The sequence below is a fragment of the Molothrus aeneus genome, chromosome 1 (genome assembly GCF_037042795.1).
Source record: "Molothrus aeneus isolate 106 chromosome 1, BPBGC_Maene_1.0, whole genome shotgun sequence".
Lineage (NCBI taxonomy): Eukaryota > Metazoa > Chordata > Aves > Passeriformes > Icteridae > Molothrus > Molothrus aeneus.
In genome coordinates, this window is record NC_089646.1 from 146,736,722 (window position 1) to 146,808,810 (window position 72,089).

Consider the following 72,089-nt stretch of genomic DNA (forward strand, 5'->3'; position numbering starts at 1 on the left):
TCTTTGGTTCTCACATTGCAAATTCAGAGGAACACACGTTTATTATTAATGTTGATAATGAGATAATGAGCTGTCACCAGGGATTGTGATGAGCAGCATCAAGGCAAGTCTATTGCTAGCATCCACAGTGGAATTTCTGCCAAGGAAATGTAATGAGGAAGACTGGGGAAAAGAAAAAAAAAGAAGCAACAGCACCTGGTAGTGTGAGGGGTGTGTGGGCTGGAAACACTATCTTGGGAGATCTGCAGTTCTGCTTGTAGAGATGCAGTTTAGCCTGTCATTTAGCTTTTTCTGGTAGTTTTCCTTTTGAAATGAATATTATGCTCATTACAGATGCCAAACTGACAGCCCTTAAGTTTGAAGTTTCTTCTTACAAAATCAAGTGTAGTAAGCAGCAGTAAGAGAAGCTTTTTCAGAAATGCCTGTCAATAAGTCTCCACCTTGGCCAGGAAAAAAAATAAAAATAGCTAAAATTCATCTTTGGTCTTTGCCTGGTAGCAAAGGGATTTTTAATGCTGCTTGTGTTGTTTCCACTTTCACTTTGGAAATGAATTGGTATCAACATATTTGTCTTTTGTCCCTAACAAACCCTTAAGAGGAGTACCCTTTGATTGCCTTTATCTCATCTTGTTATTGATAAGTGACCCCAGCTTTAACACTGACCATGTACTACCATCATTAACTTGGTAGTAATTAAGTTTTGAAGGGTCTTAAATGACACTTAAGAAAACATCTAATGGAAAAAGCTGAAAAACTTATTATAGGCCAAGACAGCAGTGGTTATATCACAATGTGTGTAGCTTTGTGATCCCCTATTGCTCTTGTTTACTCTTCTTAAAATATTGGCTTTCTGTCCCTAAATTCCATGAATTCTCTCTCTGCTAAGGTTCTGCTGGTTTGCCTTTCTTTGGAGCAGCTGAATTGTCTGATTTTCAGGTATAGTTTGTTGAGTTCATAATAAAAAAACAAGACAGAAGAAAAACCTCCAGAATGTACCTATTTATTTCCTCTGCTCTGTGGAAGTATCAATTCTGTCTAGTCCACTCCTGATGGATATTTTTCAAAGATGACCTCAAAAATTTTCAAAGAATGGAGTCTCTTTATAGCAAGAATGACCTTCTGAAAACACTGTGCTATTTACTTTGGTGTGAGTGCTATCAAATAATTTCCTGACTTGCCTATACAGGGTTATTTAAAACAGTTCCTCCCTGTTTAGTGACACTGGGATTGTCAGTCCCCTAGGAAAATTAAGTCCCAACTTTCAGTTATGTTTTATTGTGCTTTTATGTCAATGAGTATATAGACATAGTAGATAGACATGATATGAGTATATCTACCTATACCCTCATTTGAGTCTTTACTTTTCTGACAAAGATCCAAAGACACAGCAGCATGTGATAACAGAGGCTGAGAGTAGGTTTGGGTCCAACCCAGCAAAGAAGCAGGAAGGAGGATGGTGATGACCTTAATCTTCCAGTTAACAGCTGTGAAATGGGAGCAAGATATTGATTTTCATCAACTCTGCCTCATCCATCAAGTGTGTTGTGACCTATGAAGAAACTTAGATGCACCCAACTTAGCACTGAAAGGAACTTCTGGACACAGTGGGGCTCAAACCCCTCTGTTTCATTGGATGTATTGAAAACAGCTGTGAAAGGCCAGATAAAATCTGATTCACCTGACCTATGAGTTACTCTTCTTTACCCTGTCCCAGTGGCTCTTCACTTTTGTGTCCACCTAGAGGAGAAATCCCAAAGGAAGAACAGCACACAAGCTTTCATCAATCATAAATCTCTTTGAAGACACAATCTCTTCCACTGCTTCAATAAATCAAAGCAACAACCACTGTTACCAGTTCTTATCTATTTCTTATTCTATCTATCTGCCAACAATGGCAGAAATTGTAATTTCATTAAGAAATCCAGAGAACACAAATTTGGGGAACAGGAGCATTCCTGAAAGGGGCCCAGACCACAGTGCAATCAAACACCAAAAATCAGAGCTGGCTGTCTCTGTACAAAATCTGTTTCTTCATACAAGTTTTGCCCCAAAATGGATGAAGTCACTGACAGTATCTTGATAGTCACCAAAGAGAACCTGTGTGAGGTAATGGATGGTGGAAGGGGAAGGTCAGAGCTGAGGGGCTCTGTGGGCCATGTTAAATATTCCTTCTGATCATGACATTGTAAATGTGATCAAATTAGAACTGGTGGTATGGGAACAGGTACTCACAGCCACTCTGCTCTTCAGTTCTTTAGCTTATTTTTTGTTAGAGAAAATGCCCAAGTTATGTTTTGAAATGTACACAGAGATTTCTCTGGAATAAATATCATGGACTTGTAGGTTGCATTTTCAAGTAAAACAAAAAGGGAGTAAAATACAAAATTGTCAACCTCCAAAACTCTGCCTAAAAACTCATTGTGATGTATTGCCCTGAGAAAGCCTGCCAGGCTGTTTAACACCTTTATTGCTTGATCCTGGGAGCTCAATTTATTATTTACTGATCCTTCTCCTGTCATTGGTCATGACCACATATCTGGTTATATTATTCCTAGCAGGTTTTCCAGCACACATTGGTTCAAAAATCAATCACTTCCTAGATCCATCATTTCTGTCCTTCTTTTGGGCTACATGTCTCAAGTGCTAATCTGCCAGTGGCAGTCTAATGCTGTTTACAGCAGCACCCGCTTTGCCACATGAGGAAAGAGAGACTTGCCTCTTGTTTCTTCAGCCAAAGCTCTGTAATAAATAGATGGCATGGACAAATAAATACATTTATCTCTCCAACAGTACAGGAGTTCCCTGTTGTACATTTATTTATGTTCAGCAAATTTTCACATGGTTTCACCATTCCTCTGGGAAGATAGTTCTTCAAAATATCAAATCATCAGTATTTGTTTGAATTACTGTCATTTTATACTACCTTCAGCTTACTTTCACCCTATTACTTATACTCTTAAGTGATATTCTAAATCATTCTCATACTCTTTTTGCTTATTCCTCTCTGTATTGCATACCAATATATGAATTTCTAGTTTTATTCATCATTCTTACTGTTCATTTATTACTTAAGGATTTTAACATATGCTTTTGGATAAATCTTTTGATAGTATTTTTTCACACTTAATTGCAAGGTATGGAGAATGTTATTTATGATAACACTGGCTTATTTTTCTGCCATATCTCTTTGGAAACAGCCACGCAATTTTTGTTATCTTTCTTAGAATTGGCCTTTCTGAATTGTTTTTCTCTCATGCAGTATTGATAGTTATCCTATTGATTTTGTGAATTTGCAGATCCTATTTTGTTCTATTTTGATAGAATCACAGAATCATTATGTTGAAAAAAAAACCTAAGATCATCAAATCTGAGCATTTACCCAGCATCTCAACCCAACTGAATAATCCCATGTTCACCATTAAACCATGTTCCTTTAGCACTACATTTACACTTCTTTCAAATACCTCCAGCAATGGTGACCTCACCACTTCCCTAAGAAGCTTGTTCCAATGCTTTACAACCCTTTGGGTGAATAAATTTTACCTGAATATCCAATTTTTTGGCCAATTCCTCTTGTCCTGTCACTTGTTACTTAGGAGAAGAGGTTGACCTCCACCCGTCTGCTATCTCCTTTCAGGGAGTTTTAGAGGGTGATAAGGTTCTTCCTGAGCCTCCTTTTTTCCCAGACTGAACATCCCCAGCTCCCCCAGCTGCTCCTCATCAGCCTTGTGCTCCAGACTCTTCCCCAGCTCCATTTCCCTTTCCTGGACAGGTTCCAGCCCCTCAATGTCTTTCTTGTTGTGAGTGGCACAGAACTGGACTCAGCACTTGAGGCATGCCCCCACCAGTATTCAATCCTATTCAATCCAAGTCTCTAAAACTCAGGTAATTATGAATAATTTTCACATTTTATCTGATGTTCTCATCTTATTTACTGCTTTGTCAGGCTACCACTGTGCTAAATTTTGCACACCAAGGGCCTTTCTTTAAAGGAGATGCATTGTGGACTCATAACAAATGTGGCTGGTTTACCTTTGTCTCCTTCCCTCTGGGAGCCTCTCAGGAACCCTGGGCCAGTCCTGAGTCGGCAGCGGGGAGACACTCTCTGTGCCCCGAGGGTGCTGAGGGCACCTGGGCTGGGGGGAGACACTCTCTGTGTGTGCCCTGAGGGTGCTGAGGGCACCTGGGCTGGGGGGAGACACTCTCTGTGCCCCGAGGGTGCTGAGGGCACCTGGGCTGGGGGGAGACACTCTCTGTGTGTGCCCCGAGGGTGCTGAGGGCACCTGGGCTGACAGCAGGGAGACACTCTCTGTGTGTGCCCCGAGGGTGCTGAGGGCACCTGGGCTGACAGCAGGGAGACACTCTCTGTGTGTGCCCCGAGGGTGCTGAGGGCACCTGGGCTGGGCGCCTGTGCAGCACAAGAGACACCAGAGACATCGGTAGAAGAGAAAGGGCCGACTCTTAGCAGGGGTTAATCCAAGGCTTTATTAGGATCCCAAAGGAGCTCCTGCCCCTCAGGGGCCTCCTGCCCAGAGCCCCGGGAGATGTGCCAGGGTCACATTTAAAGGGAGGTGGAAACCAAAAGTAGAGAACATTTTACCAACCAATGAGTGACCCTAAGGGATGGGTACTGGGGGATGGACATTTAGGACAGTATATGGGGCAAGGCTTGGGGGGCTGACCCCTGGCGTCTGGCTGATCACTCGACAACCTGGACCGAAACTTCTGGATGGAGGGGATGGGATGCTGAGTGATTGACAGAGAGCCAGGGTGGGGGATTGGGGGTGATCTCATCCAGGGAGAGGGATAACACAGGTAAAGGGAAGGGGGTACAGTTTGGGATAAACCATTTGGGAAAAATATGGGGATACAAAACAAAACTACTTCAAAGTATTACAAAATATAAAACCACACTACAACAACCTTGGCTGGATACAAGACGTGCAGCAAAGCTGCTCTGTCACTCCTCTCCCAGCTGGACAGGTGAGAGAAAACAAAGAAAGGCTCATGGGGTGAGATAAGGGCAGGAGGAGATCACTCACCCATTATGGACTTCACCTGGGGAAATTACCTTAATTTATTACCAAACAAAGCAGAGCAGGATAACAAGAAATACAACCCAAATCTTACAACACTTTTCCTCTAGCCCTCACTTCTTCCCAGGCTCAACTCCACTCTCAAATTCTCTACCTTCTCCCCATCAGAGGTACTGGGGGACTGGAAATGGAGGCAAAAGTTCATCGTATGTTGCCTTAGCTCCTCCTCCCTCCCTGGGAGCAGGACTCCTCACTCTTCTCCTGCTCCAGTGTGGTGTCCCTCTCAGGGGAGACCCTCCCCTGCAGCAGGCTGACCCTGTCTGGACCCCAGGCACCCACCAAAGCCTCTCCATCACTCCCTTCCAAGGCTGGACAGGGGAGAGAAAATAAAATGAAGGGTTCATGGGTTGAGATAAGGGCCAGGATAGATCGTTCTCCAAATATCATCACCAGAAAAACAGGCTCAGCCTGGGGATATTAACTAAATTTGTTACTAACAAAATCAGAGCAAAAACACCTTCTCCCCACCCCTCACTTCTTCCCAGCCCTTTCTCTTCCCCCAGCATGCAGGGAGACAGGAAGGGGGTTATGGTCAGTTCATCACACATTGTTCCTACCCCTGCCTAGGGAAAGGAGTCATTCCCCTGCTGCATAGTGGGGTCCCTCCCACAGGAGACAGTGCTCCAAGAAATACTCCAAACTGAGTCCATTTCATGGAAATCACTCCTCCCCAAACTGCTGCAATGTGGTTCACTCTTCCACAAGATCAGTCTCAGGCTGCTCCAGCCTGGGCTCTTCTCTCCACAGGTCCCTGCCAGGACCCTGCTCCAGCACAGGCCTCCCATGGGGTCACAGCCTCCTTGGCATCCCCCTGCCCCAGTGTGGGCTCCTGCAGGGGCTGCAGGGGGATCTCTGCTCCCCCATGGACCCCCCTGGGCTGCAGGGGGATCTCTGCTCCCCCATGGACCCCCATGGGCTGCAGGGGCACAGCTGCCTCACCATGGGCTGCCCCAGGGGCTGCAGGGCATTCTCTGCTGCAGTGCCTTGAGCATCTCCTGCCCCACCTTCCCCACTGATGTTGGTGCCTGCAGAGATGCTCCTCTCACAAGTTCTCACTCTGCTCTTCCCTGGCTGTAGTTGCAAACTGTAAAATAACCTTTTTTTCCCTTTTTAAACATGTTATCACAGAGGCATTATGATCATTCCTGATGGGCTCACCCTTGGCCAGGGGCAGATCCATCTTGAAGACATTTGGCATTGGCTCTGTTGGGCATGGGGGAAAACTTCTGGCAGCTTCTCACCCTTGTCCCTCCCATGAAACCTTGTCACACAAACCCAATACAACAAAATGAATAATTCAGAAGATAAATACTCAAAGAGGGAAAGAAAAATTGTCAGTGAAGACAGTTGTGTGTAGGTCATACATCCTGCTATTTAGATGTATTCATGATTTCACATCCTATTTTTTTAGTTTTCTGTTTAGAGACTCAAAGTTTGATGCATTACACTGTAAGGTTGGCTGTGCAATATTTTAGATACTCCACAGGAATATTCAGTTCTTAAGAGATATAAATTTTCATGTTGTCTCATTGAGGACCCTCTGATGTGATCAAAATCACAGCATGGGCAGTGACTATAGGATGTTGTGAGGCCTTAAAATGGGGAATGGGGCTCACAGAGAACTTCAGGGAAGATTTAAAATATTGTGAGCAGCCAAGAAAGCCAAAGGGGGAAAGGGAAGAAGAAAACTTTTCTTGTTTAAAACAACTTCTGGGAATATTTTAACTTAATTACACCTCTCTAACTTTTCTATAAGCACAGATCAGGAATATTGAAATGGAATAATAATGTTTTATGTTCACTTTTACAGGAACCAAACTTTTTTAAGGACTTGAAAAAATAGTAGCTAACATTTTGAGGATATGTGTCTTTATTTCTTTTTAAGGAATGCTTATATTTGAATCTCTTAAACACAACATAAAGCCTGCTATTTTTCTTTCCAAGTTACACTCTATGCCAGAGCATATCTTTCAACAAAGTAAAAGTTTTCCTTAACTGACCTCTGCTGGAGCTGTTTTGTTTTTGTCCTAAAAGAGATTCTGGCAAGGACACTGAAGGTTCCAGATTTGCTCTGTGACTCTTGCTCATTCTGTGGCTCTCAATGGGCTATGCATTATTTACTGAAGCACAACATGTGCCTTGATGATCCTGAAAAATGGGCAGAGTCTACAAAGCAAAGCAGGATCTCTGCTCAGAGGATTTTACAATCTTCTGAAGTATTTTTGGAAGTTATAGAAAGCAGCAGAATTCTCACCACTACCACTACAGAATTCTCAGTACTACTGCACTGGGTCCAGCAGCTCTTGGGGTAAGGTGTATTTTTCAGAGTTGCTGCACTCCCAGAACAGTTTCTCTGGATGATGAGCCACATTCTACAGGAAAACAGCTCCTACTTTGCTACTTTGGTATCACACACTTGCTGAGGTTGGAAGTGACCTCTGGAGATTGTCCAGCCCACACCCTGCTCAAATCAGGGTTAGCTAAACCAGGTTGTTCAGGGCTATGCCCAGTTGGATTTTGAATATATCCAGGGACTGAGACTCCACATCTCTGGGCATAACATTTCAGTTCTTAGTCATCCTCACACTAAAAATGTTTTTTTCTTTCCTGTGCGTCAACATGTGCCTATTGGCTCATGTCCTTTCAGTGAGTAGAGCTGAGGAGAGCCTGGCTCCCTTTTCATTGCAACCCCCACACTCCCCAGCCAGCTCCTTGTACACATGGATAAGATTCCCTCTGAATCTCCTCTTCTCTCTGAGCCATCCCTTCTCTTACAACCTCTTCTTATATATCAGATGCTCCAGTCCCTTAAACATATTTGTAACCCCTCACTGGACTTGCTTCAGGACAAACAAAACTCTCTTGCCTGAGGAGCTCAGCACTGGACACAGCACTCTCAATTTGTAGCATCAGTACTGAGCAGAGTGGAAGGATCCTGCATCCATCCCTTAAAACTGTGCCTAAAAAAAAGTGGAAAGCTTTATTGGGAGCACAGTGAAGGCCACATCAAAGTTTTGAGCTGCCTGGAGGGTTATCCAACTTTTGCCTCTATGCTGCATTGCCTCCTGCACTGCTTTCAGAGCAAACAAAGGCTCATGTATCAGTAAGAAGGCTCTGTGTTTGTGTGTTGTTTACTCCTGATCTAGATCACTCTTGATGAGACTGCATGTGATTGAAATTGGATGCCCAGGGACTCTGCCCCAGAGAGGTTTCTGAGCATTTTAAGTGCAGCATTGGGTTGTGCCCTGGTATGCAATGAAGTAAGGAAGGCTATGTGATATGCTTCCTTTGAAAGACAGCTCTTATGAAAAATTCAGGAGGAAATGCTTTCCTTTTGTTCACTGCCAGTTCATCTAGTTTGCAGCTACAGAAGGAGAGATTATTATTTTGGGGTACTTTAATGTGTGGGAGCTTTTAAGTGGATATAGATTTGTTCTGTTTGTTGTCAAGGTGCCAGGAGTTTTTGAAGCCTGATAATGCTCTTTCCATGTTTTATTCAGGTTGTCATCAGTAATGAAATATAATTTAATTTTACTTTCCTATTATGATTTTCTCATCTCACTATCAAAAAAGAAAGTGTGCAGAATAGTGTTTATCACTGCTTACAAATAAGGGAGCTTTACAAACAAATGTATGCAAAAAATTAATGGTTTTGTAGAAAGGCTTTAATTTATTATTTAGCTCTATTTCTCCAGTGATAGTAAAAACATGCTTTTTATGAACATCACAGTACCCTTAATTCTTGAAGACAATTTACACATTAAAAATAAATTGCAAAATCCCAGTAGGTTTCAGCACATTGACACATTTTAGATTAAGGATGGTAATTTTGATGGTTGCTAACTTTTAAATAAGTAAGTTAGATGGCTAAAAATGATTAGTGAGTGCTGGGTTTTTGATTTTTTTTTTAAAAAAAGGAGGAAAACCCATATTCCTTGAGACTAGACTGATTGCATTTCTTCTTCAAGATGGAATCTCAACACTTTTTCCTTTCCTCTAAGAGTTCAAAGAGAAAAATGAACAATAACCTTACGGTGGCAGGCTGCAGTCTGGAGAGGACCTGGAACTGCATCTTCTGAGAGATCCCCAGGCTGTGGATGTTTGTTTCTGCCCTTGTTCTGGTGGGAGCTGGTCAATCTTTCATTGCCTAGTCAGGGATTGTTTCTACTCTTTAATGTAGCCCTTGTGGCAGCTCAATGTCCACCCAGGAAGGCAAAGGGGGAATTGCTGCAGTGGTTCCTTGTGGTCACAACTGGTAAAATTTCCAAACAGGAGTTCCTTGTGGTCACAAACAGAGATTTTAAAATTCCTTAAACCCATGTCCTGTACTATTCACCATGAGCACTGACTCCATCATCACCTCACTGCTGTCCTCAATGTGGAGGATCAGCAGTTCCTCCCTTCTCCCCACCCTATCTCATGGACTCATTTTCTGTTCTGACTGCTTCTGCACCATCATCTCCTGCAGCCCTGGCACCCATTTCCTGACAAAAATCTTCATCCTTCTCAATCACCCTCACTCATTTCCCCTTAATCTTCCTCATCACACTCCCATAAATCCTCTTCTGCTCTCAGAATTGCACTTGCTTGAAACAGATCTTAAAGAGAAGCAGCCCTTGGGCTATCAGGTACATTTTCTGTCCTTTTGCAGATTTTTATTTAAATCCTATTTCTTTTGCATTCCTTCATTAGGTTGCTGTCAAACCTCTGTGCATATTTGCCTCAAGATAATAGACTACATATGCATAATACATAGTTTGGATGCCAATAGATTTTATTACGGTTTAGGATAGTGGTTCTGCTTAATTTCATGCTATCCACCAACTAGGTCGTAAATTTTTTTCTCTGACAGGAAGGTTATACTACAATCTAAATTTTACCCTGAGTTACATTCAAGCATCTTTCTATCAAATTAGAATTTGGCCAATAATGCATTTGGAATTGAAACAGAGAAGTTCTGGTCCCCTTATCAGACCTGACATACAATCCTGTTACATTACAGATGTGCCTCCTTGATATAAAGAAAGTGAAAAATCCCCAGTTCATGGTGAATTCTTGTGGTTAATAGTATCTGATAAAATACAAGTGAATGAACAGCACCTAGAGGGAAGGTTGGATGGGTGAGGGAGACAAGGCATCCAGGCAAGCATTGTTCCATTTCTAGTAGAAGGGCAAAAGCAAAGATAAATATAGGTCACTGGAAAAGTCAGAAGCAACAGTAAAATACCAGAGAAAATTCAAGAAGGAGCAAGACAAAGTGACTGCAACAGTGCTTAATCCTCATCACCTCTCAGGACATACTCAAAGCAGATGCAAAACCCAGAAATCAGCAAAGCTACATCAGTCCTTTCCCCCTCCTTCAGTAGGGCATGAGAAATAAAATTGTCATTTTTCAAACTCACTTCTTTATGTCTACAAGGTCTCAAATTTCTGAAACAAACCCCCACTTTGGAATTTCACCAATTCTTTCCTGTCCACTGAACAACAAACCCAAGCAGGACACTGGTCTGGCCTCACTGTGTAAATGGAAGGTGTTCCAGAAACAGCTGGATGTGGCACTTGGTGCTATAGTTTAGCTGATGTGGTCTTTGTCAAAGGTTGGATTGGATGATCTTGGAGGTTTTTCCAACCTCAGTGATTCCATGGTTCTGTGATTCCATGGAATGCCCTGCACACCACCACAGAAGGATGCAAATCCCTCACCTGCCTTCCCATGCTTGGCTGTTGTTTCCTGGATCCCATAATTCAGCTGTACCAAGCTCTCCCATGCAAGGATGGTGATGGCACAGCTTGTGTGTACCCTGGTTCAAAACCAGGCTCCAGTTTACTCCAGCCTGTCAGCTGCCCTTTCCCTTTCCCATGTTTGTAATCTGGATACAAAGCAGTTGTGCTCTTGGCATGAGCAATAAATAAAACAAGGAGTGGGGAGTGGGAAAAGGTATACAAGCATTAGGACCACATACAAAATTAGAATATTCTGAAAAAAAATTAAAATCTGCCTGGCCTTCTAAGTCTCTCTCCCTCACAGATTGCTTCTCTCTCTTCCCAGATTTATTTTCTAATAATCTGTCCCATCTGTCAGACACAAGATCACTGGGGCATTTTCAGGGTTGATTCATCCAAACATAAGAGATCCCACCCACAAGGATGCATCTTTTCTGTAAAGAACTGACTATATGGAAGCAGATAATTGGAAGCAATTAATCACACCAAAGACAAACAAACTTGGACATAAATCATTAAGCTAACAAGAACATGATCTGCTTCTCTACCCCCTTCCATCTCCTCATCTGCCTTCACACAGCTTGGAAGAAAGGCCTTGGCTTGCAGAGAAAATGTTGCCAGTGCATTATGGCTTATAATGATAGCAGGAGGGCTTGCTTTATTTTTCTGCTTTTTTTTTTTTTTTTCCTTGTATGACTATAATGTGAGTATGTCTCTGTAGATCTTCCATACTGAGACCTCCAACCATATATAAAGACAGCACACTCTATCCAACCATCATTAAGCATCTTTTTCAGCCTTGTACTATTTCACCAGTGCACTGTCCATTCAGCAAGTTTTCATGCTTGAAATACCCACATTGACCTCTGAGACGTGTCAGCTAGTTTGTGTAACAAACTAGTTCTGATAACATTGTGGCTTTTATGGCCACTGTCTGCAGCCTCTCAGCTCTCATTCACATTCATCCTGCTGCACAGGAGCCTTGCATCTCTGACCTTACTCCCCAGACCTACTTGTAATACTTTAGATTTAATGGTCTTATTGTTGAGCTGCCCTTGGAGGGATCCTTATGCTTTTCCTACCAAAGTCTCCTTGAGAAAGGTGTCTTATCAGAGCGTTTGCACTTCAAAGTGCTCCAGGAGGGCCCGACTCAGCAGCCATCTCACCAAACACAGCTTCTAGCTGGTAGAGAAGTTGGATTGTGTCCTTCACAAAGGGCAGGTGCTTTAGGAAATGAGAATGAACTATAAAAGGACAGCTGATCCTGATCTCTGCTTTGCTACTCCATATTCTTTTAGCAGACATGTCCAGAAAAGTCCCTAAACCAGCTGGTGCAGGAAACACCCTCCAGTTTCCAGGTGATGTGAATCCCTGAAATGGCGAAGTCACACAGCTGGTTATAATCGTATCATTTGTAATGTGAAATAATGACAATTGTGATACTGACAATACCAAGAAAAGACAAACTGGAGAAACCAGCTAGCCAAAACAGAAGCCTTGGAATTTGACTGGTGTAGACTTGAAGAAGCAGGGACACAAGTGTGAGCACAGGTACGTGTATGGCAAGAGAACCTTAAGTGTGCAAATGAAATATCCAACTGCAACATCTCTATTACAAAAGAATATTCAGCCAAAGAGGAGACAAGAACTAATAATGTGTAAATTTTGTCTACAAAAATGGCTGTCTAGGCTACTGGATGCTTCAATGCCCTGGAAAGGTATTTAGTCAGAAATATGCAGTTCTCTCCCACATGGTGCAATCTCTGTATAAAAGGAAACTTGTATTGTTTCTGTTTTTGTTTAACTAGAGAGGAAGATCTAAACTTCCTTTTATAACTGACAAATATATTAGATTTATAAGGAAGCTAGATGACCCAAATGATAAGAGTCTACTCACAAACTCAGGAAACATATCTAAAATATAGCTAATGTGCCAGTGATAAGAGCCAAGTCCACCCTTTTTTAAAATCCTTTTGGGGAGACCACTTTCACCGAGATTTATACATTGTCCTGTATGTACACCTCTGTCTGAACTAGCTCCAAGCACAGTCAATGAAGGGAAATAAGTACATGGGGGATCTGAATCATCTGGTCTATTTTAGCTTTCTACCTTAGGGGATGAATCACCTCTTGCCTGCTTCTCTCTGGCTACACAGGAAGTCTGCTTGCTTGCTCAAATGCTGATGATTATCTTGTAGATGTTTCTGTTGGAAAAGATGTGCATTATCTTTCAGAACTCTTTGATATATTGAATCATTGTGGGAAGAACTGAACCTATGTTTAGTTTGTGAGAGTGAAGAGGATTAACTGAGTAATGACAAGAGATGGCTGCAATGATTGGTGGAAGAAAGATTAGTCCATCCTCAATTCCCTTGTAGAGCCCAAGATGTGGAGAAGGAGTCTCTCCATGCCTAGCAAAATGAATGTCACTTACTGTGTCACCTGCCATTCCTGGGTGGGAAGGCAAGCACAGGGTGAGTGAGGTGATGCCACTCACTGTACTCTGCATTTTCACTTCTCCCTGTGCCAAAACTGTTGCTGCTAATTGTGCAGACTTGCCTAGAGGCTTGGGGCTGATGAATTAGCAGAATGAAGCAGCCTGTTCCTCAGGGTATTTTACAGGTCTCTGTAATAGGTCACCAGCATAAGTCCTGTCTGTGGTGGGGAAAAGGGCTTAGAGGAGAGGAAATTTTTGTGAATAAGATCAATATCATTTAGAATAAACGGGCTGCTTGGCAAAAGCAGCCAAAAAAAGCATCCTGGCAGAAAAAACCCAAAACAAAACAAAATCAAAACAAAAAAAAAACCCAAACCCATAAACAAACAAACAAACCCACAACCAAAACCCATGAACTATTACTCGCATTTTGAAAACAAAATTTGAATTAAAAAGTGAATCACAGAGAAAAGACTTAATTATGTGTGTAAAACCTATTCAGTATTCAAATAATCCTGAACATCAAAAAGGGCCACTTCTCCACGGTCTGAAGGGAAAAAAGAGGAAAAATAAATAATATTAAAAATATTGTGCATGAGCAAGGGAGTCTGTTGTTTAAAAACAAAACAAAACAACCAACTAATCAAACCAAAAGCAATAATGGTAATTTACAAAGAGAGGACTGGTAATTTCATGAGGTTCCCAAATGCCTACCAGATAAATACAGCACCCTGGCAATGTACTCACTGTCTGAAGAGTATCCCCCAAATGTATTAGACACTTCATGGAAGACCAAGACGAGTGATTACTTGACCAAAGACAGGTGAGAAAAACTGCTATTCCTGGAGAACAGGCCTGATCCTTCTATCTGATCCACAAAACAACAATTGATAAATTCCATGGACATGAACTTACCTACTCTGAAGTGTGGAAGGAGCAATCCAGGACACAGACATGTAATGCTTTGGGCAGAGGCATTTCAAAATGTGCACATCTAGAAGCCTCCAGGAAAATGCAAGGTAAGAGAAATTTAGGATAATATATAGCACTTCACCTCTGAGGCTTTATCAATAACCTAGGCCTGCTTTTCTGATAATCAGTTACCTGGCTTTTGTTTTCATTAAAGTGCTTATCTCAAGCAGTAACAAAAATGAAGTGATTAGATTTTTAAGAATGGTTAATATCCAAACCTAGGTCTCTTTTTCTTCTCTTTGCATTGATTTACAAAGAAAAAAGAGCAGACGTTTCTTGCAGTTGCTACTAAGATCCATAAGTGTCTGAGGGGTTTTTCATGGAATTAAATCTCAGTTAAAAAAGCAAGAAGTCACCTTCAGTAAAATAAATATTGTAACAAAATTTTGCAAAGTTGACAAGAATGTTGGCTCCCTGCCCCCCATGTTATCTGTCTCTGAAGACACAGCACAAAGGAAAAACAGTCAAAAAGATCAATGACCTTTGAAGAAGAAAGTCTCTGAGAACAAAGTTGTGTTGTTTTCCTGTCAGTAAATTTAGCATTCCTTTCGTGAAACACAATTTAGTCAAACTATTAAATGCAACCATAGATCTTATTAATGAAAAACTGCTAATTTAGTTTTTCTCCAATTATAGTGTAAGGTTTGGTGTACAAGAAAAGAAAAAGCTTCTGATTTCTCCAGTCTTTCCATTGTCTGCAGTAGAAAAACAAAATGAAAAAGTTTTCTTCAGGCAAGAGAACAAGAAAACAATTATCTTGTTCTTCCCTTTTTAAATTCCCTTTTCCCTATCTACCTTGTCATCTCCCTTAACAGAGGGATTATTATCAGAAATAATAAAATCTATTCCCTAAGGATAAAGGATGAGTAAACCTTATGGAAGGTGAGATTTCCTGAACCATTCATTTGAAAAGTCATTTAGTATTCATAACTCTTTCATTCTAATTTAAATCTGAATGGTTTGAGCCAGTTTTCTCTTGGACCAGTTTTACACCTGAACAACTCCTCCGGGAAGTTTCTCCCCTGCATTGCATTTTGCACTGTGAATTATTCCTGAAAGAAATGAGTGCTAGATGCTACAGCCCTGCTCTGGGACAATTCTTCATGCACCTTGCAGGGTAGGAGATGATTATGTGCAAGACATAAAGCAGTAGAGATCCTGGGCCCTTTGCCATTTGTGGGGTTACTTCAGACTTTCAGTAGCAGCAAAACCAAGGAGCTTTGTAGGGATTATTCAGATGTACAATAGAAGAATCTCCTATGACAGAGGAAAGAATGCATATGAGCTCTATTCCTTTGTCCTCTCCTCTCCCTCAAGGCAGCCTCACACAATATCTGGGGCAGTCCTGTGTTCTACCCCAGTCAAATATCTCCTACTTTGAGAAGACAAAACCTTTCAGCAGGACATGGTGCTTGGCCATAGTGTCACACTGCAGGGGCTGACTGGGCTCTCAAACTATCCTTCTTCAGAGAACATTTTAATTTTTATCTAGTAAGGAGTGAAGCCTCTAGTTGAAAGGGCTTCTTACAGCCCATGTACACATGAGAAGGCTGTGAATTCTCTCAGCACAAATACCCCAGATTACTGTTTCCTTGTGTTGAAAGAAAGCTACTGAGAGAAGGACATAACTGCTTCTGAATTCAGAAAAAGAAAAGAAAAAAAGGAAGCCAAGTGTCCACTGAGTATAAGTTTTTCTGGGAAACTATTTCTGAATGCAGAGGTCTGAAATCAGAGTGAGAATATTCTAAGACTGCTGCATGTATCATCCACCCAGAAGTCAGAAACACATCATGGCCTGTGAGACTGCAGCTTTGGGAAACAACCTGTTCGCCGTGGGCATGTTCAGAGGCCTCTTAGCCTGGTCAGTTGTGGCTTGATGTGCAACACAACATCAGTTCCTCAGCCACTGTGGGCCTGAAAATTTAATGTGTTAATCTTCACAAACCCTTTGGATCATAGATAAAAGTTATATCCATTACCCAGGGAAGGAGCCTGCAGCAATGAGGCTGAGGGAACTGCAGGAAAACTACAATAAAATGGCCCAAGAAAATGTCAGCTTTGTGCCTCAACGTTGTTTCAGAGTTTCTACCCCCTCTAAGACAGGTAAGCTGTAACCTGGCCTGTTGGGTAATGGGTTCTCCTCCCTGTCTGATCAATTCTTCCCAAATTCTTCCCCTTCCCTAATAGGAGACCTGGTCACTTCTTCCTCCACCTCCTTGGTGTCTTTTGCACTAAGTGGTGAAAATCAGCAGTGGAGTCGTGTGTGACTGGTCTTCAACCTTTGTAGAATTTCCCATTCACTACTGTGGGTTGGGGCTTTTCTGGCCCAAATCGAGATGCAAAATGTCCTTAATGTAAAATTTCCCAAGCAGATGCAAACCTCCTGGAGCAATGCCTAATGTTAAAGTAGTCAAGACAGTTTTTATTTGGATTCTATTTGTCATGTAAGGAAAGGGGAATGTTTCAGGGCCAGATTCCAAGTGTTTAGTAAAGGAAAATTATTCCAGATTCAACAGGAAATATACTTGTCTGACACCTTCTAGGATATTAATTCCTGGCACCATGTGAGATACATGAGAACCTAAATCTTAGAAATTTTTTTTCCCTTGTAATTTTAGCTGCTTGGCATACTTATTCACACATTCCCCAGCTGGACTGAACTTAAACCAATTAAAAACATAGAATGGAAGAAATTTTGACCTTGTCTTCATTCCCATATTGACAGTGTAGTACCTCATTATGTAAAAAAGCACCATTGAGAAGTTTTACACAGTGTAATATTAGAAATTGTGTTTATGAGCACTTTGCTTCAATGTGACTATAGCCTGAGTGAAGTGTGTGCTGCTTGCCTCCTGCACAGCCCTTAACCCTCCTAAAGCCTTGTGCTGAGGCAGGAGCACAGAAAATCCAAACCCCACAATCAAGAAGCAAAACAATTACAGGAGGTGCCTTGATAAACAGCCAAGGCACTTGTCAAACCTGGTGTCTGTAATTGCCTAAACAAGGAAATGGAAGTGGAAATACACCTCACAAAGGAGAATTAGCACAGGGAAAACTTCCAGAAGATGAAGCAGAACTTCCAAGAAGTGTTTTGACAGTTCTGCTAGAGAGGAACTGCAGGAGAAAAGTGTAAGGTTGCCCTTGTGGCCAGAAGTTGCTGATAAGATTGAGCATCCTTGTTCTTTGGAGGGCTGCTCACACCAGCAGGAAGGCTCAGATCAGCTGAGGTGCTGTGTTCAGCTGGCAGCCTCACAGATAAGGCTGGCTGGAAAGCAAGAACAAAATTTTGTGAAAATTATCAGCTTTTGACATTTTTTTGTTCTAGAGAAGGCTTCCCAGACTTTATTGGTAAACATATACACCAGGAGAATTACCATAGCTGGTGCCCAGACCTGGAGGGGACTAACAGGGTTAAGTGGCCCTGACTGGTGGCTTTAAGAATCCGCAGCAAGAATAATGGTTTAAATGCCTTCTCTGAATGACTTGGACTTGATCTCCCAGATGACAGCTCATCTCCAAGCTTTGTTGTCTGGGAGGCAAGCAGGCAGTGTCCTGGTTTGAGCTGTCTCACATTATATAAAAATGAAATATCAAAGCAGGAAAGGGGCTAATTATGTTTCCTGGAGAACATCTTCTTCCAGATAGATGTCCCTGAAACAAACTGCTGCCTGGTCTAAGGGATTTTTATACTGTCTTTGTTGTCTTGAGTCACTCTCTAACTTTGATCATGAATTGTGTCCTATACCTGTTCATGCCTCCTGATGGTTACAGGGAGTGAAGGCTCAGTTTCCACAAACCAATGATTGAATCACATGATGACAAACACAAGGAGTATTTATTGAGTTAGATGACCCTTTATTATATAAAACAATGTTCCAACCATTATCTATAATCTCATTATGACTTATTATAACCTTGTAACAACAGAAATAGTATCCCACCTAACGTGCACACCATGAGAACGTGCACAGTTCCAGCACAAGCCCTCCTGGCACACCAGCTGCCCTGGGATGACAGAAACACCCCTGTCCCCCAGCCTCCTGGTGTGACAATACTAGGGAAGTCATGTTCCCAGCAACTAGGGAGGTAACCTGGGCTGATGCCCTTCCCTTCCCTTCCCTTCCCTTCCCTTCCCTTCCCTTCCCTTCCCTTCCCTTCCCTTCCCTTCCCTTCCCTTCCCTTCCCTAGTGTATTCCTGGGTCTCCTTAGGGTTGTGTCCTAATATTTCTTTTTGTCCAGAAAAAACTGATCAACTGTCATTCATGTTTATGGCAGTGATTTCCTGCCTAGGTGTCACATGGATCACCAGGCAGGTATTTGCCTGTTCATCTTGCCACAATGTTTTCTAAGTTTACATCAGTCTTAAGCAAGCTATTTGATTTTTTCTGTTAGTTTCAACCAAGCTCTATTAAGCTTCAGGTAATTTCTCTTTCTTATATCAGCCAACTTTCAGTTACAGTTTACATTTTACTCCATCTTTAGCAGATTTCAAGCAATAAGGGAAGGTCTTGCATACTCCTTCAAGCTGATGAACTAAGATATTTCTGACCAAAAATAAAAATTTAAAAAAGTGTATATATATGTATATATATATCTATATATACATATATATGAAAATAAATTTGTTTAACATTTCCCAGTAAAAATTTTTGTGGGATTTCTATCACAACTGGAATATAAGGCTCCTCATAATTTCTTGTATAAGTACACTCAGTACCAAATCAATCCCAGCTGGCTTCAGGACCAGGACAGCCACTGCACTACCAGGGCCTCATAGAAAGTTTTCCACTTTCTTACACCATGGTCACTGTCATTAGGTGCACTACGGACAAAGCCAAGTAAGGCTTAGCAGCACAACCTTCCCAGCTCTGCCACCAATCAGCAGAGCTTGAGGGCTCAGTCTTTGACTACCATTATCCAGACACCCTCCAGCTTCCAGCTGAGGACAGTCTGAATGAATCAAAGGGCCAATGTAAAAGCCAGATGAGCAATGAACTAAAATCAGTGCAACCAGGGCAGGATCTCAGGTGGTTGCAGTCAGCTGGGCTTCCCTGACAGAAGCCAAAGCTTTGAGAGGCTGGAGTTAACATCCTATTTAAACCTCTCAGCAGGGACAGGGACAGAACTGATGATCAACCTAGTTGGCTCAGAGTGAATAATGGCTCTATCATTTGTCTTGCTTGCTGTATTTCTCCTCCCCTGTCTCCTCTTTCTCCACATTTCTTAATCCTATTAAGCTTCTCACATACCTACTGTAACATTATTTAAGCCAAACATTCCTGATAGTTTCCCCTCGTGTCTTTGTCTGACCAATCCTTGGAAATGAAACTTTCATAAATCTGTGAAGCAGAAGCATGGATGCAGTGTGGAGGTATTTTTCCTCCTAGAGCAGAAGTGGACTATCTGGGGATGTAACTTAAAAAATAAAATACATCTGTATTTTAAATGTTTGTGGTACTGTTAAGTGCAGCTTTTTCCCAGAAAAGACTAATCAGATGTCTCCTTAAAAATTGCCATGGTACTTCTAAGGTACTTCCCAAAAAGCTTTTGATAATTTAAAAGGAATTTTTAGAACATCTAGCTATTTTCAATAGTATTCATCATATAAAAAATAGATATGTTCATCTGATTAAGTACATTTGTAACCAGTGTGATCAATTTCTTACCAGCATACATACCTACTTTATATCTAGATACTTCAAAAGGTGAGCAGTCAGCTCCACTGATCAAACATGAGGATGAACCCCAGCCTTTTTGCTTATCTTGTTTCCTTACTTCAATCAGGCACAGCATAAGAGCTTCTGATCATTGCCCTGCTCTCATCCTCAGTTCAGGCAGCTGATGTGACAGACAGACGTTTGGACAGCTCAGTTTGGATGAAGAAGTTGAAAGCAAAGATTCAGCCACGAGCTGTTAGTCCAATGGATTTACTTCTAAGTGAGATGTGAAGAACCATCTGGTTTTGGAGCAGAGATTTACATGCTATCTCCAGCTGCTCCCCAACATCTGAGCTCTTCCCTGGCACTGTGTGGTGCTGCTCTTGCCTTTGTAAGCAGGTCAGTCCTTAGAATCCATGTGCACTGCCATGAAGTTACACTGGCCAAAGCAGAGAATAATGGCAGCTTTGAAAAGTGAGACAGCTGTGTATAAGACATAAGGAAATAATTACAAATGTGTGGTATTTTTGGGGTCCCAGGTGACAGGAAGGAAGGAATCTGACTCCATGTTCTTAGATGGCTAATTTGTTACTTTGTGATATTATATTATATTAAAGAATGCCACACTAAACTGTACTAAAGAATAGAGAAAGGGTACAGGCAGAAGGCTAAAAGATAATACTGAAAAACTCATGACTGTCTCCTCAGAGTCTGACACAGCTTGGCAGTGATTGGTCATTAAGTTAAAACAATTCACATGTTGGATAAACAATCTCCAACCACATTCCAAAGCAGCAAAACACATGAGAAGCAAACGAGATGATATTGTTTTCCTTTTTCTCTGAGGCTTCTCAGCTTCCCAGGAGAAGAAATCCTGAAAAAGGGATTTTTCAGAAAATATGATGGTGACACATATGCAAGATGTAGAAAGAAAAAATTATAAGAAATTGATTTAGAGACAATTTAAGAAAAATCAGGTAAATGCTCAAAGACAGGAGCTGTATCCACAACATACTTTCCAACTTGTTCACAGGAGCTAGACTATGTACTTCCTCTCTAAAAGTCTTTGGAAATTTCCTGGTATTAGATCTACTTTTCCACAATGAAATCACCTTACAAAAAAATACAGATTGGTTAATTTCTGAGAAGGTTGTGAAATGCCAAAAGGTTTTGTGCAAAAGGTAGCATGGATTTTCATGTTCTTTCTCTAGTTGTCTAGGTGAATTTCATTTTCCTTTTTCCTGTGGAGCTGGATTGTGATGTCCTTTAGGTCTAATAGGAGGTTTCTAATAGAAGTATCTTTGTCAGATTCCTTTGTCCAAACCATTTGCTTCATAATTCAGCTGGGTTTTCTTTTCTTTTTTTCCCTCCCCTTTTTTAATTAATTTGAAGCCCAAGAACAAGAAAAGAAAACTGATCTATTTTTCCTTCCCAACTGACACAGATCCAACAGTATTATTCCCTTGCAAATCCTCCTTCCATACCATGTTTTATTCACAATTTTACCACTTCTCATTCCTTAATAGGCCCAGCTCTGTGTGTTCCTATTTGATCATATTGTGATGAAAAACAAAAAAAACTCTAGCATGTTTCCTCTTGCTTCCTCATCATCATCCTTCCTCAGCTACTACATCCTGTACCATAGTTCTCCTACCACCATTTTTTTCTCTCCTTTCAGTTTTCTCTTTGTCTCACTTAATGTGTTGATGTGGACCTGCTGACAGGTAATGGTGAGGTTGCTATGCCACTGTGTCTTATAACTATGGCTGATTAACTGAACGTTTCCCAGCTTGCTCCTGCATGGCCTTTCTGTAAATGGAAATTAAATTATTCTTTAATTATGACCAGCATTTCATGCTACAAAGCACCAGACACCCTTTCTCTCTCTTTGCAATAATCCAAATTACATGCCACTGTTGAGGTACCGAGGTCCTGAATGCACAGGGACAGACTGCTTAGGTATTTCCAGTTTGGAGTGAAGAGTCCTCCTTGCTAATGTTAAGTACATGGCATGAACAGTATTTGAAACAACACAAACAGGAGCAGATGAGGAAATACTGCTTTAATGTGACTGATCATTAAGTATAAAAAAAGCACTGAAAATGGCTTACAGTACAGGACACAAAATGAAAACCTAGAGCAGTGAAGCTTCTCAGAGCTTTGCCCACTCCCCTACTCCTCCATTTTTCCATGAAAATGCTGCCATTCAAAATGCTTCCACACAGGCAATTGCTCTTGGTTTTAGGGGTTGTACTTCATGGTGTGAGGAGCTGTCAGAGACCTGGACTCAGAGTGTCAGAATTTGATTCTACCTTCTTTTAGCTTAAAACCATAATCCCTTGTCCTACTGCTACAAGTCCCAAGTGCTGCTAAAGCAATCCTTGGGAAGGGGATGGAGAAAATCCTCCTGGTAATTATATCCAAACATAGGAAGCACATTATGATTGTGAGTAGTCAGCATGGATTTTTGAAGAAGTCATGTATAATCAAGCTAATATCTTTCTATAATGAGATGTCTGGTTCAGTGAACAAGGGGAGAGCAGTGGATGTTGTTTACCTTGACTTTAGCAAAGGTTTCAATGCTGTCTTTTGTACTGTCCTCATAGACAAAACTGATCAAGTAAGGAGGAAATAAATAGACAGGGAGGTGGACTGAACTCTGGCTGAACTGCTGTGTGCAAAGTGCTGTGGCCAGTGGCACAGAAGCAAGCTGGAGGCCAGACAATACTGAAGTAGCCTGAGGAATTGATACAAGGGCCAGTAGAGCTCAACATCTTTATTAATTACCTGGATGATGGGACAGAATGCACCCTTTGCAAGGCTGGAGCTGGTACAAATCTCTGGGAAAAGAGACTGATAGCCCAGAGGGCTGCATTGCCTTCAGATGGATCCAGTGAGGCTGAAGATACAGCCAGGAACCCCAACAAGTACAACAAAGGGAATGTGAAGTGCTTCAAGCCCAAGCAAGGCAAGGGAGGTGATCCTTCCCCTCTGCTCAGCCCATCAGGAATGCTGTGTGCAGTGCTAGGCTGCCCAGTAGAGGAAAGATATGGAAACACTGGAGGAGGTCCAGAGAATGTCCATCAAGATGGTTTTTGGAGCATATAACATACAAGGAGAGGCTGGGAAAAAGGCCCAAGGGGGAAAATTATCCATGTGTGTAAATATGTGCAATCCAGATCCTTTTCAGTAGTGCCTAGTGACGAGGCAAGAGGCAATGGGCACAAACTGAAATGTGTGGTTATTAATTGTTGTGGTGTTGTTGTGGGTCCCAGGATGAGGTGAGAGATGAGAACTGACTCCAAGTTCTCAGAAGGCTGATTTATTATATTATGATATTATACCAAATTATATTATATTAAAAGAAAATTATATACTAAAACTATACTAAAGAAAGAGAAAATGAGACATCAGAAGACTAGAAAAGAATGATAATAAAAAACTCATGACTGACCAGCGTCTTGACACAGCTGGACTGGGATTGGTCATCAAGTAAAAACAATTCACATGGAACCAATCAAAGATGCACGTGTTGGTAAGCAACCTCCAAACCACATTCCAAGCAATCAAATAATTATTGTTTACATTTTGTTTCTGAGGCTTCTCAGCTTCTCAGGAGAAAAATCCTGGCAAAGAGATTTTTCATAAAATATGACAGTAACATTAATGAAATGCAGGAAATATCATTTAAACATGAGAAGGAAAGCACGTTTTCATTGTGAGGGTGATCACGCACTGGAACAGGTTTCCCAGAGTGGTTATGGAGTCTGCACCCTTGGAGACACTTCAAACACTTCTGGACATAGGCCCAAGCCAGGTTGTGAATGCTGACCCTGGTTTGAGAAAGGGGAGGTTGAGCTACATAATGTTTACAGGTCCCTTTCAATCTCAGCAATTCTGTGGAAATTCCCTCTCTTACCCTATGCTACAAAGCATTTTTTTACAGAGTGTGAAGGAGTTATGACTTCCTGAAAAACCTCTCAAAGCCATTGTCTCTGTAAGAAAAGAAAGTGCCAGTCTAACTACCTTCAGGCAGTCCTAGCCTACAGACAGGAGCAAGTATCCAGGTGCCTGCTGCTTCCTGGGCAAAGGGTCTGCTACCTTAGGAATAAAACAGAGAAAAAACCCACACTGACTAATATTTCTTAGTGGAGGAGGCCTTAGGGCTGTTGTTTGCTGGCCTGTGAGGCAGTTAAACTTTGTTGATTTCTTGAGGCTTGCACTGGAATGGTCATGATTTTAAATGTCCTAAGCTACCATGAAGGTGAGATTATCTGCCTGTTTGTCTTCTGGCTTTTTTTTTTTTTAAGCCACATCTTCATGTCTAGGTTTCAGACAAGAGTGTCAACAAAGAGAATATAGCATGAGATCTTCGAGAACCCTGGAGAAGGTGCTCCTGCTCTTTTTTGAGATTCCTCTCTTATGGTTTGTGTGGACAATTTTGTTTCCCTGTTGCAGATCTCTGCCAGTTCTCTGCACTCATCTCCTGAACTTTTTGACTTTTTCCACTTAAATTAGAAAGAATGGGAGTGTTCGTCTTAGGGGAAAACTCTGAGAATCCACTTTTCTGTCTTCATTAAGTTGCAGTGAAAGCTTTTAAACACAACTTGTGAAAAACCTTTTCATTTTCCTTTTCTTTTTTTTTTTTCTTTTTTGTCAATTGCTTCATACCTGAAGGTATTTCTTTGTTAAAGAAGAGGCTGGGGAGCTAAACCCTGTGAGGAAGCCACAGACCCCTCACTGCTGCTCCAAAGCAATGGGAGAGGGGACCATCCTCCAGCACCTGGTCTCACTATGATAAGGTAAAATTGTTTGAGGAAACACTCAATGTGAGCTTTAGTAAAGAGAATTTCAGGAGGAGGAGAGGAAGATGAATTAAAAATGTATAAAACCTGTGAACCCAAAATGTTTGGTTTACTGTCATTAAGATGTGTACTATTTACACCCAATATTCTCACATCCAGGGATTTGTTTGATTACACTTATAGCCTTAACAATTTTTCTGTGCAGAAATTATTCAGACTATTCTATAATAATAATAATAATATCATAATGCTACTGAATTTACATTATCTCAAAGAATCTTGTTCATGCTTCCCTATAAGGTAGACCCAGTAAGAGCCATAAACATTTTACTGACTCAAAAAAGCAGGGAGAGTGAAATGCAACAGTAAATCCAAGGTGATGGAACATGTTTGCAGCAGAGTAAGTAATTTGACTTTTCTGTTTACTCTGTGAGGATGTATGTGCTTCCAAAAGTCAAATTATAACTAGAAAAAGTCTATGAGATTCATTGTATTGCACCTGACCAGGGTTCATCCAACTACATGTGGTGCCTTCTAATTTGATGTATGAAATTAATGAAACAGAAACAAGATCATTTCAAATCAAACAAACTCATCTTCTCTGCACAGAAAAGAATGCTACATCTAATCTAAAAAGTAGGATTGCTAGCAAGGGGCTGGAGCCTGAAAGTATGTGTAGGCAAGGAAGAGACTGCAATTAGCTGGAGGGGAAAGCAGAAATAAAATAAAAAAGGCAAACCCAACTTTTTTAATGCTTTCAAATGATTACTATAACAATCTGGAAATGATCAGCATGATGTTTGCACCATTAACAAAACACATAATTCCAGCTCTGTAATGTTGAACATAGTGCCAAGAAGACAATTTTGTGCCAAATCTTCTATAACACCTGGTGTTAGGAAAATATGCTTTCTATTTCTCTGCTCTTTTATTAAAAAAAAGACATTGCTGGTCTCATTCTCCTGAAAGTATGCCATCCTTTCAGCTCTGCATGAGCATTGCATCCCTTTAGGAAGAAATGCTCAGTACATATAGCTAAACTCCATCACTAATCATGCACTTCCTCTAAACCAGAGATGACCTCAAGGTGATTCCCATTCCACTGGCTCTGAAAATCACCTCACTCGTGTCAGGATGTGTGGCCTTGAGTCCTACTGAGGTGTAATTACTCATGCACAGTTAGGTTGGTTTGGTTTAACTCCTCTCACTGGGCAAGGGCATTGACACCCATGTGAAACAGGCCCTGATCTAACTGCTGGCCTAAATTCAGCACTCAGAATCATGAAAGTTCAGATTCAGAACTTCCATGTTTAGAAAGTTCAGAACAACACCTCTTCAATTATTCAGGTGTCCTCATCATTCTGCTCTCAGCCAGAACCAAAATCTGTGCTCTTAAGGAACTAATACCCTTAGTATCCTACTTTACATAACCATTTCCAGCAGCATACCTCCAAACACTACCTAAAGTAGTTCAGGTCTACCAGGACCTCTTCTAGATGCAGAAATACATATCTGTGGGCAGGAAATTATGTGCATAAGATCTCACAGTTACAGAATCTAGTGCAAGCCACTACTCTCCAAGCAGAGATCTCTATAATACTATACCATAGCACAGCTGTGGTAGGCTGCTGCCAGCTTCCCACCCAGACACTCTCTCACTCCCCCTCCTCAATGGGCCAGATGAAGAAAATAGGATGGAAAAAGTCTTGGGTGGAGATAAAGACAGGGGTATCCCTCAGCAGTTACCATCATGGGCAGAACAGACATGACTTGGGGAAAATAAATTTATTCTATTGAGAATTAAAATAATTTTTGACAGTGAGAAACCACAAGGTCCTGCTCCATTTTAATTCTTCACTCCTGACTCCTCTCCTTTGAAGGGGAGACAGCCCTGTACTTTATGTTTCTGTTGTCATACACTCACTGTGTTTTGGCTGAGGAAGCCCTGAGGCACAAACAACCCTGTCTGCTTCAGGGCCAGATCCAGACTTCCAAACACAGGCTCTACCCTACTGAAAACTACATTTGAAATAAAGGCTGATGGTATAACTTCTCATTGGGGTAACAGGAACCTTTGCACTCTGGATTTGTCTTGTGATGGGAATGCCACAGCTCTTGGACTCAGGGATCCAGACATTTCTGACTTGGCCATCCATAGGTGAGGCTGCTGCCATTGCAGCCTGTGGGTCCAGAAAGTAACAAGGATGAGCAGGTATCAAAGATATCAACCTACACTGAGCAGATAAGAGGCCAAACATGATAACAAAGAGCAGGATTTTAACCTATATCCACACAGAAACCAACAGCACTCACACAGGCATGGGAAACACAAAGGTCTTTATCCTGCTTCTCCTTTTCAGATGACCAAGTCTGAGGTTCACTAACAGACACACACACTTTAAATCTCTAGTACCTCACTGCAAACCCCAGGTTCCTTACTCAGCCCTCAGCTGTACACTTGGGTCTTTTCAGCTGTGAGCTGCCCAGTTCAGCTTGAAGTTCATGTGTGAGTCACATGGAAAGTGAGGTCACACCCTCAGTAAATTTGACAATGTCACCAAGCTGACAGGTGCCACTGACACACCTGAGGGACAGGATGCCATCCAGAGGGACCTGGACAAGGTGGAGAAGTGGCTCCAGGAGAACTTCCCAAGGTTTAACAAGACCAAGTACAAGGTTCTGTGCCTGGGTCCAGGCAATCCCCAGCATCGCTCCAGGCTGGGGGAGGATGAGCAGATGAGGAACAGCCCTGAACAGGAGGAACTGGGGATGCTGGGGAATGAGAGGCTGGACATGAGCTGGCAATGAGCACTCACAGCCCAGAAACCAATCCAGAGCACTGTGGGCAGCAGTTGAGGGGGATTCTGCCCCTCTGCTCTGCTCAGACCCCACCTGCAGTGCTGCATCCAGCTCTGGGGTCCACAGCACCTCCTGGGGCAGGTCAGGAGGAGGGCCATGCAGGTGATCAGAAGGTGGAACACCTCTCACAGGGAGGTTGTCTGAGGTCTCTGGGGATACCTGGTTACACCTTCCTGTGTGGCTAGGTATCCCCAGAGGGTTATAGGGTTATAAAGGGGGTTTATAAAAAATATGGGGGCAGAGACTTTAGCAGGGCTTGTTTTGGTAGAGCAAGGGGTAAAGGCTGTAACCAAAAAAAGGGCAGACTCAGACTAGTTATTAGATGTCACCCTGTTCTTCTAAGTTCTTCTAAGCCTTCTGGTGTTTGTATTTTTGTAATGGAGTTTCTCACGCACTTTTCATGTAAATAATGATTGTTTTGCATTCCTTTCTGAAGGAGGAGAGAACTGATAGACTGTTAGTTTGACCAATGTAGCTGGAGAGGTAGCAATTTCATCCTTCAATCCATGGTCACTTTTGAAAGTCTGTAAATATCAGAGTTCAGAAATAAAACACCCTCTTTTTACCTTAGACATTTCAGCATGTATGTGTCGTACATTTCATGTCCTATTGTGACAATTAGAAGAAATTTTTTACAAAGAGGTTGTTAAAACACTAGGTCAGGTTGCCAAGAGACTTATTCCTAGAAATATTCAGGGCCAGGTCTAACAGGGGTTTTAGCAACACTATTGGAAATTGTGTCAGTCTGTGGCAATAGGGTTGGACTAGCTGATTTTTACAGGTCTCTTCCTGTAAAAACTATTCTGTGATTGTATGAAAATAAGAATAGGATTTAATGAGAAGAAAGCACAGACTGCAGTTCTCAATTTGCCATGCTTGTTCCACCCCAATCTACTTTGATCCCTCCCTTTCTCACCTTTAGCCCTTTCTCTAAATGTGCCATAATAATTTTCATGTGTCCTCAAGATTCCCTCAAAGCATTCTATAAGCAGCTTTACACAGCCCTGCAAGTTTCACCAGCTATCCCATAATCAGTTCTCTTTTTCTGTGGTGCATGTGCGAAACAGATTTCCTCCCTTCTTCATCAGCTACAGAATTCTGGTTGAGGCCTCTAAAGGCTTTAGTCATTTTCTCAATGGCCCCTCAGCTAATGACCTGGAGGCTCAGGATTTTGCTGATGTCTATTATCTTGTTTTCCTTAGGGCTTGTGTATTTAGGTATCTAATTTATTCTTTTTCCTGCCTCTTATCTGTGTCTGTTATCTTTGTCTCCTATGCCGATAGCTGTTAACCAGATGTCCTTAGATTCCACTATCTTTGCATCAGTCAGGGCTTGGATTAAAGAGTTGGAATTAAAAAGGCAGAAGGTGCAGAGCAGACCTGAGCATGGTAAAGGCTTCTGCTCCAGGGCCTCAGCTCAACATCTGAATCCCAAATTTCAGTTTACAAGAGGTGTCAATCCTCCTTCTTCTCTATGTTTACCAGTTATTTATAAACATCATGGCAAAGACCAAGGTTATGTGGAAATGAATGTGCTGTGAATTTGGTCTGCTATGAGCTGTAGAAATTTTAGTAAGAGCTAGTCCTGATCTCACGGCATTGAGAACAAAATTACACAATAACAAAATAATAGTATTTCTGCTTTATGGCTAAGGGTCTGGGATACAGACACTGAATGCCTAATCCTAAATCACACAGGAATTCTGTGACAGATTGAGAATTGGACCTTTCTTCCTTCCTCAAGTCTCAACTTAGTGATGCAGACACATCAAAAAATCACAAAATTCACCTTTGGAACTTTTAACAAATAGATAGGCACCAAGCTAAAAGATGAAATCAGTGCTCTTTCCAAGATGCTCATCAGCTTCCCTTAAGGCTTACGAAGATTTTGTTATTCTTAGAGTCCAAAAGGGTCTTCAAAACTTCCACTCACAGACAAATCCTTCTCCTTATTCCTAGAACAGACTTAGGGGTACTTTTGCATGACTTTATGCTCCAGTGAGAAGGTCTCACCCAACCCTAATTCAGTAAGACAGACAGAAAACATCAGAGGAAAGAAATTAAGAGCACAACTGGAAAATCCTGATGTAGATTACACAGCACAAAGATGTGTTCCTGTGTCCTTAGATTCAGCTCACAGCAATATAAAAACTGTGGGTAAGAAACCAAAATTCTAGTGGAAAAACAAACTGCTTGGGAAGTCACTGCCAATAGCTGTGATGCAATCCACACAATCCAAGATGATTTTTTTCAGAGATTTCCATCGTAACAATGATTCCACGTGAACTTTGTATGAAATATAAATGTTGCTGCTAATCTGTATTTTTGTTTTGTTGATTAGAAAACATTTAAAAAACACAACAATAATTGGTTACAGCACATTAAAAAAGATGTTAAAAATGTTGGAACAGCCTTGCTTTGTTGCTAAGTCATTATTCCTGAATAGATGTTGGCAAAGCCAATGCAAGCAGCAAACTCAGATTTGGCTTGAGTTTCTAAAATCCTCACTTCTTTACAAAAAATAATTTTCTCTTTGAAGAACATTTGGATAGAAACTTTTAATTTTAATGGTGCCTGGACTGTAGGTTTCTGAATTAGAAGTTGTTTTATCTGAAGAAGGGGAAGTGAGTCAGAAGAAAGGAGCAGCAGAGATAATGTGTGATGAACAGACTGCAACCTCCACTCCCTGTTGCCCTGTTCTTCTTAAGGTGAAGAAAAAATCTTTGGGAATCTATTTTACCCAAACACTAGAAATACTAGAAGACTAGAGATGTTCTTATGCTCTGACAATGTAGTCATTTTCATCTCTCTTTTAAAATTAATTTTTTGTATTATCCTATTTTTTAAATTGTCCATATTTAGCACATTTGTTTTGGTAATGTTTCTAAAATATGTATAATCATATTTGGCACAATATATTTAAAGACAGGAGCATGCTCACTTATATGTGTAGGAAGATTTCCCTTTCAAGGTCCATAATAAAAATTCAAAATTTAACTGTAGTTTATCAGGAGACCAATATTCAAATTAGAAATAAACTTTCCACAAAATTTTAAAAATAATAAAAATATCATTTCTTAAGTTAATCAATTGGTCCTAAAATTTCAGTATGATACTCCTGAACAAAGTAAAAACCACACAAACAAATGAAAAAAAATAATTTGTAATGAAGGAATAGACGTATTGGTTGAAATATTTGATTATAGTTTCATGCCCTAACTGCTTTTCTCATTTTTGCAGGTGCAGGTGCTCCTGTTATCAGTTAGTAGTTGGTTTATGGCTAAAATGCTTTAGTTTATCCCATTAGGCATGGATAAGAACTGTTATCAACTCAGAGGCAGGCCCTAACTCAAATTTCAGGCATCTACATGTAGTTATCTGCAGTGGGTGACTAAGCTGCAGGCATCAAAAAATGAAAATGGAATCAATACCTCTAGTATGAAACCAGCTGGGAGATACTTTAACCTGGTTTGATCAATGTGTGTTCCAAAACCAGCCTCGTTTTTTGAATGAAATGTTCCTTTTTGACTGTAAAGGACTCTGAATCAGGGCTCTCATTCTGTTTCTAGACCAGAGCAGAGACCCTTCTCTTCAGACAGATCTTCTGAGTGCATTTAGAGAGCTGTAACAGAGTGGGGTGATTGCCCTTGATTGCATTTCCATACTTTAAAATCAAACTTGGAGCGTGCCCTGGTTTGAGACATCACTCCTTCAAAATATCCAGGACATTCATATTCAAAGTATCCAGGACATTTATATACTGCCCTGAGAAATATAAGTTATTCCCTTTCCTGTCCTTTTTTTTTTTTCTAGTGACAAATGACAAGGAACCAGAGCCAACATGTGTTTTTGCAGAATTTAGGACATGCTCATCCTTTCTGCTCTGTTCCTCTCTGTTGTGATGCAAAAAAGCCATGAGCAGCACCACCTCTCATCTAGCAGTGCTTTTACTCATTAACCCTGGGGTAAATAAATGGATTCATGCTGACAAGGGTAGGAAAAAATGAGATCTTTCTTGATATTAAATCTTTAGTTTTCAGCTTGAAAATGTTTTCTTTACCTGTTGACCCTTCATAGTTTTTCAGTTACTCAAGGTAAAAGTAAAATAAAGAATAAAAAAGAGCCATTTTTTTGTTGCTTGGGTAAATTTAAAACCCAGCTTAATTCTGGAGCTGTGGTTCATGTCCAGAGCTCTTTGATAATAGAGTCTATAACCGAGGGAATTGCTTAATTCTGTTCAGTTTGCTCATCTCCACTCACACTCATAATGAGTTCCTGAATAAATTAAATGATAATTAATTGTGTGACATTTCAGACCACGTGTTGTGGATTTTAGAGTTAAGATTTCCTGATGGAATCCAATCCATGGGTTTAGTTTCTCCTCGTTTACTATAACAGTTTTCCAAGCTTTTTCATACTGAAGAGCTTGCACTGTGGTTCCATGCATAATAATCAGATCAGGGTAAGGTTACATAACAAGAAAGAACTTCACTTTCATCCCCTCTTGGTAATAGATGAGCAAGTCAGACAGGAAATCAGTCTGCTTTCAAACAGGGTATATTAAAAAATTTATGATGCAATGATATCTTGTACTCCCTGGGTTAGAGGAAAAAGAGTGGTTTGATAAAGAGGCATCCTATACCCAAAGCAAAATGGTAACACAATTGCAAGTGTACAACATGAAAAAGAACCAGTGACAATAGCAACACTGCCATTAATCATTCTGTTGAGGACAGCTATTTATCAAGAGATGAATCTCTCAGCAGCTATGGCTCACATGGCTTGAACTTAAAGAACCCTGGATGATCCTTGAAGGATAAAGGAAATGTTAAATTTTCACACAAGTAATACAGCCTTTGCTTTCCTGGGTCAGGAGAAAAATATGTAACCACCATTAAGGCCAGGATGGTTCAGCTTGTGCTTGTTGCAACAAACCACAGAAGAAGCAAGAGGACAACAAAGAAGAAAGGTCTCTCTCATCTTCCCCTCCAATTCTCTAAACACAAGTGTCCCAAGGAGGAATGACTCTTCCTGGAGAAGAGGATCTGATTGCAGCCCTTGTAACAATGATCTTGTGCTGGTTTTGGCAGGGATAGAGGTAATTTTCTGTGACACCCTAGACCATAAGGTACCATGTTTAGCAATATAAAGCTGGGGGGAAGAAGGAAAGGGGGATGTTCACAGTGATGGTGTTTTTCTTCCCAGGTCCTGGTTGGGTGTGATGGAGCCCTGCTGAACAACTGCCTGCCCTTGGAAGGGATGAATTAATTCCTTGTGTTGCTTTGCTTGTGTGCACAGACTTTTTTTTACCTATTAAACTCAGCCCATGAGTTTTCTCACTTTTATTCCTCTGATTCTCTCCCTATCCCTCTCCAGGCAGGGAGTGTCTGTGTAGGGCTGGGCTGCACTGGAATTAAACCACGGCGGGTGTTCTTCACCTGCCTTCACACAGGGGCCTTGCAGAGCAGTCCTAAGGCAAAGAAGAGACATTTCCAGGACATTCACCCCTTTTCAGGTGGGCAGGAAGTGGATTAACAGGCATGGAGCCCAACTCATCTTCTCAGAACCAGCCCTAAGTTTCCTACAAATCAGAAACATCAAAGGAGGGCTACAGAGGTTGCTGCCTGAAACAACCTTCCTGGCAGAGGTGGTAGCTCAAAGTCAGCACCAGCCCTGAGGATTGGAGCTTCCTCTGCTGCTGATATTACTGAGGAGAGACTCTCATGTGTGGGTAATTGTGTGGGCACAGTTTCCCACTGAGGAGGGGCAGTAGGGAAATGCTTGTGGTGCCAGAACATCCATTTCTGCATCTGGTAGTCAGGACACTGATTCCCCTGGCTTCAATGAGGGAAAGAAGACACACTGTGTGCTGAGGGAAGTTTGCCCTGCTGGCATTGTAGCTTTCCATCTGTTCTGCAGGCAGACTGAAAACTTCGATGTCAAGAGCAGAGCAGTGACATTAACAAAAAAGTGTACTTTTTCCACTCTTTTTTCAGCAAAAAACCCCATAAAATTAAGAGAATCAGAAAGAAGTGGATAAAAGTGCATAACTTTCCACAGGCACTTCTCCTCTGAAGAGAGAAAACAGTCTGGGTGGATGCTGAGTTGAAAGAATTCAAGAGTGAATATGTCAGTTAAGAGTGATTTGGCTTGAATGATGCCTTCCCAGAGGAAAGAGGTAACTCATAAAACTTTCCTTCTGGAAGCTCTCAGATTCCAGCTAATTAATTGCAGTGAGGTATCTTTTAAACTAGAGGTGTGCCAAGGCAGATCCAGTTGCTTCTGAATCACTGTTGCCAAGACTTTTTATTATTACTTTAAAGACCATCTCCAACATATATCAATGCAAAAATCCTTGGCAGTATAAAGATAACACAGAAATGCAGCAGTTTATTTATAAGAAATAGTATCTCAGTAAAGATAAAATGGGGGGGAAGCACAGGAAACCACAGCTTGCTATGGTTTTGAACTTGAAGCTTTTGAACTCGACCACCTTGGATAAAGGTCTGTGCCTTGCAGGCCCAGGGGCTGGTGAGCACTGCAGCTGCTTTGCCAGGTGAACAGTCCGGGGAGATCCCATCATCCCCCTCTTTAAATCCATCCCTGTACAGTGTTCAGGGCCTTCCTCCCTACAACCACACTGACCTGGCTAGGAGAGTGTTGTTTTTTCCTGCACCTTCTTTCCCTGACGTGACACCCCATGTGCTGGGATTTGTCCTCTGGTGAACGTTCTTGCTTTTGTTGTGCACTCCTGGGGTTTTGCAATGCAGCCTGGGCACAAGAGTCCATTGACTGAGCAGGAGGGAGCCCTGTGGGCTCCAGGAGTCACACTGGGGCTGTGAGATGCTGCTCCAAAGATCATTGGAGTCTCTTTCTCTGCAAAATGCAAACTGATGTGTTTGACTTTGCTCTCTCATGGCAATTCCCCCAAATGCACCAGCTGACTTGCGCTTATTGCAAAGTAAATAAAGAAATTCTCCACAATAACCTTCAGCTTTATTCCTGGTCACAAATCTGGCATAGGTGGGACACACTGTTGTACCTAAACTGATAAATAAAGATAATCTCATTACAGTTTATTAATGCCAGTTAAGGAAGCTGTATAGACAAGGACATTTGCTTTTTAACTGGCAATAGCAGGGGATGACAAAACCCTCACAGAGAATCCTGCCAAAGCAAACAAAAGTCCATATTGCTGTTTGTTTCTTTTTGTTTCTCACTGCTATTTTAACCTGTGATAAGACCACAGCTTTTCTCATGACCTAGATTAACCCTTACCAGATTTCTGAATCATATAGAGGATGTTTAAATACAAGGGTGACAGCTAACCTCAGAAAAACCTTGATGAACACCTTGTAATTCATCTGCAATACTGAGAGATGAACAGGAAAGATTGAGGCTTGTGGCAAACAGTTTTGTTTTGACACTGTATTTCTCTTCAAAACAAGGAAAACTAAGGAAAAAAAAAAAAGAGTGAACAATGACCTAAATAAACTGTAGTTTATTATGCTTAAACATGAAAAGTAAAGTGGAATGTCCATGTTTATATCCCTGAACCCCACAGAGCCACAGATGGAGGTTGTCACTTTGAATTTTTAAATGAACCTTGTTCCTCAAAAAGTGCAGAGGAATAATAGGTAGCAGAAAACTTGCTCAACTATTAATGGTGTCACTCCATTTGAAAGATGTAGGAAAAAGAGATAATAATGATTATCACAAAGTGGGAGAATGAGGTGGAAAAATAAACTATAATTTCAAAGCCATAAAAGCACTTGGGAGGCAGTTTTTCATCCACCTTTTTCTATGTCTGACTTTTGCACATAAGAGCAGAGAGCTCTCAATAGAAAGACAGTTTGAAAAGATTGATGAGAGCTAACAGGACCTGAATCTCCTTTTACAAATGACAGTGCATTTTGATTTAATATTCAGGCTTATTAAATGCAAAAGTGTAAAACTCACAGTTCTATTTCAAGACAGAGACCAGAAAAATGGCCCTGCAAGTGGTCTGAGGCAGGGGCTGTACAGCTGGGGGTGGTAACTCACCCTGACCTCCCACACTCACACTCTTTCCTGAGGTAGGTGCTTTCTTGGGGGACATCTAAAGGGGCTGCCTCACCTGCTTAATTACCATAGAGTAATCAGAGTCCTGATTTACATTAAAACACCAGTTTATAATCTGCAGAGGTTTGGCAGCTGTTGCAAGAGCAGACGATGCAATTCTGCAGATTTATTTTTAAAAGAGGGTCAAAATGACAACTGGGGTAAGGAAATACCACTGTCCTGAGCTAAGATGAATTCCTTCATAAAAAAAGGACAGAAATTTGCCCTTGTTTAAGGCACCTAAATGAGTGCTTGCATTACAGATGTGCTTAAACTCCATTGATTATAATAGTGTTTAAAAGTATATTTAAATATTAGCATAAGTGTATGTGATTTCACAGAAGTTTAAAGTCTTGAGTCAAAGTACAAGCTAACTCAGATAATCAGCTCATCCTGAATTCACAGAATTCAAGAATACATTTTTATTGTTACTGATAAAGAGCACCAAATTTGTATGATGTAAGTGCTGCATAAGCTGCATTTATTCCCAAAAGTTTATTCCTCCTATGGGATATACATTTTTTGATAAAAGATGAAGTCTGATATGTTGCATCATCTGTCTACACGATAACATGATGCTTTTCAAATGAACCAAGTGCTTAAGATTTTGCCTAATTAGTAAGTCCTGAGTTTGAATATTATCTCAGGGATCCCATGATCAGTGAATTACATCGTGGTGGTAAATTTGCAGTAGATCTTTAGAGGTTTAAGCCATAGCACATGCCAACAGCAAGTTCAGCCCCTGACCAGGTGTGTCTGTCCACAGCTGGGCTCACAGGCACGTTTGTAAACAGAGCCAGATCCAGCCAGCTCCTGTTCAACATTCAGGAACTTCAGGGCAAAGGAGAGTCCTAAGCCCTCAAGCACCAGCCTAAGTGACTTCTTTTTGCAACATGTTCAATAAATATGCAGTATCACCTTGCAGAACTAGAGCACAAAGGCTTTCAACAGGAGACCTTCTGCAGATTGTTGTGACAGCAGCATCTGTTTACTAGGGCTGCTTATGTGAAAGTAGCATAGCTATGTGCTTCTCTTTCTTCCACCTTGGGGCATGTCCAGTTTGTTATCTGAATGAATTTAGACCCATTTTCTGACAAATCCATGGAGTATTAGCTAGTGCCTAAATTTTCCAATCATTTCTATTTGCTTCTTTTTTTAACATCTCAGTGATTCCTTGGTTTCCTCTGACTCTGAAGTGCTCATACTGAGCTCTCTCCTTTAATCTATTTTCCTGGGAGTTATTTATATCTATATTAGGGTTTATAACCCTGCAGGCAGTCTCTTCAGTCTGCCTAGTAGAATTGCCATAGCAAATTTTGAGAGCATCTCACCAATATCGATAGCAAATTCTCTTTGTGAGTCTTCTGAAATCAAAGCTCTAGCTGAGGGTCAAAACGAGGTGTACTTTCTGATCTTTGCTCAAATCCCTGCTAGGCTCAGGAATCTAAGAGGGTGGTCATCTCTGGTGTGGCACTTACAAACTGAAAATCTTATGAAATTTGCTCTTTTGGCACAACTGACCAGAGACTGTATCTCAATTTCCAAAGCTGAGGATTTTTAGCACATTTACCAAGGCTTGGAGCCAGGCCTTGATCATGTACATGATGCCTGTGAAATTCCATCCTTGTCAGAGGGATGTGTGCCTTGAAGGCTGATCTGAGTGGGGTGGGAGTTCCTGACTGGTTTGAGAGTTAGATCTGGCTTTCACTTTGTACAGACTGAAAGTAATAAGGAACTTACTCCTGGGAATGACTTTCTTGTGGATACCTAAACCATAGGAAGACAAATGGTTGCATTCTTATACCAGTGAGAAATGGTCCTTCTATTTTCCCTCCAGAAAGTGAAGGCAATTGTGGTAACAAGCACTTGGATCAGGGCTGCCAGCAATCTCCTTGTCCTTTCCAGGTCCACGTGCCTGGCCTGATGGGCTGGGCTTTGTACACAGTCATCACCCTATTATGCATGAAAGCAGGTGTGGGTTTTGCTGTGCTAAAGGCTTTGAGGTCCACAGCTCATCTGTTAGATCAGGAAAAAACGCAGTGTAGTACCTCAGTCCCCAGCAGACATGGGGCTGCAGTGTTTGACAAGCATCTTTTGTGCGCCACAGCAATTTCCTCGTGATTTTCTCACTTGAATTCCCAGCCTATTGTAACAGCTGCCTTACAGGAGGAATGACTTGGCCCTGAGGTCTCCTGTGACCACTCCTTCTCACATTGCACTTCTGCTCCCTCCCTTTGGGAAGGGAGTTACACTGGCTGCAGCTTTTATCTTCATTCCTATTCAGTTTTTAGCAGCTCCCCTTTGATGCTTCCTGCCACCTCTCTCTTTCTTGCTGTGCTTTGACGGCTCTCTACTGCAGGCACAAGTAAGATCATGCTGTGATGATCTCCCTCAAAGCAGAGTCTTGCTGGTAGCAGGTGCCTCTGCAGTGGAGGCTGGCAGGGTTCTGCTGCAGGGAGACAATAGCTCCTCTCTGCCTTTTCGGATTCATCCCCTCCCGGGACTCACAAGGGCACCCCTCTTGACCAGAAATGTCAAACCACAGTTTGAAGCTGGCAGCAGATAAACTCTGACAGGGTTCAAATCTACAAGCACTGAGAGCAGTGGCTTGCATTGATGTGCTTCCTAAAGGTCTGCATCTGCATTAGGAGTGCTGCTGATCTTTTGCTTAAAGGTTTGGTTTTTAAAAAGGTACCATAGTGAAACACAGGGAGGGAGCATTATCCCATTTCTGAGATTCCAAAATTCTTAAAACAAAGCTTAAATGGATTATCTCTTCTCCTCAGAGATGAAACATTTTTTAAAAATAATGGAGCTTCTACAAGTATTTGCAGAAAAACAAAATTGAGAAGGAATGTATATCACTTAAAAAATTAAGATTGATGAGCTGAAATGGTTTCAAGTGCAAGAGGTGACTGGGTTTTACAGTGAACAGAAAGAACAAACACTCAAAACACACTAGATGGAAGGAAAATTTCTTATGCCTTCTGTTTACTCTCAGGAAAATGTAGTTCCACATTTAAACTCAGCAAACATCATGAGCTGTGAAAAAATGAAGCATTATTCTGCTCTCTGTGGCTGAGCAATGTCAAAATAAAATGGCTACAGGGTTGAGGAATAGCCAGAAAAGGTCCATTGTCAGCTCATGAACTTGAGGGCACTCCTGAGTTACATCCTTAGCCCAGGCTTGAGGAGGAAAAAAATGAGTTACATCCCTCTTTCACTGTATACAAAGTAAAATGGATGAAGTCAAAGAACCTCCCTCTTCCATGCCCCAGTCTTTACCAATCAAAAAAAAAAAAAAAAAAAAAAAGACAAAACTCCTAAAGTTTGTGCTGATGGTTAACTTTCAGCCAGGTTTCTGCCCAGGTTGCCATGGAAGGTGTGGAACCCTTGTCCTGGCTTTGAAGAACAAAATACAAAGAGCTGTCTGTTGGAAAAGGCATAGGTAGGGTCTGTGATTTTTATTTCATTAAGAGAATAAGACACAGGAGGATGGATTTTATTTTTGCTACAAAATATTAATTTTGAGAGAAAAGTGGCTATCAGAGGAAGAACTGGAGTAGGCCTGATTCAAATGAAATCCAAATTCATTAGTGTTTAATATTTTTAAACATCCTCTGTGGGTAGAGGCTACATCCTGGCATCCTTTCGGTGAAGATGGTTGCACATGAGTGCTTGCACATCTCACCTGGAGAGGCAGGATCTAACCTTCAGTGTCTCATAACAAAAAAGTTATAGTGAAAACTGATTTCAACATAGAATTCTGCCTCTGTTTAAGAAACTGGAGGTAATATGCATGAAACATTTATCTGATGATGTAAGCTGTACAGAGGAACACATGAGAGAATGAAAACTCCTGAGAATAAGTAAAAAAAAAAGAAATCCACCCCACCCCCTGAACTTTAGGCAACTAATAGTTTTGAGATTGTTTTGGCTGCTTCTTGTTAAATTATGCCTACATACATATGATCAGAGCTAAAAAAATAAAATTGTTCTGCTCTGACACCTCCCAACTCTCACTTTCAGTAATCAGTTCACGATATTGGCATCCATACGGCTGCGGGGGGGACTGGGGAAGAATATTTCACTTCAGCCCAGCCTGCTGCTGTGAGATCCCTTTAAAAACACCTTCCTGAAGAGCAGAGAGCTGCTACCCAAGACCAAACCACACCACGGCTAAAATGATACATGCATTGTAATTAGATGTCCTTGCAGACAAGATTGTTTTTTAACATATAAGTTTTTAACACAGAAATTCTTTGTTTCATGTCCTTAAATGTTTCTGCATTTAAGTTCCTTTTCAAAGGAGTATTTTAAACTCAAGTGGAGCCAGGAGCTGCTTGCACTCCAGCAACCTATTGCTGCAGATAGAGACAATTTTCCTTTGCACTCTGAACTACCACAATTTTGCTGTAACTATTCAAGTCCCTAACAAAAGAATTTTATTTCATGCAAAACAAAGAAAATGCTGAAAGAGCTAGTGCAGCATCCTTCTACTTCCTTTCCACATCTCTCTTTCCTTTAAGCTGTTTTTTGTTTCTAGTTTTTAAGTCTGGCTGAAAAATAGACAGTGGTGGGGAAAGAAAGTAAAGGTCTTTCCTTTCTTTCTACACAAAATGATAAGCTTGATGTGCTGCTTTATATAAATATTCCAAATGTAAATTATATAAATATTCCAGATGTAACCTGTCCTTAATATTTATAAGAATTTTAAACCCGATGCTAATACAGCACCGCTTTCCTTAAAGATGTAACAAAGCACAATCCTCGAGGCAAAAACTATGAAATAAATATTTTTTGAGATAGCACTCTTCTTCACTTTGCATAAATTTAACACCCTGCTCTCTGTACAATATGTGTTCTTTTTCCTGACTCCCTACAGACAGAAATAGCTCTGGCGAGATGTCATGAAAGTAACAGAAGCTTTGGAAAACACCACACATTAAGGATGCTGAATTTAATTTTCTGCCTTTGTTTTGGATGGCCTACTTACTCTTCAAAAGCCTTGCCATGTCATGATGCAGAGTGGGGATGAAGGAACTATTAGGCTATATTTAGCGACATACTAAACCTCAGCCATAAACACCCGACAGAAAATATTCATGTGAGCCTTGAGCTGTCTATAAACAAAAATAATGGGATGGAGCAGTCACCTCTATTCAGAAGAAGAGTTTGTACCAGTGGTCCTGCCTCCAGGTTATTGGGCTGAGACTGCTGTTTTACAGGTTGATAAGTACAGAGGAAAGAGGAGCCTGCAGAGATCTGCCTGGAACAGCTGTTCTGCAGAGGTCACCTCTTGCACTTACCTGAAACTCTCCTTTGTTTTTTGAGGACATTACGTATTTCTAATGTAAAATGCATTCATAAATTGGGCACATGATAAATGCAAAAGGTACAGAAGGAGTAAGAGTCCCAGACAAAATTTTAAAATTACATATTATTGGCCAAATTTTTTGAAATTCATGCTCTCAGTGTGGGTTACCAACCATTCCTGATACTCTCCCTTTCTTCACTTTGCATGTTTAAATGATGTTCTGCCACAGATTCATGAGTCATAGAGGATTCACCGCTCAGAGTTCAATGTCTTCCCACATTTCCTTGTATTATCCTCTTATCTGGTCACCTGCTGACCTATCCCTAAAGCAACTAAAATTTGGGAGTCCTTTGGACTGGCAGACTGGGCCCAGCCATTGCAGCAGTTCAGGTGCTCTCTGGAACCCACCAAACCTCTTCCAATGACTCCAGCAGGGAACTGCCTTGGGCTGCAGCTCAGGTTTCTGCTTCTTCCATAGCTGTTAGGTTTTATTTGGAAACTGAAGGCTTTCCTTGCCTCTCCATGGCTGGGCTCAATGTACTATGTGTTCAAACTCAGGGAGGGAGGGGGATTCCCAACATATTTTTTTAATCCATGATCTCTCCTTGATTCAATCATCTGCACATTTTTCAGCCCTTTTCCCAAGTCCTGCAACTTTCTTTTCATTCTCTTTCCCTTGAAGAGAAAGGAGCACAAAAGCAGCATCCTCTACTGCTGCCACAAACAGCAATTTTTCTCTAATTTCTAGTTAACAATGCATTGCCAATGATTAGCAATATTTTATTTAGACTAGATAAGAACCAATAATGTTCTCATCTCTTAGAAAACTAAGAAAACTGAGGAAACTAAGGGTTTGAGGCTTTAACAGTGAACACAGAGCAGCAGGACAATGTGTTGTCTCTGTTTCAGTTTGTGTCTACGTTGCTAAAGGCCTTAAGAATTATAGTAATGTTCTTTTAGATAAACAATTTGTCATTTAGTATGACAAATTACTGCTTCCAAATCTCACTATCCCTTCATTGAATAAAGAGTTTGTACAGATGGCAGGTGCATCTGTAGCTCCAGGGTAGGAAACATGAAAATGATCAGAGGCAGAATTCTTGACTTGTAGGTAAGAAAAGCTGTACGTACCAATGTCACAGTTTGAGTCACTGTCCCTAAAACTGACTGATCCATAAACCCGGTGTCTGATTGCATGGCCTTAGTCCATAATTGGTCTCCATTTTGACAAAATTAAACTGAAATATATTATTATTCAAGGGCATTAATACATTTGTGCTGATTTGGGACAGATGCTTATGTGTCATCCAGTTTCACTTTGCCTGGTGAAAGTTTGGCATTCAGACTTCAGTGCCCTGACTTCAGTGGTCACTTTACTGTGAAGCAGAAAATTTCCCACTGAAGATCATTTCCCAGCGTTTCCCTGGGCATGATGCTTCAAACCAACTTCTGGGAATGCGGGAAGAGAGGGGGAAATGTTACAGCTAGTGAGAAACGTCATAACACAGACGTCCTACTTTTAGTATCACTGATAAATTTCTAAATTATGAAGCTTGTAACTTTAAATAGATCATTCCAGACTGTATAATCAACTCACATTTGATTAAATATTTTCTACTTTGAATTAGACTTATCATCAGTTTTCTTAGTTCACAAAAAAGTGGAGATTCAGCTCACCTGTACAGAAGGAAACTGAATTTGGGCTGCTGGAATGAAACATCTTGATTTGATTTCTCTTAAAAATAACAAAAAAGCTCAAGAAAAAAATCCAAACTTAATGGGCTGATGATCCAGGGTTACTAAGTTTAGCTGACAAATGTAGCTTAAGACATTTTTGGAAACTTTACTTTGATGAATTAAGAAAAAAACCCTGTAATCCTGAAAATTCCTGCTGAAATATGACATGAAACCCTCCAACTTGCCTAACATGGAACTGCATGGATCTAAGTGACTTGAGACCAGATGCTAATGAGAAAAACCAGAAGTACTCCTCTAAATTTTTTACTCCCCTGGTCTGGAAAAATAGGCTGTGGGGAATTGTCATTTGTGGAATAAATATAACTTTTCAGAATTTATTTAATAAAATTTACAAAAAGGAAATATTTTTCCTTATTTTTGCATATAATTCTTTTCTGTATAGCTTTTTTAAACTCTCTGTCTTTTTTATTTGGCTAAAAATGTTAATAAAATGCACTGCAAGTTTAGAAATAAGTACTCAAAATCTGGTTTTCAGTGATTTATGAATTAATAACATGGAGCTCAAACAGTAGGTATGGAGCTAGATGAAATATATTTATTTATAGTTTGATGTTGTATTTAATAATTGTAAAAAGTAATTTGAGTCAAAATGAAAAAGAATTGTGATCATCTTGGGTCCCGGAAAAACAAAAGTTGTATCAAAATTATTTTCTTGAAATTTAAAACTTTATATATACCAGTTATTATATGCTGTGCAATGTTTTTTTCTAGATGTACTAGTTGGAAAAACAAAAGATTTATTTTTTATGAGATTTTACTGCTTATGTCCTTAAATCATTATTGCTAGAAAAAGTATGGAAGGGAAAGAAAACTTAGCATTTTACAATGTAGCACACTTAAAAAAACAGTACAAAATTCAGCAAGCATTTGTGAATTGTTTTATCTCTCTCTGTCACCAAAACCTCAATTTTCCAGCAAATTGCTGCTTCTTTTCTGTGTTCATCAGCATTAGCATCTGAAGAGCTGCAAATCTTCATGCTTCAGCAAGATGCACTTCTGGCTGTGCTCAAGGAGAATTTCCCCCAGTGCAGGAGCCACCGGGGCGTTGGCACTGTCAGGATCCAGCATCCCTCCCACTCCTCCTGAGCCTGCTGCTTCCCACCAGGGCCCACAAAACCTCCTCCCAGCTCCCATCATTTCAGGCAGATTATAATTACAGCCTAAGTAAACTGACTTTACAAGTCATGACAACATTTAATTCAGCCCATTAATCCACCCCTAACTGTTTCACAGCTCTACAGAAAAGCTCGCACATGTCTCCAATATTTGCAGCAGGATCAGTTGGAAGGTGACTGCATCCGATTCCCAGGAGAAGTTTCTTCTCAAAATCCTTCACATTAGAGAGGTGCAAAGCTCCTCTCATTCTCACATATTCCTGGGCAAGCAACAGGTAAATCTGTCTGCTCAGCCCTTCACACATTAATGTGATTTTCAGCATTAAAAAGATTCTGAGAAACTCTTGCCAAAGGCAAAAAATCATCCAGTTACACTGAAAACAGCAGTCAACACAAGGTGGATAAATCCTGCATAACCTACCTCTGTGAACCAGAGGTGTCCTTCAAATTATCCCAATCAAATAAATGTGGGGTTTATGCATATTTTTACACACAAGAGTTCTTGGTGGCAGAAAGTGCCAGCCTGAGATATAAGAGGGTTTGATGTAAACTTCACAGATTATTTCTTGGAGCCCTGACCATGACATATGGACAAAAAATCCCCACTCTACATTTCCTGCTTCCTGATTCTCTCCCCATGGGTGCATTTCTCAATAAGACAAGGAGAATGTTTAGTTTTAGAGAGGGAGGGCAGCAGATAGTCATTCTGGGGACAAAGAACTAAGGTTGAATGACAGTACGTGCCTAGAAAGGCTAAGAAAAATATTTCTCCCCACAATGTCACACATGGCAGCTACATGTCCCCAATTTGTCATCACTCTGGGATCCTTTGGTGAGCAAATGTCCTTTCACATTCTGCTTTCAGTTCTCTACTCTCCTCACAGAGTTTATCAACCCTGCTTTTGAAGTGATTTAAGCCCTCTGCATATCCCATGGAAAGGGAATTTCTTCTATCTCACAACCTTAATATATTTTTAACCTACACATATTTTCTCTCATTACATTCTCACTTCCCAACATGCTTCTGGGTCTTAGACCATCCCACTGCATCTCTGTGACCCCAAAAAGAATAACTGATGAACCACCCTGCAAGCTTAGGTTTGGCATCTTGTTCCTCCATTTTTCTCTCGACATAAAGGACATAAGATCAGGATATCTGGAATATTCCAGAACCCAGCATTACAGAACCTGGCTGCAGGTCTTGCAGAGGTCTGTGAAGCTCTCTCATAGCTGGCATTTACCTCAAGAGAGCAATAAGGGCTGTTGTGTGAAGCCCCTGGCAAGTCAAAGTGCACTTCTGCACACTTGGGTGTGTGGCATCCCTGGCCAGTGAGAGAAACTTGTGTGGAGGTACTTTGCACTTTGAAAAATTCAAAATGAAAAATCATTATGTACATAAAATTCCTGCCAATTAACAGCCAGTTTTCTCTCCCAGTACCAAGGCATTTACCTGATTCTATAGAGCCAGAGGCAAGAGATGAAATAATAAAGTTTAAAATGTTAAATTTTAGATTTCTTTTTTCATGCAATATCACTTATCTTTCAGACAAGCTACTGTTCTGAGTCTGCTAAGAACATGAAGACACATCAGAGAATCTGGGAATCCAGAATTTATTTGTCCAGACTATATTATTTCTATTTTGTCTCTGTGTGTGTGCACGTATATAGGCTTCAAGGTACATAACTCTGTGGTCATTGGATTAAGAACAAGCCTTCATCTCTCCTGTGAGCATTTGCTGGCACTGCATAGGTATGAAAAAGGCTCCCCCTTCAAGAGCCTTCCTCTCCAGCCTCATGGGCTATCACAGCTGTGAAGAAGAAAAGTGCATTGTGTTGGTCCAGTTTGTGCTAAAGGAGTTGCAGCCTGTGTCAAATTACAGAGAATTCTCTTCCTTCAAGAGAGGCTCTGCTGAAGCACAGTTCTGGCAGGTGCCCTCGAGGATCACAATCCTTTAGAGAAAAAGACAGTTTCACTTGTTTAGAGTTTGGAAGGGTTTTTTTTTTTTTTTCTTTTTTTCTGCAATGATGTATAAAAATTTTAATGAAGGGAGGAGAACAAAAGAGGAATTAAAACACATAAGGAGCTCCAAGGAGGCTTTGCAACAAGCTAAAAACACTATTGCCTTTATCAGAACTCCCCATATTGACTAATATGCTTGCATCCTGGTTGCAAAGATTTCACACAGACCTGTAGTATTAGAAAATGGCAATCATTCTTTATCAGCACATTAATTGCTGTTGGACATGTACATGTAGATCATTCAGTGCAATCCATCACAGACCAGGGAGGGCCAACATATGGAGAGAGACTATTTACAAGAGCACGTACTGACAGGACAAGGGGGAATGGCTTTAAACAGAAAGAGAATAGGTTTAGATTAGATATTAGGAAGAAATGTTTTACTGTGAGGGTGATGAAGCCCTGGCACAGGCTGCCCAGAGAAGCTGTGGGTGCCCCATCCCTGGCACTGTTCAAGGCCAGGCTGGATGGGGCTTGGAGCAACCTGGGACAGTGGAAAATGTCCCTGATCATGGCAGGGAGTTGGGATGAGTTGATCTTCAAGGTCCCTTTGAACCCAAACCATTCTGTGACTCTACCTGAGGAAGAATGAGTTAAACAAAATCAGGATTTTAAGTAGCAGACTGCCACGGGGCTGACTAGAAAAAGCTTGCAGTCATTCCTACCAGGACAAGACTGATAAAGTAGATTTTTATTGGATCAACAATTACTGTAAAAGGCATTAAAGGTCAAAATGGATAAATATCAGGTCATACACAGCCCATCTTTAGCTAACAGCAGTTTGGAAGGTTGTGCTGTTTTAATAACAATTAATTGTACAAAAGCTGCTGAAAATGTATCACAGAGTTCTTACAGAAATCCTGTGTTGAAACTGCATCTTCCTAGCTATTAATAATACTACAACAAGCATCATGCTGCATCATATCAGTGGATTTATGCTGTTCTTCATAAATATTTCTGGAGCTGGTTGAATTAGACTTCAATGATTTCTTCATTAAATGTGGTCTGATCAATTTTTATGGCATCGCCTGAGGAATGAAATCAAACAAATGTCATGCTGGACTCACATTTCCTCTATGGATTTTTGAGGCATTCCTTTAAAATTATATTTTTGTTTGACAGCAGAGACATCGATTTGACAACTTGCTTTGTAAAATTAGTGTAGCTTTCAAGTAAGGGAGTTATGCTGGGTGATCGAGTTCTGCTTCTGTGTTGTTTGAGGCTTCAGCTCACATCCCAGTCACACGGGGCAATTTGTCATTATCTCTGCTAATGACTGTGTGAATCTGGATCAAACAGAGGAGCTGGTAAGTAAACATGTTGATTTCTGGAATCAAAGAGCTTGGTTTTAATATTTGTCATTAAAAAAGTGACACAGCTTCCTAAATGCTACATGGCACTGTGAAAGATGAGACATATCACTTATCAAAGGTCTAATTTTCAAGCTAATTTGAGAGCAAAGGACTTTTGAACTACCATGAGTCAGGCTAAAGGGCCTTCAGTCCAGTGTTGTGATCCTTAACCTGGCAAGCAGCTCCTGCTTAGAGGAAGGCAACAGCCACTGCTGAAGTTGATTGGAATAGCTGAATATTATACATTCAACTATTAACAAGATATCAAGGGTCATTCTAGCTGAAAAATTAAGGGATTTTTTAAGCTATATTGTAAAAAATTCAGGAAATGTAGGGCTGAGATGAAGAGGAAAAATACATTGAACTTAGCTAAAAGCACCTCATTAAACCCCTGTTTCATTAGCACAGCTTGTTAAGTCACTCAAGGCTTAGCAAATGCAGCAGCTGTGGTCCTGCAGTGTTCTAGGTAGAACATCAATTGAATTATCCTGACAAACAGCTGAGAAGGGCCTGACAGCTTCCTCTTTCAGGTAACAGGTACTTTTGCTGGTACAGCTGAACAGACAGCGGGTTGTGCAGGAAACCTTTTTCAAGTCTTGCAAAACCACTGAAAATGGTCAGATTTCAGAACACCTGAACAATAGCTGTGATTAATTATGATCTATTTTGAAATAAAAATAATGGGTTAACTACCTTGTAATGGGAGCCTGTGGTGAGCCCGCAGAAGACTTATCCTTTCCCTTCTTTTGAAAGAACTTTCCTTGTGTTCAATAAAATATATTAAATCCCCTTTTGATTTTATATTATGGTCAGGAGTAAGGCTGAGAAATATCAGTTTTCTGTAGATTCAGGGAATAAGAAGTTAGAGGAGATAATTTTAAACTTTATATCTTATCCCATCAGAGCTCTTGAACTACTCCCCAAACTTTCTGTTGGTTGAAATCATATTGCTTAAGAATAATTTATGTTTTATTTTAAGGGCATTGAGTAATCTGGAAGATAAAAAGTCAGTGATGTCAGCTATGTGTTTTGTAGCACAACTATGTGATACCTGAGCACTTTTAAAAAGGGGTAAATTTTTTGTCAAAAAAAGATAAAGTGTGGCCCATTGCAGAACATGGACTGCATCTATTTGCAAGCTTGTGAAATATAATATTTTATGACCACCAGCTTTAAACACAGATTACTTGAGTGTAAGAGAAGTGTGATGTCAGCAACTGAACCATTTGACACAGAGGTAGAACTAACCCAAAACTGGTACAACATGAGGCTGTAGAAAATATGTCCAAAGTGAGACAGCTTTAGCACTGCATCTGGCACTGACACTGCTTTCAGCAGGCAAGGAGCCAATTGTTTGAAAGGATCCAAAGAGTTGTGAACTGAGCCCTGTCCCCCACCATCCCCCTCTAGTCAACCAAAAATCATAAGGAAAGGGTTAGAGTGAGCCATGCCACCAGCACTAAACACAAATTAACTCTAGGCTTTGGGGAACTGCACACCTGAACCAGAATGTTCTGAGAAATTCTGAGTCATCTTCTTCTCCATGGTCAAACAATCCCCAGCCTCACAGATGATCCAGCCTCACATGCCACTTCCACCTGTGGACATTCATCCCCTTGTTTGCCATAAAATCCCATGATTTGTGAGAAAGCACCTGAAGGGGAGCCCTGGGGCCTGGAGAAAAAGGCTCTAAAGTTTTCCCATTTAAGCTTTTCCACTTTGGCCAGATTCCCTGAATATTTATTAGACCACCAAGAGATATAACTCATGAGAAGCATTCTGCAAACACAGAGGCTGAGTCACCAGTCAGGAAGAGAAAGAAACTGAATGCTAATGATTGCTGAAATTAATAGCTAGTGCTACTACTACTACTCCTCAACTATTACTTAACTTTTCCTTAAAAAGGGAATGAGCTCCAGCAGAACATATGGAAATTGTAAAGACTTCCTCCAAATACAATTTTTTCCTGTTGTTGTCCAGATTCTTTAATAAGAGTTAGAGATCTCAGGCAGAGGGCAGAGGTGACACTGAATCTCCCAAGTCTGGCATTTGCTCTAATCAAGGCTACAGGGTAAAATGTTCTGTACAAGTCTCCTCATCCTCTAAAATGTCTTTGCAGATGGGCCTCAGGGGTAACAGGGTGGTTGGTATAACAATGTCTTCATTGTGAGTTTAAACAAGGAACAATGGGGAGATAGAGACTGATTGTTCACCATGGATACATGATGGTTGACCTTGGGCACTACTGGAAATGTCAAAAAAATGAGATTTTCTGGACCTTCAGAATTTGGTTACCAACTGAGGATCTGCTTAGCCTAAGTTCTCTGATTGCAATTTTGGAGCAGTTAGGCCTCTAATCCCTTTCATGGATTGAGCTCTAAAATGCTAAAAAAATAATAACAAAAAAAGCCCCAAAAAACAACCAAACAAAAAAACTACACACACAATCAAAAAAACCCCAAACAAACAAACACCACCAGAAAAAAAAACCAAAGAACCCCCAAGAAACCAACAAGTGAGGCCTCTCACTCACTTGGATGTCACTGAAATGGATGTCACTCTCTTTTATTCCCAAGATTTTCCTGTATTGCTAGAATAAATGACCAAACTTCATCATTAGTCTACATTTGCTCCAAGGTCTGATGTCTCCCACGTTCTATTGTTATAAATCTGATTTTTTATAAATATACACAACCCTGGACTACACTGTGCTTTGTTACAGACCTAAACTGGAGTTACCTACAGTGACTGGCATGGCAATAAGTTAAAAAACCTCCTCAAAACCAAACAACAAACCAGTCCCAACAGTGGCATGAAGAGTTAAATTATTTAACACAAGATTCACTCAGCTCAAAAAGTCAGCATTCCCAAATCTCTGCCATTCTTTTACATACTTCATAGCCAGACTGGGTCTCCATATGTTCAGAATAATCCAACTCATGGTGAGACTAATCTCCCGAAAACGAACTCATTAAATTAATGTCAGTGATTTTATCTGCCTGACTTGTGGAAACAATTCATGGGAGAATGACAGGTCCTGTGTGCTGTAGTGCCCTGCCACCACTGCCATTGAACTGATCCTCATGGATAGTTTGAACTCCAGTGCTGAATTTGGGAACTTAATTTCAGGTTTACTGGAATCTGAGAGCAACATGCATGTATCTGCCCAAAAGCAAGGACAGCTTTTGCTGATACTTATTGGCAGAGGATGCTGTCAGAAGAGAAATCTTTTGGCTTCTATTTCCACAAGCTATCTTATCATTAGAGTATTCAGCAGTCAAATAGATCATCCCTCAAATGAGTGATTGCAACAGCAGTAGCATTTGGAGGTTAGAAAGGATATGATATCAAACACAGGCCAATCCTGCAATGCTGCCACAAAAAGGAAAATCCTGCACCGTATTGAATTCATGGATGTGCAAAATATAAAAGATGTCAAGTGTTTTTATCACTGTCCTTAGCTTAGACTAAGGTTCAGTAGCAGTAATTTACTGCTTTTGGTTCTGGTGTTACTGATTAAATTAGTTGCTGGTGTTATGACATTGATTTACTATTTTTGGTATTTAGAAATAGGTGACACCCTCATGAACCATGTCCGTCTTGTCCCACAGGCTTTGCCACCAGGAGACAGAGTTGTGGCTGGTGCTGGGAGAGCTCCCAGTGGAAAGCAAGGGATGCAGACAGATGGGAGGAGAGCAGAAGGAGCCAGAGCATCAACACCGGGCCCTGGTCTCTGCACAACTGCAGCCCAGCAGCACCAAGCTTGTCATGCACACCAAAGGAATTGAAGGTGGGATTTGAAGGAGGGAAATGAAATGGCTTTGGGAATTTTTAGAGGGAGACATTCCAAAATAAACAATGGGCTTGGACAGCTCACATCCGGGCTGACATCAAGAACTGTCATCTCGATATAGCATGGTCAAAGTCTGGGCTCTGAAGGAGCTTGGAAGTAAAAACAGGAGGTGTGCTTGATGCCATGGAGAGGGGGGAACTCAAATGGGGAGGAAAATCAGAAGGGCCACAACAGGAAATCAATTTTTACATCAGTGTTTTGAATTGGTACAGGAGAAGGTGAACAGGCAAGAACGTAGACATGACAAAAATGTATGGGAATGCCATGTAAGGGGACTAAAGAATATTCCAGACAATACAGAAAGGAAAAATGGATAGTTCCTCTCTTTTGTTCAGTTTTGGCTGTCATAGGGGAGTTTTTTTCCAATATTAGGTAAAACTCTTATTCTGACTATAACTCAGCTCCTTCCCTACAGATGAATAATAATGTTTGTTCTTCTTGTTAGGAGATATTCCTTTCTGGCAGAGAATTTTCTCACCATGATTTATTCCTCACTTAGTACAAGTCTGGCCTTTTATCAAACCTATATTTAAACTGAAGCAATAAATAATAATAACTTTTAAAAGCTATTGACAAATGTAAACCAGTTTGAAAAAAACAGAAGATATGAAGCAGAGAAAACAGGAGGAAAACACATTGAGAATAGAACTTTATCCCCAAGTTTTTTGTGTGAGAAAGCCACTGCATTGGCACAACCACAGTACCAGCACAGTATTGCCATCACATCAGGGCAATACATCACTTTATTTTTACTGTGGCTGTTTGAGCAGCAAAACACAAGGACCCAAGTGGATGCTGTCTGCTAGGATTTCTCCAATGCCTGAAAAATGCATCCCCTACTCTTGGCTTGGTTTACCAGTTTGGCATTTTTTTGGTTGTCACAATGCATTCAGGAGGAAAGGGTTTGTTGAATTCCCTCCTGGCAGGATAACCCAGACAAATGTGTACTAATGGCAAGGAGGGAAAATTCAGAGAACTGGACGTGTTTATGTATATAATAAAAAAATTCTGTTTCCTTACCTCTTCCTTCTCTCTGATTCATTAACTTACATTATTTAGTTGAGAAAAATACACCTTCTGCTGAACGAGAACACAAAGACCCACACTGTTTCCAGCAGATTTTTTGGGGTTTTTTGATTTTTGATCTTTTTGTTTTTCAATTCCTATTAAGTATTTTGTTTGGGTTTATTGAAAAGTTGTAATTAGGCTTGTTGAAACAGTCTCTTTGCAAAATGCATAGCATCTAGGTAAATTTTACTTAAATTGTTAGCACATGCCCTCTAGCAGAGGGCAGCTCTGGCCTTTTTTGGGGAGGTGAAATATTGAACTTGATCCACACAAAAGTAAAATCTGTGCTAGCAACAACAAACCTAAAAGACCTTTAGGTGTACATACTTAAGGATTTAAAAACTCTTACTGGAACAGGACATTCTCTTCCTTCTTTTCTCCTTCAATGAAAAGTATCAGTGTAATGAGGGAAGAGAGAACACATTGGTACCATGAAAACTGAGGCTTCATGTAGGAAAAAAATCAATCTCTCTGTAAAAGTACTTCTAAAAACTGCATACAGGGAGACATTCTGGTAACAAACTAAAGGAAAAAAATCAATCTGGAAACAAAGCTTGTTTTTATTATTGTGATATGAACAAGATTTGTGTTGAGAAATTAAATTCCAGTGAAGAGTCCATGTTATATCTTCTCACTCAGGTGTAAGCATTGAGAAACAGAATGTACAGCCAAGTCGCAAGAGAGAGCCACTTCAAGAAAAGATACCCGGGAAGATAATAATACAATTCCTGTTTGAAAATAATTATGAATATTTGTATATGTTTCAGCTGTAGCATATCCCATTGTTGTCTCAGAGGAAATCTTCACAAATTAAATTACCACAGCAAAGGCTGTGGGTAAGATTTGTATAGTATAAAGCCCATTTTTTTCTGTAGGTATGTGATTAATGTGCTTTATGTCATAAATGTGGTCAGCTGGTAGGATGATTAATCAGACACATTGGTCCCCTCTCTCAGATCATTCCTGGTTTATCGATTATCACACAGCTTTTTCTTCCCTACAGTTAGAGCTCACTAGTTTTCACTTAAAATGATCAGATTAGACCTGAAATGTTTGCTGTGCGTGAGCTAATTCCAGTCACTTGAAACTTCACCTAGCATATATTCTGGGTAAATCTGATTAGAATGGACAATTGACTTCTGATCTGTGCTCACTCCAAGGGACAGCGCAGCAGCCCCAACACACAATTAGACCGAGCACACGGAGTGCCTGCACGGGGGGAGGCAGCAGCTCCTGGCCACTCTGCCATTTACCATTACCCAAACCAACAGAGGATGCCACTGAAACAAGAGCTGAAGTCAAAAGGCAGAGAGAGACTGAAAGTGCCTGGTCTGTGCTGTAAATGACCTTGCGATATCTCCTGTAAATGTCGGGGGGTCTGGCTCTATTGTCAGGCAAGAACCCACAGTGATGCTTCTCTCAGTCATGAAATACTGTTTTTGAAATGCCATTCTTGTACTTTAAGACTCCACAGGATAAATAAAATTTGTGGTAGGCAGATCTATTTGTGTTTACAGGAGGCGTTGATCTCTCTCTGGATTCTGGACCATTTACAGTTGTCCATGGCTCCTTCTTTCTGCTCTGCTGCTAAAGGACCTCAGAGCTCTTAGTCATAATAAACCCCTAGTGCCCATTTTCTACTCATCTGCCATGACCCCTCAGACACTTCACACAGGAACTTTATTTCTTAAAATCAAACTTTTTCTGCTCTCTGTAAACAGGTATCCTGTAACCCCAGTTTAGTCTTTCCCCTTTTCTGCTCATGCTTTTATTCTTTTCATTTCTTTGATTCTACAATTTTGCTTTCCTATCTTCTCACTTCTTTGAAGTCCTCAGAAGCTCAGCCTCTGCACTGTCCATTATTTTATTCAACCACTTTTGACTGGATCCTGCAAAAACACTTCTCAACCAGGGGCACGTCTCTTCCACCAACCTTTGTCTGTGGTGCTTCTGCCCGTGCTAACAGCTAAATGTAGCTGCCACAAAATGGGTCACTTTGGCCTCTTATTCAAGCCATCCTTTCCACATGCAATGCAGAAAGAATGTTAGTCTGGATTTCACCCCGGCTTCCTGATTGCTGCCCTGCTCTTAAATCTGTTCTCTGATATGCTATTAGCTTTTAATAGGCACTACACCTATTTTCTTGAGTCCCTTCACAATTCCTCTGTGAGTCACTGACATCAGATGGAGGTTACCTCTGCATCTTTACCTGTACAAAAATAGTTTCACTTGCCCTTGTACATTTTCATGACCTCCCTCTTCCCAGGTCTCTCCTGTTCACACAACTCTTTTATAGCATCCCTTATGTGCTTTTCAACAAGATTCTTTAAGTCTAACCTACAACTCAGGAATAAACTCTAAGGTCCATCCCTCTTTAAAGTCCCTTCAAGAATGCCCCCCACCTGTGCTTCCTGTGACAAATTACCAGGATTGGCCAGAACACAAAGATCTTCAGCTATTTGTAGGTGCCTCATTGTATGCATCTGACGTTAATTTACATCTTTACAAAGTGTAAAGATGTTCAGTCTGAACATGCAGCCTTCCTCCTGCTCCAGTGTGACCTTTTACCTGGGCTTTTCTAGTGTCTGGGACACCAGCTTGTATTTTTCATAGATAAGGCATAGCTAATGAGGAAAATGTACTGCACCTTTCACTGAGAAATGATCCTCACTGGAGGGTCTCAGCTCTCTTGCAACATAACCAGCAGGAAAAACCATAATAAATGCACTATGAATAAAAAGTATTTTAAAAAAAAAGTAAAAATAAAACCCTGGCTTTATGGATACATCCCTACACTTGCAAGCCCTGAGAAGAGCTGATATTACAAAGACAGATAAGGATTTAACAGAACTAACTCACAACAACAGGATCAGACAAAAGAAAATATTGCAGAAAGACAAAAAGAGGGAGGAAGTGACCACTTCTATCAATGTAAGGAAATGAACTGACCTTGCAGTTTCACCAAGAAGAGATTATTTTTATTATTTCTTTTGTGACAGAACTGAATTCCTTTTCTCTTGCTTTTATCAAACAGTAGGAATACAATATCTCCTTTCACAAGAGAACTAGAGTCTATTTTCTAGTCTCAAAATAACAACAAATCTTGCAAGTGCTTTAAAAATGGATCAGCACATAGAGGCGAGTATAGATGTAAATTTCTAATTTAGGGCAGCATTTTCTTACACCATTTCAGAGTAATTTTGGTGTTTTATGTAGTATTTAAAGTCCTACAACTATAACTTTTAAGGGGATAAAAAGAAACCAGTAAACCCTATAACAATTCTTTGCCCTATCAGCTGTGATTATTTTTAGGCTGCTATTAGGTTTTCAAGGAAAAAATAAGATCATGCAGTAAATTTAATCAAAATAATTGCAAGAAACAAAGGTGAGAAAGCTAGAGAGAAACAATAAAAACAAAAATAGCTTTCTTAACTATAATATGAAACCTCCTATCAATGTGCCTCTCTTCTTACTTGTAAAGTTAATAATCAGAAAATGGCCTGGTTATTTTGTCATTAAAATTCTTTTTAAATTGGGTAGTCAACAGCAAGTATGAAGTCAAAGAAGAGTTCTAGATCAGTGGTCAGAACATATTAATTGTTTCCTCTCCTTCATTGCCCCTTCCCTGCCACACACACATTTGGTTCACAAAAACTGAGACCTGCAGTCCACAGGCACAAGGGTGGCTCATTGGTGATCCTAAAGAAATGGGTAACCATCTCTTCATCTATGGCTTCCAGCACTGAAGAGCCTGTTGTGGGGGAGAAAAAAGAGAGAGAGGAGAAAAAGAAGACTAAGTGCCTCAAACCTAGATGGAAATACAATGTCTCATTGTGGTGGGAGAGATGTACCTTTCCCAGATATGTCCATATGCACAACTCACCAGGGGCTCCCATACTAATCAAAAAAGTTTAGACCATGGTCTGTTGGTTTTTATAACTGGTGTTGACATTTGGTTGATTGACTCATGCTCTAAATGTCACTGATTATCCAATGGGTCTCCACTGAACAGGCAACAAGCTTCAACATGGATGTTGGCATCACTGATGCCTGAACCCAGGGAGGTGGATCCCACTGTAGGAATGGGATTCTGTCACTGGAACAAAGGTGCTGATAGAACTTTGAGAAGTGTCAGATTATATTAGACACCTCACTCAGGTACCAGGTATAGGAAAAAACTCTTGGGAGATCCAGGTCTTTGGGATTGTCAGACAGAGATCAGGCACAATGTCCTAGAGGATTGAAAATCCTCAATAACTGGAGTCCAACACATGGACTATATTTTGTATCCTGGTATTGAAAACTCAATATATTTAAATATGTGAGGAGATACAGAACTTCTAGGAATTTTTAAAGAGCATAAATATAAATACAAGTACGATTATCTTAATAGTAATTTTTACATGTGTGAAAGAACTTGAGGATGTTTAAGATCACAGGTTGCTCTGAATGCAAAGGCAACAGAGATGCCCTAAACACCAGGACTAGCACATGGCTCTGACACAAGAGGGATGTCATGGTGTAACCCCAGCCAGCAGCCAAGCCCCAGGCAGCCTCTTGCTCACCCCCCACCAGCAGGATCAGGGAGAGAATGAGAAGTAAAAGATGGAAAGCTCATGGGTGGACATATAGACAGTTTAATAGGGAAAGCAAAAGCTGCGCCCAGAAGGAAAACAAAGCAAGGAATTAACTCCCTGCCTCCCATGGGCAGGCAGGAGTTCTGCCATCTCCAGGAGAGCAGGGCCCCATCACAGGTAATGGTTACTTGGGAAGACAGACACCATCACTGCAAATGTCCCCCCTTCCTTCCCTCACTTTGTACACTGAGCATGATGTCACATGGTCTGGAATATCCCTCTGGTCAGTTTGGGTCACCTGTTCTGGCTCTGTCTCTTCCCAACACCCCAGATTTCCTCCCCAGCCTGGCCGTACAAAAAGCAGAAAAGACCTTGGCTCTGTGTGGGCCCTGCTCAGCAATAACAAAAAGATCTCTGTATTATCAACACAAATCCAAAACACAGCCCCATACCAGCCACCATGAAGAAAATTAACTCCACCCCAGCCAAAACCAGCACAGGAGTGAGAAAGTAGAAACAGCAAATTTATAGGAAGTGCTAATATTTTGCAGCAATTCAAATTTCAATTTCAAATTTTTTGCTTGCTATTGACCTCTGGTGATTTTTCTCTGCTTTGAGACTTTTGTGCCTAGCTCTAAGTGTTCATTTTATGGTTGTTTGTGGATTAAGTGCTTTTTATTTGCTTGTTTATAAGCCAAATACCCTGTTTTAAAGAGCAATATTTTGTTTTGCTTACATATAGAAGACATTTTCTCAGTGAAATTTCCCTGAAAATCGATGGGTTTTATATGGAGGAAAATAACAGTTCTATGGTGCTTTAACCAAGATTGTGTATTATGATACTGTAAGAGAAAATAGAAATTATAGAACTTATAATAAAGATATCATATGATTTGTCCTTTATAATGAAAAGTTCATCTCTTTCTTTTTTGCCATGGTAATCTTTTGTGACTTTATTTATAAGTGCTTTATGTAGAAATCATGGTCTTTTTCTTAGATTGGATTTTTTTTTTCAGTCTCTGTGTATTGCCAGAGACAATTGTACTGTACACAAATTTCAAGTTCAGGCATCATCGAAAAAACTTACATTGGAGATTTTCAGAACTATCTATACTAAATAGCACCTCAGATTTTATATAAAAAAAATGCTTTCTACAGCTGTTGCATGAAGTATAGGCCTTTTCAAACTCTCCCAAAAATCAGTGAAAGATCTTACTGGATTCCTCAAGAGGAAAGCTTACCAAAGTTCTCCATATAGTATCCAGGCATTTTCCTGCCTTTCATCTTTTTTGACTTACCAAAAAAGCCAAAGCTTTCATGGCCCAGGAAAAAAAAAAGTCCCATATCTTCACACAAATAAATAGATTACTAATTTGCACTCTAAAAATACTCATTCCTAAAAGTTTGGAATGACACCAAAACAAAAGATATGAAATTAGCACCAAAGCACTGAGTGGCCTTGCCCGGAGCAGGGGCTCAAAAACCTCTGAAGAATAAAGGGCTGAATGCACACCTCCTGCATGATAAATCAGTGCCATGCCCACACTAGAAAGGAGGCACTGGCTGGGCTCCAGGTGCTTCTCCTGTAGGATCTCAGTTGTGCTCAGAAGAAAAAACCTTTGAAAATCCTACTTTAGGTTTCCCTCTGCAGCTAAGGACCTGGCATGTGAATATAAACAGGCAGAACTGGAGGCCTTGGGGATTACACAAGAGCTGAACGTGTTTCTGGGTGCTTGAAAAGGTGGGCACGTGCTCCAAGGCCACCAAGGTTCCCGTGGTTGGTAGGGCTGGCATGGTTTAGGGTGGGAAAGCCAGCAAAGGAGTGCTGAGATTAACACTGATTCCAGGAAAAATTGCTCCCTGGAGGGACTCACAGGCAGTGGCAGGCTGAAACCAAGGAGAGGCTTCTGCTTTGAGTTTGCAGCTGTGTGAGGGCATCAGAGGAGCTTGCCATTGTTCCAATGGCTGCACAGAAAGCTCCAAGGATCTGCTCTTCCTCAGCTACCAGGGGACACAGAGTCTCAGGAACATACAGGATCTTGCTCCTCAAGGTGCTCCATTCAGGGTTTGCAGCAGATTGTCTGAAAACTGGAAATCTGAAGTTGGTGACTGTTGTGACCAGCTGTGGCAAAGACCCAGTGTGTCAGTAAAGGGACATTCCACCCTCCTCCTCACAGGCAGCCTCTCCTACCAGATGCCAGAGTTCAGCAAAGGTCATTGTAGTCTGAAGACAGTCTGTCCACCAAGATTCAAGGCAAAATACTCACACAGGCTTTTAAAGGCTGGAACCATCATAGTTTTTCTTGATTTGAGGATGACTGTAGCAGTTTTGTGTGGTCATCACATATATCACTTGTGTGGCCATGGACACTGTCTCCATGTGACACCCACCAGTCCTCAAGCAGCACTTTGCAGTTTCACTGCCTGTTTGTTCAGCCACAGCAAGGTTGGAATTGTGAGTCTCCTTTCCTTCCTGCACAGCCCGTGCTGCTAAATTTGTGATGTCTTTTTCTGGGATGCTGAAAGAACATTCTGCCTTTCTCTAACTGTTCCTGTTATGTTTTGATTCTTTTTTCGAACAAAGATGCTCTCAGGTATTACTGTTCTCTGCTTGGCAAAGAAAGGAAGCACAGCAGGTTCTGAGTGCTGCTTTCACATGTTTATAAGGGACATTGTACAAATCTTTTCTAGCTGGCTTAACTGCTTCTGAGATCTTGTATGATTGTTGTCATACCTCTTGTTTTTCTCCAGAGCAAGTCACACTGAAGCTACAATTCATCCTGTCTTCTTGTATGCTGAGAACATCATCCATGGCAGGATCTTTGTCACTGTGTCTCTGCTGAGAAAACCACTAATTTATCTACTTTATTATTGTTTTTCAACTTTTTTTCTTAAACAGATGCGATAATCATACTGACAGTGCAGTGACAGGATTACACAAGTTTGATTAGTACATAATGAAAATTGCCTGTAACATAAGTATTTTGCAATTATGTAAAAAGCACAATGCCATCTGGGTCCTGCTCGTATTTCTCTTTTTTTTTTCCTAATAAATGACGACTAACAATAAAATTTTACTCTGTAGTAAAATGTGAATTGCAGCAACAAGAAATTATTAAAAACATTTTGTTTTCTTCTTAGCATTTTAAAGCTTAGAAATCAGGCCAGCAAGTGTTTTGCCTGCTGAGTAGTTCTTACTCACAAAAGAAGCCATTGACTTTAATAGTGTGACCTATCTGGTTAAAGATCATTTGCAAGAGCCAGGTCTCCTAGAGAATGGGGAGAGATTGATTCAGCTCCTGCAGAGTAATCATTTCCCATCTTTCTTTCATTCACCTGACCTGTGAAAGTATAGCAAATTGCAGTGCTCCAGCCCACAGTGTATACATCACTTCTATTATTGCTGTTATTTAGTGCATGTGTCCACCCAGGGTTTTTGGACAGTGCATCCCACAGTGGCCATAAGCTGGCAACCGGGACCTGGCATCCTCTTGACTCTTTGACCGCATAGTAACATTTCTTTGGAGCACTGAAATTGAGTCCTTCAGATTGAGACATTCAGAAACCAGTGAAAGCAACTGGCCTGTCAAAGACCCTTGAAAAGGCTGAGGTAAATGGCCTGGTAAGAATCCCAGCATGAGCCAATGAGAGAACTGGGATTACCAGAAACGGTTAACTGCATCTCAAACTTTTGCTGCATCCCCTGCAAGAAAAAGAAGTTTATCCAACTCCTTGTTAAAACAGTGGTGGGTGAAAAGAGGAAGGTAATTATCCTTCTATAAATGTTGAAAATTAGATAAGAACTTCTTGTGCAAGGGTCTGCTGGATTTGGGCTTTTATCTCTGCAGAACAGTATTCCTTAGGCACCAAAATACATAGCTAGGAAAGTTCTTGCAAGATTCATGATTCCCTGCATGTATAATGAATTCAAACAAGAATTATATAAACCTCCACAAACTACTTTCATCTAAGTCTGGGAAGTCCTCTGTGTTTTTGCAGTCAAAATGCTGTTTGAGATTACTTTAGCTGGATGTAAAGAATGGCCTGTTTACACAAAGAAAAATAGCACAGCATTCCTCTACAGTGGCAGGGAGAGCTGTAAAAAACTTTCACTCCTGGTAAGCACCAGATAAAGCATTTCTCTGAGCTGCTTGTGGCCCTTGGGAATAGAAGGTCTTCATTTTCTGTTGGGAAGATGGCACCAAGCATAGGGTAAAGGGATGATGAGAGGTAGTGGAAAAGGAAAGTTCCATGACTGAGGAAAGGAGTCAAGTGGACAGGCTGGGCTGCCCTCTTCTCAGACTTCATAAGTTCTGTAAAGTGAATGTGCTAAATGACAAAGAAGGTTTTAGGTCAGTGAGAACAGTTTGTCTTTAAATGAGGGAGAAAGGAAATTATTGGAATAAGACACAGTCCCAAAGCTTTGGCTTCAACATTCAATAGGTTTTAAAAAAAATTTAAAAAAAGAGGAATGACAGTTACGTGAGGTAAACAGAAATTAGATAAAATGCTAAATAGTTAACCAAGATTAGATAATGCTACAATAATCATATATCTCCCTTTGATAGCAGAACTGATTACTCAGACAAAGGAAATGCAGTAGATGAAATCTGTCTCCATTTAACTAGGGCATTAGACATGGTGTCTTATGGGAAGACACCAGAGAGGAGAAAAATGGAGAATCAGTGTCACATCTGTAAAGTGGGGAGGGATTTAGCTAAGGTCTGATAGCTACTGCACTTGGCAGGGAGGTGTCACTCTGAAGAGAAGCTATTAGGAAAGTTCTCCAGTGTTCCTCCAGACTTACCTTTAATATTTTAATTGCTGAACATGGCATAAAATATCTACTGAAATTCTCCATTGAACTGAAGTTGTGACAAGCACAGGTCAGAACTCTGTGGATCCAGAGGAGCTGTGGTTTGTCTGAGTCCTGCCCCACTAGAAATGGGTGACACTCACTTGGACTGAACACAGGGTCATGTCCTGCTGATTAAGAACAATCAGATGGACCTCCTGGGAAGATGTGAATGCAAAGTTTTTTTCAGCTGTTCTACTCATCAGATCCTCTTGGAGAAGTGCTCTCAGGGTGGAAATGAAAGCAGGAGTAGGAAGACATGTAGGTATTTCCTGCTTAGGCTTTTGCAAATGAGGGCAGAGTTGGAAGTCAAGGAATGGAACTTAGGTCATCTGCAACTTCCATTGCTGCTGTCAGCAGCTGCATCCTGGAGAGGAGAGAAATGAATTCTGTAAATGGGGGCAACAGACACCAGCAGAAAACTCTTCCAGGCTTCAAGATTCCCTTTGCCCTGTACTGGGAGAAACTCTTTGCCATCATTTCCTCTCCACTGGGACTCCACTGCAACACTTGCAGCTGCTGGTGCCCACCTTTCAGTTTGCTCCCTTAGTGAGAATACCTGATTTGGTATCTCAGACTCTCACTGCTACCTGAACAGCTTTGAAAATCAAAGGCAGAACATTTGCTCATTTTACAACTGCATCAAAATGGCTTTTGGGCTGCTTTTTGATGAAAACTTTTACTGAAAGACATAAAGAAATCCTTCATTTAAATACTTGTGAGACAAGAGTTATGATTATGAAAAAAGTCATAGTCACACAAAGTGATGTTAAAAGCAGCAATAGCTATTGCCAAAACAAATTGCAAAAGTTACAAAACCCCCCTCCATTTGTCTCTTGTTGAATTTCAGGGGACATTTTAATAATAAATTAAGATGTGTAACCTGTTCTTCTTAATTAATCTGAACTGACTCAATGAATTATGTAATTCTGGGACTATTTCCAGTCTGCAAATTGTTTTAAGTCCATAGTAGTTTATGATAATTCCTGTGTATGAAATGTATTAATCCTGTGGAAAACAAAATGCTAGCATTTGTTTAATGAAATCATTATCACTAAACACTTATCATCTGTTTAATGAAATTCAGAAAGTCACAGATGGTTGTTCTCTTATACAGCAAATGCATGTTTAGCAGAAACAATGTTGAGAAGTAAACACAGTAATCAGTATTACAAATGTCCCTCTTCTGCAATAAAACTGAAACAATTTTTTTCAAACACGGATATGGACTATCAGCCCACAGTAAGATTACTTATCTCTTCTGAAGAGTTCTCTTTGAAATTAAAATAGGAAATAATCTGCTTTTTGTAACAGCAGATTAAAGCAAACCCAGAAATGCAAAGTGCTACCCTGATCCAGAGGCTCACAACTCTCCAGACTTTTCAAATCCCCAGCCACCACATGCATAATAAACTTTAGTGAGGCTGATAATTATACTGAGGAATTATCCAGGATTACAATGGCAATAATTGTTATCTCCTACCTATAACTGGTATAAGTTTAGCCAGCACTCATCACAAGCACATTTCTTTTGTTATGCAGAATATACAGCTTTGCAATTTCCTTTCTTCTGTAGATTTGGCCTGCCTGTAGGCATTTACCCCTCACTGCCTGATTTTGTTCTGCTCTGCTTTAGATGTTCTCAGTTATTTAACTGCTCCCATATGAAATTCTGGGTCTGCCTGAAGTCATGTCATGTTGAACTGAAGCTGAGATGTTAAAGTATGTGATTTAGCCATACAGCACAGCCTCACTCCTCTCCCACATCCACAGAGGTTCTGGGGATAGAGCTTGACAAAGTGTCTACAAAATCAAATTGCTTCTCAACATTTTGTCCTTGGATTTGTTCTTCCCATATACAAGGACAGCAAGCAGGAGAATAACTAATACAGGAAAGGAAGCTGTAAGGGAGCATTTACTTATGGGGATTAACATGATACAGCACAGTGACTCTGCAATCTGCACTGTAAAGTACCAGATGTCCCATCACAGTAATTCCCATAACTTAAAGGAGTAACTTACAATTTCTTTTTGCCCTAAATAAATTCTGTGCTGCTGTCCCACTGAAAAGGCCAAGCTTTCCTCTCTGTTTTCAGTTTGCTGAGAATCTCAGCATGAAAACACATAGATCTCAAGCACAGCTTTATTCAAGAGATAAATGTCAGGTGAAGGCAACTCTTTCATTGAAAACTTGACAAGAGCTGGTTGCATTAGACACAGAATTGCTTACAGGGGGTGAAATTTTAATTCATTAAATATAGATTTCATCTTTTTCCACCTCACCACTTTGTGGAACTGCTAGAAGAGCCACATGTCAGAACAGTCTTCCAAACAAGCTACATGTGAACCATTTCAATACATCCTGGTTGGAAATTGGCCAGACTCCAGAGATAGCAGCCTGGAATTGCTCCCACCTTTCCCAGTCAGGAAGATTAACAGGTTTCCAGTTTTCCATTGCCACTCTTTCATGGCTCAGGTCTGTGGCTAAATCTGCTCTCAATTCAAGACAAGGCTCATGGGATGAAAAAGGAAATCTGAGCAGGGAGGAGAGAGGGGAGATGTTCTCCAAAGGAGCCATCAGCCCTCAGCCCTGGGGAAAATGGGAGATATTATTAGTGCAGCCAGATTTTGTATTGCTTTACTATGGTGCCTTTCTGTGTCTGTGGAGACCTGCTGGAGGCAGTGCAACTCCAGCTGCAGGACTGCCAGAGAGCAGCTGGGAGAAGTGAGAGGCCCTGGGGTCCAGACAAAAACCTGACACTGAAGAGCTCTTTTCCTGCAGAGGTGTGAGGGAAATAGGGCAGGAGCATGGACCACTTCTTCCACTCTACAGGGCAGACCCACTCTCTGAAAAGAAAAATAAAAAGTTGCTGAAGCTGTCAGAGATACTATGATCAGTGGAAAAATAATATGATCCCTTTGGATTTCCCTTCTTCAGGACTTTCTTCAGGAGAAATCCAAGCCAAGACAGCGTCAGGGATAGTTTCTCTATCTGGTTAAGTGTAGCATAATTAAGAAATCACAGACAATAGTGGCTGACACACTGGGATCTCTAATATTTAGGGATAATTTTCACAAGAGTGAAACTGGAGAATTTGGCCCTGCAAAAAAATCCCCATGGAACCTCAAAGCCAAGGTAATTACTGTGCATTTTCTTTCCAACTGCTTCTCTGCCACTTTGTGTTTCTCAGACTTGTATTATTGAAAGGAAAAAACTGAAGGGCATTTTCTTGCCTCTACCGCATGGTTAAATCTTTGAAAGCTTTCTATTTTCATCCAGCACAGATCCTTCTGTGACTTATTGCTGCCCACCCTCCAAGCAACAGCAAATCCAGATTATGTGTTAAAAACAAAAAGCATTCAGAGCATATGCACACTATATTTTTAAAAAACCACAAAAACCCAAAACCAAACAACTCTTTCCTAATGTCTCCCTTTAAATTTTGTCTTATTTTCCCCCTCTGGGAAACCAGTCTATACATTTCCCCCCTTCTTTACATGTTCTGAAGGCCCTTAACTCTGCCCTCTTAGCATTGTCATGCATTTAATTTAGGTAAGCAAATTTAGTTTGTATCAGTCTGTTTGCTGCTCCTGCCAGTGCTCTGAGCCGTCTGTGTTAGCACAGGGACTGCAGGAGCAGCACCAAGGTTCCCACCTGAGGGACAGTCAACAGAGGAATTTAGAGCACTGGCAGACCCCTGTGTTTGTGCTGGACTGTGAGCCATCAATCATTTCCAGAGGCTTTGCCAAGAAGGTGAATGGCCAGATGTCTTATTTTGGTAAGTTTATAATTCTTTCTAAACAGGGAAATAATCTTTCTCCAGCAGACATGAATCTCCTCCAGGAGCACCACCTCCACTTATGAAGCCCCACATAAGACAGATCATTTGCTTTTAAAATACCCACTGAGCTCAAGTGTCCCACATTCAGCAGACTCCAAATGCAAGATTTAGTTAATGAGCACATTTATAGACTGACATTTACTCTTACTCTTTTTTTTTTAACTCTTAATTTTGATTTGAATCAAAAGTCCAAGTGTTTCTATAGTAGAGGATATGTATTGTATTTGAATATCTGTATAGAGGCTTTGCCCCAGAGATCCCGGTTGCCCTCGATGGGCTGCAGCTGCGATGTCCTTAATTGGGCTGCAGCTGTAACTGATGAAGATGACCGGGATAAAAGGGGGCAGATTAGTCAGTCAGGGAGAGCCTTGGAGGAGCCCTGACCTGAGAGAGAACAGCATGCAGAAGAAAGAGTCCACGCTGTGAAGATCTGCAGCCATGAGAATACACCCAAGAGGTATAGACTTTAGAAATCTAATAACAACAATGTGGGCCGCTAGAAATAATAGAAGAACAACATGTTTCCTTATGGAAATGTCTGCATTTTGGAGTAGATTTACATAAAAAATCCCAATAAATTCAATTTCCAAAGCATCAGTTTCATTGCAATAGGAGACAGGAAACAGTTCTTCTGTTCAATATCTTTCAGTAAGTCTTGGAACCACTGAAGATTCCATAACCCCACCACCACCCCAGGAAAGTAGCTTAGTCAATTCTAGCAAAGCCACTGGCATAAATGGGGTTGGATTTTTTCCCTTTCATTTCTCTAAAATAACATCAAAATAAAGACACCCCCCCCCCACCCCCAAAAAAAAAAAAAAAGGAAATTTCAAACTTATTTTTCAAAGAAGTTTTCTCAAAAATCCAAATCACAATATTGTAATATTTTCCCTATGAGGTTTTGGTTTTTTTTTTTTGACACGATTTCAGAAAAACTCCTTCAACCTCTTTTGCAACAACAATAACGGGGGGAAAAAGGAACCTTTTCCAATCACTTTATCCTGCAACAAAATACACGTTGAGCTCCCTCACTGGTCTTATTACAACTGTCTGAATGAATAGAACAATTTGATTCAGACACATGTTCCAGCAGAAGAAAAAGACAACTTCACTGCCCCTAAATCTTGTAATCTTAATACTGATTTATTCTTACATGTTTTCACAAGTAGCTACCATTGTCCACAAGCAAAGCAATTTGTTCAGCTGAGCTGAGCCTTTAGGCTCATTTGAATCTGCTCTCACATACCCCTGAATGGAAAAGAGATGGAAACCCATCTGCTGTAACTGGGAGCAAGATGATGCAGCAAAAGGAGTAAATATTTTTCCCCACTTTGTGGGTGAAGTTCTGACATCCCATAAATGCCAGGAGAAAAAAATGGTAGTCAAGGGGTGAAAAATAATATAAAAAACAGTTCTGCTGAAAAACAGTCTCAAACCTGTGGTCTGGGTTCAAGGAAAAAATTTGTGCTAATTTTTCTCATGTATTTTTCTCAAAAGTCAAGTTATAACACAGTATTGGCATCACTTGGTGAGGGATTTGATCTGGGATGAGTGAGGCAATGAAGACTGGAATTCCTTCCTTGAGCTCTTCTATAGATTTACTGACAAATCCAGCAGCAACACCAAAACCCTAATGAAAGAGGAGAGGAAATGGTTAACACTTGTGCATTCCTGAGGTGGAGTTTAGATAGGGAGAAATTAAAGTCCTTGAAGATTTTTGACAGTTTCTACTGAACAACAAACCACTGGATGTAGAGCTTCTAAATTCCCACTCATGTCACAGTTACTGGCTCACACCATCTTTTATAACAACAATTCTATGTTTGAAAAAAGATTTTGAGGATTTCTGCATCCTGTGTACTCCACAGAACAGCTTGAAAGGAAGATGAATCATAGGCAACCAGTTGGCACCTTAGCCTCCTGTTTATTGAAGTGCATAGTTGAAAAGGGAAAATGCAACAAATATAAGCTATAAAATTAGTATAATCCTTTAATAACTGGAACTGCAAATTATCCGGAGTGTCAAGTTTTAACAAAGCATGTTTTTTGGACAATTGCCATTCTCTTCATTGAGTAAAACCAAAATGATGATTGAGGAACACTCATTGGGCACTGATGAAGCTTCTGGACACAAAGTTCCAAAATAATGGATCCCTCTTCATGGATGCAAAAGCTGTTAATAGTTTGTCAGCCTTTTCAAACAGGAACAAAGCCCTACAAAATAATGTTGTGTGTTCAGGGCTGGGTTAATCTGTTTCTACAGGCATGCCTGCTCTTACAAAATCATATTTGTCATTTATTCAATTATATCTCTGTACACTCCCAAGTGGCTCCACATTTAGGTACCAATGGTGGATGGTATTGGATCACACTAAAATCTTTCTTTGTTTCTCTTCTAATTAGCAAATTGGACTGTGCCATAAGAACTCTGGAAGGAAAATATTGTTCTGTTAAAAATCTAAATTCTTTATGCTTATTTTTTAGCATGTCTTGTATAGTTTTCCTTTTCACTTCCTCAAGAATATTGAAATCCAAATGAAATGAATCTTCCAAATGAAATCTAAGGTATGATAGGGTTTGGTCTTAGGTTCAACTGGCCTTATTTGATGAGTGTTTTACCAGGATTCCTGTGATAGGAATTACATGGCCTTTGTATAGTGTAAAAGTCACAAGAAGGGAGGAATTGTGAAAATAACAAAGAGCTTTTAACTGCAAGCTGAAAATAAAAACCACAGCACTTGACTATCTTTTGAGCAGAGGGCTTTTTGAAAAAGAGCAGTTTGTAAAGGGAGAAACAGAGGTCAAGCAACAAAGAACAGGTCTGTGTTACAGGGAAAGAGCTGAAAAGTGAAGGTACTGAACTGCACAGCAAACAGCATAGGAATTTACTGACTTTACAAATCATGCACTAGAAGCCCTGCAGAGAAGTTACACTATTTTTCTTTAGTCTTTGGGTTTTTTTTGTTTTTTTGTTTTTGTTTTTTTTTGAGGGGGGGAAGGAGCATATACATTTCAGAGCAGTGCAGTAGCCATATTCCACTATTTAAAATTATATCTTTCTACCCCTCACTTATTTTACTTATCATGATTCAGGAGGGTGCTTAAATATGCAATGAATCCTTTACCAATCAACTGAATGACATGCTTAAATTTTGGCAACTATTAAAGCACCTAAGTGAAATGAGGCCTTAAATGAGATTTTGTATGTGACTGAGATAGGCCTTACATAGATATGCAGAGATGATATGTAATGGTCACATCAATTTCTGAAATATTAATTTACCTCCAGGGATTTCAAAGTTACAGTGATTTATGCTGCTAAAGACTTGTCTCACTGTATATATCATATATGAAACTGTGGGTTTGGGTTATTAAATAAATATCATTTTTCAGATGAATGAAACACTATGTCAGACAGTATAAAAGCAAAACTCTTCAAAGAATATTCTATGACAAGGTCCAGAACAGAAGTTTTGGAGCAAGATAAGTTAATTTTTAAATTATTAATAAGGAAATTTACACTTTCCCTTGATTTTTGAAGGGCTAGACACCATCCTTGTCACATGCTGTTGAAACTGAAACATGTCATAATTGAGAAATTCAATATTCCATCAAAGTATAAGAGAAACTGAATAAGGGTCAGGAAATAAAGTCAATCAAAGCAGCTGTCTACAATGCTGAGTTTGTGTTGTTTTCTGCTTAGCACAGATCCATTCTTAATTGGTCTTATTATTAAAATGTATGAATAATAATTACTTAAAAATTTCAGAAACGTGGGTAAAGACCTTGGGATGCCTCCAGCCCAGTTTCCAGCAGTGTCAGTTATGGGGTCAGTCCAGGTTGCTTTGGGATTTATCCAATTGTGTCCTAAAACTCTCCAAGGATGGAGATGGCAGAGCCTTTCTGACTGGGCAGAAGTTCCAGATGGACCATCCCAGTGGTCAATGCCTTCCAGCTTGCTGCCCTTCTTGCACTGGACTGTGGAAAACTGGACATGCACTGTCCCAAACTCTTCACAGATGCCTCTGGTACTTGACTTTTAAAAGCTGAATATTGCTTTTTTTTCACCACTGACAGTTAAGGTACCGTGGGGTAACTGGTTCACCCAGGGCTGGCAGCAGGGAGCAGAGTGAGCCATGGGGAGGGCAGGGCCTCACAAGGCAGATCCTGCCCCACAGCCCCAGGCAAGAGCATCAGAGATGTCTGTGGGGCTGGGAATGGAGATGGGGATGGGGATGGACAAGGCCAGGCCAGGCCATTCCCCTGGGCTCAGGGGCAGAGCCTGCCCCAGCAGCAGCCACAGCCAAGCCATGCAGGGCTGCATGCAGCAGAGCCCCAGCTGGGGCAGGGGCTGAGGAGCAGAGCTGTGGGACACAGCCACTCCCTGGGCCAGACATCAGCCCAAAACCAGCTCTGGCCATGGTGCTCCCAGCAGGTTCTCCCCAGGATCACCCAAGGGAAGGGAATGCCAAGGGAAAGGACCACTCTTGGCTCCACTGGTGCTGAGCTGGTCCCAGCCCTGGCATTTAAGGACTCATAGGTTGGACTATGTCAAAAAAGAAACTAATTTTCCTGCTTAGAAGGATGTATTTGAAATAAAATCTACATAAAACAAGGTGTTGATTTCTTTCAAGTAGCATCCTCAGGCAAGAGAGGCAAGGTCCCATGAGAAGGTGAAACAGACTTCTACTCATTCAGTTCTCCAATCTGGTTGAGAGACTTTACACCCAGAGGAAGAAATTTCAGCCTTATGAAACCCAAGGCAGCATGCTTTATTCTGGACTCTGTACTACTGAGCACTTGTGAAGCTCAGAGCACACACCATCACTATTTTGGTTATTTTTCCAGGAGAATGGGAACATTTTTCTTCATTCTGGAAGTGTAGGATCTGTCCATATCAACATAGCACTACAGTATTTTCCACATGAGGATGCCAGTCCACAGATGATGACTCTCCACACTGCATCCCTTGACATTTGTATCTGCAGATATTGTGACAAAAGTCCAGTGATACAATTGCAGAGAAACAAGTGTAGAAGCAACAACAAACCCTCTAGGTCACTCCTCCTGGGAAAGACACACCAGTGAGTCTGGCTTCCATCACTCACAAGATGGTTGAAGCTTTAACAAAGAGTAAGATCACTTAGTTTATGGATAAACACAATGTGTTGGATAAAAGTTGTCAAGGGAAATCCTGTTTTACCAATCCAGTCACAGTTTCATGGAGATTCAGTAAGTGTGTGGCTAATGGATGTGCAGAACACACTTCTAAAAGGTTTTTCATAAGATTCCATAGCATTATTCAGGAAACCAAGTTGTCAAGTGGCACTAATTCAAGTTTTTGGATTCAGGCTGCTGAAATGGCAAGAAGTCACACATTGCAGGACTTAGCAGCAGGGGGCCGTTGGATCCTTAAGTCAGTAATTCTCAAAAATAAACGGAACATTTTGGGGGCGAAATAAGACAGAAAGAGACAGTAAGTAACTAAACTTGGAAAAGTGTATTGATACACAATTAATTGAGAAGATAATTCCCTGTTTCCTCCCCAGGTATGTGGAATTATCATGACCCTTATAGCTGTGAAGAGCTTATGAGTTAACTGACCACTTCTCCCTCCTGTACCCCTTCTCACAGTTGGCTATTCAGGTTTGTAGACAGCATTTTGGACAGATCTTTCTGCTTCTCTTCAGAAAATTGCAGCTCTTCAGAAAATTCTCTGTCCCTCATGTTTGGTCATAAACAGGCCCCACACTGGACTCCTTCAATTACGCTGCAAGTGTCAAAACTCGAGTAATCTGAGGCCCTTTCCACTCATGGGGAAATATCCTCCTCACTCTCTCAGCTTCCCAGAGAAAAATCAATGTTATGAAGAATCACATTGATGTTTTGTCCACAAATAAGCCCTTGGAGCAGAAAAATGCTTGTTTCTAGCTAAACTAGACAAATTGGTGTTCAAGGTCACTCACCTCCTCCCCAGACCCTGAATCCCCAGATGTGATTCATTTGCCATTTCCTCAGTAGACTGCAATAACAGCTCCTTTACTATTTAACACAAATAGATCAAAAATCAACAACACAGTCACAGAGCATCAGTAAGTTTCTCTTGTCCCACAAAGGTTTCCTTTTACTTGAGTTATTGGATTATTATTTGGATTTCTCATAAACATTTCTATTCATCTACCAATTCCCCCTTCATTCTCGGGATTTAAACTCCACACTTCTCACTTCACAACTTCAGGTAAATTTTGAGGGAAAATGCAATATGCACAGCACAGTCTGCATGTGTAAATGTTACAAATCAATATAAAATAGTCATATTTAAATAAACAGAATTAAAAGCTCAAATGAAACTGCACCATCTCAATCAGTAACACATTTAGATTAGAATTTATATTATGTTCAATATGAAATATGGGTATCATAACAGCTGAGCCATCTCCAGATGTCTTTCAGGCTGATAAGTAATAACATGCTATTCAGAGACACAGATTCAACCCCTTCAGCCCTCCTAACAATGTGAGAACAAATTTCTTTTTTGTTCAGCATCTCATTATACCTATTTTGCTGTAGATAATTTTAGCCCTAAAACTTCCCCCTGATTGCTGTTTATGTTGTGCTTCCTCACCTCAAAGTGACTGTAGAGCTCCATAAGCATTGCATGCCACTGATGTTCATATCAAACA